This window comes from Malania oleifera, chromosome 12 (genome assembly GCF_029873635.1).
Source record: "Malania oleifera isolate guangnan ecotype guangnan chromosome 12, ASM2987363v1, whole genome shotgun sequence".
NCBI classification, from domain to species: Eukaryota; Viridiplantae; Streptophyta; class Magnoliopsida; order Santalales; family Ximeniaceae; genus Malania; species Malania oleifera.
The window spans coordinates 75,921,350-75,993,438 of record NC_080428.1 but is presented as its reverse complement, the minus strand read 5'-3'; the positions used below and the strand labels follow the sequence as shown (position 1 = coordinate 75,993,438).

Sequence of the window (72,089 nt, the reverse complement as noted above, 5' to 3'; positions counted from 1 at the left end):
GGGAATCCTGTTGAAGCTTCTCAACGGAATGAATACAGGGGTTAAACCCACCGGCGAGCACCGGAGCTCGCTTTTGCAGGTGACGGACATTGTCCCGGCGGATCTTGACGAGAAGAATCTCTGGCCTAAGCATGGATTTTACATAAAGGTGTCAGATTCTTCACACTCGGTCTATGTTAGTCTTCCCTTTGAACAAGATGATCTTGTCCTCAGCAACAAGATGCAGCTAGGGCAGTTCATATACGTTGACAGATTGGAGCCGGGGTCGCCGGTTCCGGTCATCAAAGGGGCAAAACCCCTTCCCGGCCGACATCCATTAGTCGGCACGCCGGAGCCGATAACAGGTCTCAGAGAAAAGGGCGATAGAGGCGATCAAAATGCCAATTCGAAGGCACCAAATCATAGAAGAGGCTCTTGGGGAGCAGGGCTAAATGGAACAGAGGCTGTGTCATCTCCCATGGCCTTGAAGCCAGTTCCTTTGGACTTCGATCAGTGTACGCCAGTGAGAGAACGTGCGAGTTCCGCAAAAATGGGGAGTATTCCGATGTCGCCGATGACGAGAGGGAGAATGGGGAAGGATGGGAATCCAAATTCAGCGACCAGATGCTCTGTGGGTGGGGGGCTTCTCTCTAAATTGATGGATTCAAAAGGAGAGAGTCCTGCATTGCTTAGGAAAAGCTGTGTTGTCCCTTCTGTTCTGAAATTCCCAGAACCCAAAATTCCGGATTTGAGGGGAGAAAGCCCTGTCTTGGTTAGGAAAAGCTGTGTAGTTTCTTCGGTGTCGAAATTCCCAAGGAGCAAGAGTGTCTGTGATCGAGAGCCAAGGATCCCAAGAAGTCCCCTCAACACAGCTGTAGGTACATTTTGCTCTTTGCCAGATGGATTCTTGAGAAGCCATCTTTAAATGATCAATTCTTCTAATATATTTTCTCGGAAAATTCATATCCAAGTTCAATTTTCTCCCAAAAAAACTGCTGTTTTCTTCATAAATTGACACAACTTGAGAAGGAAAATTATATCTTTGTCCAGGAAAAGAAAAGTTCAACTCCACCACCAAGATTGAGGAATGCAAGAGAAACAGCTTCCTTCAATGTAGCTGGAGATGCACAGAATTCCTCAAACTCAAGAATGATTCCACAACCACCTTCTCAGTTTGCTAATTCCTCCTTCTCCAACAACAATACCAGTGTGCCCATAAATTTACCAGGGAAGCTTGGCATTCTAAGCAAGGTGATTTCATGATTCCTCTTGTTTACTTTTCTACTGCCTGTTTGGGAGGAGCTTCAACTATAAATATTTCCCTTGCACAAAATTACTCTTTTAGGGCTTGTTTGCAGTGATTTGGCTGGTAGATTACATTCATGAATTTAGAAACTCGTTTGACTAAAATTGCTTTTAGGGCTTGTTTTCAATGATTTGGCTGGTAGATTACATTCATGAATTTAGAAACTCGTTTGCCTAAAATTGCTTTAGGAGAAAGAAGGTTGTTGATTGAAACTTCCTCTTCCTCCAAAGTTGATTTTAGATCAACCATCACTTCCAAATTAAGTTGGATAAATGTCAGCTCCGGAGTAAATCACTAATTTAGTAAATTTACACTCTGATCTGTGATCACATCACTCGTAGTCTTCCAAAAAAAATGTCATCACTCACCATGTTATGTACATCACTTCGTTTCCAACAGGAAGCTATGCAGCAGCGTGAAACGGCTCAGAAGATTGCTCTTCAAGCTCTAAGAGATGCTTCGGCCACCGAAACTCTAGTTCGATCCCTGAAGTAAACCTCTGCACAGCTTGTTCTTTGATTAGCACTTTTTGTTTTGGTTCAATCTCCATAATTTAGTTATTTGATATTGCATTAGAGATATGATAAGATTGACAAACGTGGTAATCTGTAGGATGTTTTCAAACCTGAGCAAATCAGCCAAACCGAATGCTCCAGCAGCCTGTTTCGATCAGTTTTTGGACTTCCACCACCGAATTATGCAAGCAATCACTGATATGGTGTCCATTCAAGCAGCTATTGAAATTGTCCAAACCCCTAGTGATGAAATGAAAGAGACTTCAGGAAAACAAAAGGAGGAAGATACCCATATCTTACATGAAATTGTGCCCAACTCCATGGACCAATATCGTAACACAGAATTCAACTCATCATCCAAGAGAAGATCTGCATTGCACAAATCAGTTGCAGTCATTCCAGAAAGAAGTGATCAGAAGACAACTTTGGGGAAGCAGCTCAGATCCATTGTTAACCAAAAGGCAGAAAGAAAAGGAATGTCCACTCCAACAGGAAAACCGCTCCTTGAAGGCATCGGCGAGAACGATGAGAGCAAGAAGTCTTCCTGCAGCTTGAGCAGTACAATCAGATTATGCAAGCAGATTGAAACAGAAGCTGGAAACTGGTTTATGGACTTTCTAGAGAAAGCTTTGGAAATTGGCATGAAGAAACCGAAAGGTGCAGCCGATGTTGAGGCTCGGAAAGTTCCCCAGTCACTCATACTCAAGGTTATAAACTGGGTGGAGGTAGAACAATCTGACAGTAGCAAGCGGCCTGTTCATCCCAGAGCAGCTCAGATGGCCAGAAAGCTAAGGATCAAGATGAAGAACCCTTGAATGGGTCAGCAGAGATTTGAACCAAATTCTTTTTGAAGCACTGTTTGTGTGCCTACTATTTGGATTGCTATGTCGCATTTGTTGAATGCTTTATTATAATTTTTTTTATTAAAGCATAAAATGTACTTGCCATTGCTTATAATGATTATTTTGTGATTTCACACATTCAAAGATTTTACATGACCTTGGGTAAATGCTTGCTCTTCTTTGGGCATTGGCCGGACATTATGACAGCTCAAATTCAAACCCCTCATATAATAATGTAACAGATCAAATTCAAAATGCGAGTGTGAGGCCATTTATTTTCCTTGCAAGTTACACTGGTAAGACATTGCTTTTCTTTTCCTTTGATAATTGAGTAACTGGTGGTGACACAAGAAAGTGCACATTATGATAATAACCTTATTGTGGGAGACATGACTTCCTAATTATTTTGAAATTTCTAATAAAATAGCTAGGTCATTGTATTCAAATGTTTATTTTGTCCTTGGTTACAATTTTAGCGTCGCTAGTTGCACACATATTGTGAGTGTTTTTGTTTTTTTTTTTTTTTGGATTAGGATAAAATGTAATGTAAAATTTCTAAAAATTCATACTTGTTGAATTCAAGGCTTGAATTTGTTTTTTTAAGAAATATATTTTTTTAAAGTTTTATAATTAAGTAGAACTGTGCTTGATCCTACTTATTTTCATAATTTTTACCTAGTTTTGTCTCCCTCATTATCCTATTTAAAGTTTTGTCTTTGTTACTCATCCATTTTCAGCTTAGTCGCTAAGAAAATATACATAGTAAATTAAATGAATAAAAAAATCCCAATGAACTCAATCGATTTTAAATTCCACCTTTTCTATTTGCTCATGAAGAACTGATTTGAAATTGTCAAACCAAAATTGCCAACTTTCTTATAAAATAATAGGCTAGTCATAAAAATTCATTATTTTATTTATAATGATAAATCAATCCAATAATTTAATGTGGTGTAAAAAGACCTATTACTTTTCTTTCTTTTTTTTTACGCAATACAACTCATTCCATCAACCTTTAGTTAATTCAAGAAAGTGCATTGAATATCTAAAATAACTATATTAATCTATAATTATTTCTAATTACCATTAATTATTTTAAAAAACTCATTGTTTAATAACTTTGCTGTAAAATATTTCTGTGTGCATTAAATTTTGCTACTAGCCTTTGGCAAGTAGTTTCAACCTTTGAAGTGATAAGTTCCCCTCCTATATTTGTGTTTATTCCATGAATACTTCTATGCATTTTTTACTCAATGGCACAAATGATTTCTTATTCTTTGTCACAATTTGACACTTGATGTTTATGCCTTGACATGATCTTTGAAAACATTTGACATTTGGACGTAACAAATGACCTACATTTTCAAAAATATACTCTTTATTTATAATAACTTAATTGTTGTAAATGAAATAAAGAAGAATACAAAAAAGTTTTGAATTATAGAAATTCAACAATATAGCTCTTCAGGAACTAGATATTGCTAATCATCTTATTGTTTCATTTTGTTGTAAGGCATGTCTTTAACCACATAATAAACCATTACGTGGGCATACCAAAGGTTGTAACCTATTGTCTATATAGTCATCCACATAAATATACATGTTTTATAACACTTCCCCTTGGATGACTATACACTATGAATATGCCTCGTTAAAACTTTCGTTAAGGAAAACCTTGTGGGACGAATCCTTAACGAATGAAAAAGAGTACAATATTCATACTTCCCCTAAAAAATACAATCAATTAAGAAATGTCCTTAAGTTATCGCATTCCAATTTTATGTACATGCTTTTTGAAAATTGAAGTTGGCAATGCTTTTGTGAATAGATCTGCTGAGTTGTCATTTGAACGAATTTTACAAATGTCAACATCTCCTTTTTTTAGAAGTTCATGAGTGTAAAAGAACTTTGGTGAAGTATTTTTAGTTCTATCACTTTTTATGTACCCACCTTTGATTTGTGCAATACATGCTGCATTGTCCTTGTACAATATTGTTGGCGTGGCATTCTCCTGTGATAATTCACTTGCCCCTTTAATGTGTTGGATTATAGTTCTTAATCATACACATTCACAATTTGCTTCATGAACTAGCAATATTTATGAATGGTTTGAAGAGGTAGCAGTGATCATTTACTTTACAGATCGCCATGAGATAGTAGTATCACCACATGTAAAAATATAGTCTGTTTGTGATCGAGCTTTATAAGGATTAGAAAGATATCTTGCATCAGCATATCCTTTGTGATGACCCAAAAATATATATATATGATTAAAGTACAATAATAATAAAATAATAAAAATAGTCATTAAGTTAATATCAATACAGAAGTGTTTTTCTGTAGGATCCTTGATTCCATGTTTGATGCCTAAGAAAGACCTTGTCTTAGCGAGTGCTCAGAGACCATTGCGGCTCAGTCGCTCCCTGGAGGTCGGCCTGGTCAAAATGGAATTTCATAGGATAAACAGGATAGATACTGTTTGTATACGTAAATAAGTATATATACATAAAATAGTGTTTTGACAGACATAATTTGTAGAAATACATAATAAGATGATAATAATATAGGTATCATATGTGGGGCCCACAAGACTATGTGGGGTCCACATGAGTCCCGGAGCCACAGGACACTGTTTATATACGTAAATGAGTACATAAAACAATGTTTTAACTGATATAATTTGAAGAAATATATGATAAAATAATAATAATATAGGTATCCTATGCGGGGCCCACAAGACTGTGTGGGGCCCACATGAGTCCTGAAACCGTATGAAGGTTTTCACAAGTCTCAAAACTATGCAGGATGCATAAAATCGTATAAGAGTTATTGGAATTACGTACGATCCATTTGGGTCTCGAAATTGTGTGGGGCCCACAAGACTACATGGGGTCCACAAGACCATGTGGGGCCCACATGAGTTTTTAAAATTTAAATTTAATTCTTGTTCAAAAATAAAATAAAATAAAATAAATACTAAATATAGTTTAAAATTAATAACAATGATAATAATAATGATTAAGAAAAATAATAAAATAATAAAATAATTAGTTAGGTAATGGATTAATTAATAAGGTAAGTAATTAATTAAAAATTTATTTAGTGAGAATGGTGGCAAGCACTCCCAAATGGCCTCCACTCAAGTTTAAAATTAATAACAATGATAATAATAATGATAATAATGATTAAGAAAAATAATAAAATAATAAAATAATTAGTTAGGTAATGGATTAATTAATTAGGTAAGTAATTAATTAAAAATTTATTTAGTGGGAATGGTGGCAAGCACTCCCAAATAGCCTCCACTCAACCCATACCTTGCCCATCCCTTGCCCATTCTTTAATTTTTAAAATTATAATTTCACCCATCTCCCCACACTTTTATAAATTCTATTTCTTCCCCAAAATTTTCCTATAAATAGGGAGCTCTCAATCTTCATTTTTCACAACAATTTTCCAAGGAAGAGAAGGATTAGTGAGTGAAAGAATTTGTGGTGGAGAGAGAATTTTTGAATAAATTCTTAATCACCCACTTTTTCCGATCTCATTTCTTAAAGATAATTATTGTGTTCGTAGCACACGGTAAAAGAAGAAGGTAAGTAAATTTGATTATGTTAGTATTTTTATTCAAAATTTATACCCGAGTTTATTTGTAAGTAAATTTGATTATGTTAGTATTTTTATTCAAAATTTATACCCGAGTTTATTTGTAAGTAAATTTTGATTATGTTAGTTTCTTTTTATTTTAAATTCATACCCGAGTTTATTTGGTACGTAAATTTTAATTATGTTACTTAGTTCCACAAAATTTCCATAAGTTTATTTTTACGCATATTTAATTATACCAGTTCTATCTTTAATATACTTGCATCTATTTTTGGGTTAAGAAATGTTCCAATCCCCTCGGGTAAATTTTTAGCATTTCTTTTTATTCAAAAATAAAATTATATATATTTTTAACACAAAAATTGTGTGGCATGAGTTTATTTCTACGTTACATTTTTTTTATGTAAATATGAGTAAAGATGAGATTTTCACGATATTATTTTAAATTGCATAAATTATAATAAGATGATTTTCAAACCCCTTATGGCAACGAAAGTTCAAAGTTACAGATGCTCGGTACCACAGCTTAAAGTTTATACGGATCAGAGTGCACCCACACTGTTTACAGAGTGGTTATTTATGTTAGTGGATTTCTCCTGAGTGCACACCTGGTTTAAGTCCAGGACTTAATAAGGAAAATCTCACTTAAAGTTTACGTACGTTGATTTAGTTTGGTCGGCCAGCCAGCTAAGTCCAGTCTTCGGACCGCACAACCCAGTCATGGGGGTAAACATGACTTATGGCAAAAAGGCCTAAGGGTGGTTTTTATAATATATGTTTATACATATTTAATTACGTGTACAAAATTACTAATGATTTGAAGGAAAAGTGTAAGTTTACGTGAAAAGGATCATTTTGGTGCTTAAATGACGATCTAAGGAAAACGTATAAGGAAAAGTATATGTATGTTTATCATTAAATATTTTTACAGTTTTAAAGTTAAAAGTTTAATTTAACAGTTATAGTATATGATTATAAAAATTTACTGTTAAAATTGATGACAAAAGTTTTATGCAGGAATTTTTAAATTTATGTTTATTCTAAAAGCAGTTTTGAAGTTATAGTATTAAATATTATTTTACGAAATTCTTTAAAAGCTCATTTTGGCCACACACTAATAATAATCTTATTTACTTACTGAGCGTCGTCTCACCCCAATCATATTTGATTTCAGATAACTCTGAAGGACATGTCGGAAATCAGGCTTAGCAAGCATGCGGGTGGGGATTAGAAAAATAAAAATTGACTAGAAATATTAGTATGATTTCAGATATTTACGTTTGTGTAATTTTCTTCTTTTGAAATAAGTGATTGTAACATGAATAATTAGCGCTCTGGTTTGAATAAAAATTGAGTTTATTTTGCTTCCGCTGTAAATCAGTAGTAAAAAGTTAATATCCCAAGCCCCTCGGCGTCGGGGTGTTACATCCTTTAACACAGCCTTTACCCCCTTTGGGTAAAACAAACCCATATCATATGTACTGCGGAGATAACGAAGAACATGTTTTACTCCATTCCAATGTCTCTGAGTTGGTGTAGAACTAATGACTCTTTTTCTTTTTATTTTCAACTCCATTGAAACCAATGACTTCTTTGTTTAGTGACATTCTTTGTGAGCCAATCATCTTATCAAGGTTTTCCTTTCCTTTTGTAAAGTTGTAAATAATTTTATCCTTATCTTTGATTTGATTTTTGAGATCATTTAACTCTATGTCTTTCTTGTTATCAACCTTCTTTAATGATTTCTCTAGCTCTAGAGATAATTTTCTTATTCTATCCTCTAATCCAAAAATGAAAGAAATAGAATCCAAAAATCTTACTAAAAAAGAAAACAACTTGAAAATCAAGAAACTAGAAAGCAAAAATGAAAAAATAATAGAAGACCTTCGATCCCTATCCTCTACGGTATATGAGAAAGATATGTATATTTCTGGATTAGAGGATAGAATAAGAAAATTATCTCTAGAGCTAGAGAAATCATTAAAGAAGGTTGATAACAAGAAAGACATAGAGTTAAATGATCTCAAAAATCAAATCAAAGATAAGGATAACATTATTTACAACTTTACAAAAGGAAAGGAAAACCTTGATAAGATGATTGACTCACAAAGAATGTCATTAAACAAAGGAGGCATTGGTTTCAATGGAGTTGAAAATAAAAAGAAAAAGAGTCTTTACATGGGTTGTTTCTCAAAAGCCTCCAAAGATAATGCAAGCACATCCCTTAATGATTACACTAACACCATATGTTATCAATGTAAGAAAAAGGGGCATATAAAGTTTGAATGTCCATTTAAGAGAAAATGTGTGAAAACTAAACAAATATGGAGAGTTAAAGAAACATCCTTTATGAAACCAACCAGACCCAAGAAGGTATGGGTACCGAGATGATAGACTAGTTCATAATTGAAAAACTTCATGGATTAAGTCATCCCCTTTAAAAATTGAGAAAGTAACTTAATTCATGATCAACAAACAAACTAGTTAAAATTGAAAAACTTAAAGAAGAGTTTAAGATAAGTTTGAGAATGAATGACTATATGAGATGTTATATGATTACATGCCTATATGATATGCTACATGATATGCTTGACTTATTTTGAAAATTTATAGCTCACTATATTGAAAATTTGAGCATGAGATTATTGAGTATAAGCATGAATTTTGATATGAGATTAATTCTTGATCATGCATGCTATTGATGAATTACATGGATAGACTTGTTGCTATATTGGTATCCATGAGCTGTGTATAATGTGATCATGACTTTGGTATCTATAAAGTCTTTGGTATCCATGAATATTTTTGGTATCACATTTTAAAAATTTTAATTGGTATCAAAATTTAAAAGCTCACTTGGTATCACAATCTAGAAGTTCAATTTGTCTTTTGAGCATGACAAGAATAATTATATCTATGAGCATGGTATGACATTGATGATATGAGCATAATATTGATATTTGATACATAATGTGAATCAATGTTTTGAAATATAGGATGATGAAAGCAAAATTGATAACAAAACTGAATGTATTGAATTTAGGGGGAGTGTTATGTCATATTGCTTATATTATGATTGTTTCCCTATTAATCAATTCAGAGAATTTTCAATTGGTATCATGAATTAAATTTTCAATTGGTATCAATTCTCAATTAGTATCATGAATATTAAATAGATATCATGAATTCAATTTTAAATCGGTATCATAAAATCAACAATTGAAATCTTGAATATTGTCTAAAGGAAAAAGCTGTTAGTAATGAAGTTACAGCTCATATACTTAAATGTTATAATACACTACACATGCTATATTGAAAAATAATAAATTGAGTGCGTTCATATGTTTGATACTCATGTTTGATGATATGCTCAACATATGATTTTACTTGAACTTAAACATTTTTTTTTCTTTTTGATTGATGTCCAAAGGGGGAGAGATAGTATTTGAGAGAAGGAAGTGCAAAAATGGAATATGTATGGGTAGCAAAAATGGAATATGTATGGGAATGTTTTTATGAATTTATTGCTTGTAAGAATATGAATATGTATGGGTATGATTTCATTTTGATATTTTGCAAGTAAAATGGTTTGTATAAATATATTTGATATATCATGCTTATTGAAAGGGGGAGTCATGAGCATTTTTTCCTATTTTTGCTCTCGATTTGTCATCATCAAAAAGAGGGAGATTGTTGGCCTAACAAGACTTACAATTCTTATTTTGATGATAACAAATCATGATATATTTAATATGACTTATTTTAAGTGAAAGTTTTTTAGGAAGAAAGCAAAGCTTAAAGGTAGTGACGAAACTCAAAAGGATGATAAAGTTTATGGATTCAAAAAGATCAAGAAATAAAGATGATTAGAAGGTCAAAGATGAAAGAAGAACAAGGACTTACTTGAAGATCAAAGAAATAGTGTTTAAGGATGTTTGTATGTAAGTAATTCAAGTAAACTCCGAATATAAAACTAAATTGAAGCTCTCATAAAATCAAAAGAAACTTAGAAAAAATAAAGTTTTAGTAAAACCCTAAAGTATGATTTTCAAATAAAAGAAAATAAGGGTTTAAAATTACATTTTTTTTTTTTTTTAAACAGAAGGGTCAGGCGACTGCCTACTTCTTCTAGGCGACTGCCCAAATTAAATAAATTATTTTCAAAAAGGCAGTAGGGTGTCAGGCGACTGCCTGAGCACAGTCAGGTGCTTGGGTGGTCATGTCAGGCGACTGCTTGAGTTCTGGCAGGCGACTATAAGTGTTCTGTGTTTTTAAATTTCACTATGGAAGGCAACTGCCCCTCGAAAGTTTGTTTAAAAATTCTAACGGGAATATTTTTAAATGGATTTCATGGGAACTATTCTTTTGAAAAACTTGGGAATTACTTCAAAGAAACTTGGGGGGCAAGGAATTACTTTTAAACTTCTATAAATAGCCCCAAACTTCAAAGATTTTAAATACCAAGAAATTTTCCAGCAATCAAAATCCTATAAAAATTCTCAAACTCTCTTGTGTTCATCCAATTTCAAATACTGAGTTGCTGCTGATACAAATTCCGAAGTAAAACCTTCAAAGTCTAAATCTTTCAATACTTGGAATATATTTGGAGATCTAAATTCAGTATTGAGCTTTAATCCTTTTATATCTGATTTACTTTGAAGTATTCTTGTGCTGAATATTGTACTAATCTACTCTACTATGAGAGTGTATTTTGTACACAAATTTTCTTTGTCTTGATTCTTGTTTATAGACGATTCAAGGTTGTAAAATTGTTGGACCAAATGAGAGAATATCGTTTGGAGAGGCGGGCTCTAGCATAAAGGAAGGAGTGATTGTAATTGGTATTGTTCCACCCGTCAACGGAACTGAACTAGTGAATCCTTTGGTGGTTTGCCAAAGGCAAGGACGTAGGCTGGGTATAAGCTGAACCTCGTAAAAGCTTTGTGTCTCTCTCTCTTCCTTACTCTTTATTTTTCAGCAATACTTACAACTTGCTTGTATGCTTTAAATTATTAAATTCTGAGTGTATGGTTCTTAAATAGACCGGAGAATAATTTGTTTTGGCTCGATCAACATTGATTGTGGAAACCGAAAGGGATTACGTTGGTTGATCATCATAAACTTATTAATCTGAAAGTTTGTTTAAAAACTAAACACAAAAAATAAGTGTGAGTTTGGAATAACACAGGGCTTACATAAATTCTGCGTGCTTTACAATTCATTACAGGGCTATTGATACAAAGATTAAGATTTTGATTATCTTGTTGATTGGTTAAAGTTGAATTGATTTTGTGTTTACTTGTTGTGATTGTTGATATAAAACAAAGTATTAAAAAGAATATAAGTTTGAAAATCCAATTCACCCCCTCTCTTGGGAAGCTATCCTAATTTCAATTCCTACTATGTTTATGTCATCAACATAAACTGCGACTATAGAAAATCTAGAATTTATCTTCTTAATGAAAACACAAGGACAGATAATATTATTTTCATATCTAATTTTCAACAAATATTTACTTAAATGATTGTACCATATTCGTCCAGATTGTTTCAATCCATACAAGGATCTTTTTAATTTAACGGAATACATTTGTCATTGTTTTGGATTTTATGCTTCAGGCATTTTAAATCCTTCAGAGATTTTCATATATATGTTATTATCCAATGAGCCATACAAGTAAGATGTTACTACGTCCATGAGGCGTATGTCAAATCCTTTAGAAACCGTTAAACTAATAAAAAATTTGAAAGTAACTGCATCTGTAACAGGGGAATAGGTCTCGTTATAATCTATACCAGGCTTTTGGGAGAAACCTTGTGCTACAAAACGTGCGTTGTATCTCACAATTTCATTCATTTCATTTCTTTTACATACAAAAACCCATTTATACCCAACAAGTTTGACATTCTCAGGTGTTTGGACTACTGGTCCAAATACCTTACATTTGGCTAATAAGTCTAACTCAACCTGTATTGCTTCTTTCCATTTTGGTCAATCATTTCGATATCGACATTCTTCTACAGTTTGAGGCTCACTCTCATTATTATTAATAATTTCTGAAGCAATCGCATATGCAAACACACTGTCAACAACAACTTCATTTCTTCTCAGCATATTTCCAAATTTTAATGAGATCTCATAATTTTTCGGTACCAGAACCACTTCTGGTGTTGCTTCTGTGGAAATATAGGATTGTTGATTTATATTTCTTTTAACCTCTTCTTGAGTGTTAATGAACTCATTTGGAGTGTCACTTTTATTCATTTCCTTTTTCTTTCAAGTAACAGTATCTTTTGCACCAATTGGTCTACCATGCTTCTGGCACACTTTGGATTCATTAGCTGCTATTCCCATTGAGTGTTCTTTAGGAACAATCAATCTAGCAGGAATATTTGCGGCCGGAACATATGATTGAGTGACCCTTTTGGTGTATGTAAAAACATCTGGCAATTGATTTGCAACATATGGCAAATAAATTATTCTTTGAACTTCAAGTTCACATTGATTTGTGCATGTATCAAGATTAGACAAAGTTGATGTGTTCCAACAAATTTCTTGTGTTTTTAATCCTTTACCTTTTCCTTCCCCTAAGGATGGGAAAATTGATTTATCAAATTGACAATCTAGAAATTTTGCTCTAAAAAGATCACCTGTTAGTGGTTCAAGATATCTAATGATAGAAGGATAATCAAAACCAACATAAATACCAAGCCGACATTGTGGTCCCATCTTACTTTGTCGTGCAGGTGCAATAGGAACATATACAGCGCAACCAAAAATTCTAAGATGAGATATATTAGGTTGGTGGTTAAACATACTGTGAAGGTGAAAATTTGTGATATGCAGTTGGTTTAATTCTAATCAAAGACACAGCATGCATGACCCCAAGCAGATGCTGGAAGCTTTGATCGCATAAGCATAGGTTTAGCAATAAATTGTAAATGCTTAATGAAGGATTCTGCTAAATCATTTTGTGTATGAACATGTGCAATAGAATGTTTATCACTTATTCCTATTGACATGCAATAATCATAAAATGCTTTTGAAGAAAATTCACCTGCATTATCTAAACGAACAGTCTAAATTGGATGATCAGAAAAACTTGATCTTAACTTTTTTATTTGAGCAAGAAATTTAGCAAAAGCAACATTACGAGTTGAAAGATGACAAACATGTGACAATTGAGTGGAAGCATCAATTAAAACCATGAAACATCGAAATGGTCCGCAAGATGGATGGATTTGACCACAAATATCTCCTTGTATTCTTTGTAGAAAAGATGGAGACTCTAAAGATAATTTAGATGGAGAAGGTCTAACAAGTAGTTTTCATTGAGCACAAGAAGTACAAAAATGATCATTAGGTAAAAGAACTTTCTGATCCGTTAATGGATGTCCATGTGTATTTTTAATGATTCGTCGCATCATAATTGAACCAGGATGGCCAAGACGATCATGCTAAAGTATAAAACTTCTAGGCTCAGGATACTTCTGGTGCATAAAATTTGATTCAACCATCCTTATTTTTGTGAAATATAAGCTAGATGAAAAATTTGAAAAATTTTCTAATATGATCTTCTGGTTTGAAATTGTAGATGTAATAAAAAGAAATTTCATATCTTCTTCATTTTTTATTTCAACATGATATCCATTGTGACGTATATCTTTAAAACTTAATATATTTCTTCGAGATTTGCTAGAATACAACACATCATCAATATACAATTTTATCCCACTTGGAAACATAATGTGAACTCTTCCAGAGTCCTCTATTACATTTGTAGAGCCAAATATTATATTAACATTAATTTTAGCTAATGTTAATTGTAAGAAATATTTTTTAACGCGAAGAATTGTGTGAGTCGTGTCACTGTCCACCAAACACATGTCATCCTCCATTTATCAAGTTTATTTTGTATGATCTAGTAAATGAAAAATAAAATTTAAGAATTAGGAAAGATAACGAAATATTACCAAACATATTATATGTAAAACTTTTAATAAAAAAATTACATAAGTTAAATTTTCAAAATAACATAAACATGAAGATAATTTAATAGTAGACATTTGTAGAGACCCGGGAAAATAAAATAATAAAAGAAATAGGAAAAAAGTGATTTTTAGCTGAAAGGGGAGAAAACCGGTGACGGTTTTGGTTTTATTGCGGAATGGTAACGGGTAAATTTTAAAATTCAGGTCGATTAAATAAAGTGACGGTTAAATAGAGTGATGGTTAAATAAAAATTCAACAGTCTAGTTCTTCAGGAACTAGATGTTACTAATCATTTTATTGTTTCATTTTGTTGTAAAACATGTCCTTATATAGACATTGAAATCTCAAATGTTAATCACATAATGAACCATTATGTAGACATACTAAATGTTATAACCTATTATTTATATAGTCATCCACATAAATACATATGTTTTACAACATTAATATGAATAGATGTTAGTTGATAGTGAGAATGGTTAATTAGATTGACTATTATATTAATTACCTGTATTAATATGTTAATCCCATGGAAGGGTTTGGGGAATGAACCACTTGTGCTTGCCATACCGTCATTAGCTCTCCCCTAGACGTTGGAATAATAATATTTTATAAAAATGATCAGTGGTTGATTTAGAAATTTTCTCCAACAAAAAAATATATAAATAATATTAAAATTAAAATATTTTGTATTTCCAATACACCTAATTTAAAGGCAAATGTATTTACAAGTAGCGCAATTAATAGCTGTTTTAAACAACATTTATTTAAACAAAAACTAAAAGAAATATTTCTTAACATCTTCTTATTATTAATTTGTCTTATTTTGTCTATTTTACAATAAAGTTTTAAGTCTTTTAAGTTTGTTGTTTTTAAAAGTGGGGACAAAATAGTATTTTGATAAGAATAAACTGTCAACTTGTTCATAATTTCTTTTCATTAAAAATTTCAGTGAGGGCACTTTCCCCCTGTTGTTACATGTAAGTGCCATTGAAAGTGATGTTCAATGCTAGCTTAAAAAAAAAATCATGCAGAAAAAAAAAGGATTAAAATTATAATATTTTTTTTATTAAATTTGAAATTCTTAAACAAAATTTAATAGTCATGCCCTAAAATCAAATTAACAACAATCATCGACTAATCTCGAGATTTTTTTATTAGGCATGGAGTTGATGAGATTGTTTAATTTATAAATAAATATGTCGCAGTTCTAAAATTATTTCTAAATTATTTATCTTTAAAATTTATTTTTTTAAAAAATAATTATCCTACATTTGAGAAAGATCTTAAATTTAAATTTGTATCGATTTGAGCAAATATTATATAGAATTATATTATATTTTATTCAAATCCATCAAAATTCAAATTTAAAACTCAAAATTTATGCTTTCAAACACAATATTAGGATAAATTTTTTTAAAAATATATGATCTAATATGAATAAGCTGATTTAAAAAGAGCATATTCTAGCGTAACCTGAAATTGGAGGTAAACCGTCTCCCAACCCTATTATGATTTGAACTTAAACCTCCAAAATGAAAGTACTAAACATTTAATCAAGAAGGCATATGTCATCTAATCTTAATTTAGTTTAAACAAATTGTCTAAGGTTTAATTCACTATACAAAAACTTAATTTCATATTAATTTCATATCTATGCTTTATGCATAAATTATGCATTCACATACAAAATAAATTATATAATATAATATTTCAAGTGGAGAGGAATAGTGGCGAACCTCTTATCCTTAGGATGAGGTGATTGACCAAAAAATATTAGCATAAAAAAATATAAAGTGAAAAATAATACCTATAATATCCAATCTTTCAAGGCTCAATGAGGCTTGCCATATGACAAAACATACTTAAAATACTTTAAAACTCAATCTAAAATATTTGACACAAAAAAAAGATTAATGCATTAGATATTAAAATTTTGCAATTGCAAAAAATATACATTTTTATATTGGAAGTTGAAGTTTACACAATCTAGGTGTGAGCTTGAATTAAATCGGATTAGAAATTTTAAATAAGATTGATCTAATATGAGTAGATTTCTATAATTCTATAATTAAGTTTTTGGTGGTGAAAAATAGTTATACTCCAAAATTGTTATAAAATAGCAGTATTAATGATCCAACTCATATGTCCTTTCAAAATAACATACAATTTTCTTATTGATGAAACATATAAACTCTATTGATAGAGCATTTTATGTCTTAGAGTAGGGGTGATAAAACGGATTAGTGGGTCGGGCTTAGATAGGTCGAAAATGGGTAAGGGTTAAATGTGTTTGGATTGACCAATTTACTAACGAGTGACCAAATTATAAATTTGCTTATTTAATAAATGGATCATAAATGTGTACCTATTAAGAATCTGTTTAAAAATATAATATTTTATTTTTTATTTTTTAAAAATATTTCATTTAAATTGTAATTTATCAAAAAAATTTAAATCTCCCTTCATATTTAAAAGGAGGACAATTTTTTTTTTTTTAAATATGAGGTTTTATTATACTTTGTTTTGCCCAAAACTATATAAATAATATTTTTAAATATTTTTAATCTGAAAAAATAAAATTCGCAAGCATCCAAAACAATAGATCGAAGCAACAAGGCTCCCTAGGGTTTCGATCGACTTCCTCCGAAGCCGCAGCTATGGATTTGTTACAGGGTTATGCTAACGCGAACGAAGACGAAGATGCAGTCCAGACAGAAGATGAAGAAATTCGGAACCCTAGTTCAACGTCTTCCCCAGGTTCCTCCCCTCCTCGGATCTCCCTCCCTTCCAAATCCGCCGCGCCAAAGGTCGACGACACCACGCTCGCCCTCACTGTCGCCGAAGCCAACCGTGCGCTAGAGAAGCCCCTCGACCCGGCTCAGCATGCCGTCGCCTTCAACCCCACCTACGAGCAGCTCTGGGCTCCGATCTACGGTCCCGCCCACCCTTACGCCAAGGACGGCGTCGCGCAGGGCATGCGCAACCATACGCTCGGCGTCGTCGAGAACGCGCATATCGAGTCGTTCGTCTTCGACGAGCAGTACAATACTTTCTACAAGTACGGCTACGCCGCCGATCCCTCCGCCAACAACTACGTCGGCGATTTGGATGCTCTGCGCCAAAATGACGGCATTTCCGTCTATAACATCCCGCAGCACGAGCAGAAGAAGAGGAAGATCGAGAAAAAGAAGGAGTTGATGGAGGGTGAGGAGGAGATTAATGTGGATGCGTCAGAGATTGAGAATCCGGCGTCGGATACGTGGTTGATGAAGAATAGGAAGAGTCCGTGGTCGGGGAGGAAGGAGGAGGTGCAGGCGGAGTTAACGGAGGAGCAGAAGAAGTACGCGGAGGAGTATGCGAAGAAGAAGGCTGAAGAGAGAGGCGGTGGCGGTGAGAAGCCTGAGGCAGCCCCAGATAAGAGTACGTTCCATGGGAAGGAGGAGAGAGATTATCAGGGAAGGTCGTGGATTGCTCCCCCGAAAGACGCGAAGGCTGTGAATGATCACTGTTATATACCGAAGAGGTTAGTGCATACTTGGAGTGGGCACACGAAGGGAGTTTCTGCGATTCGGTTCTTCCCCAAGCACGGGCATTTGATTCTTTCTGCGGGGATGGATACAAAGGTGAAGATTTGGGATGTGTTCAATTCGGGCAAGTGTATGAGGACTTACATGGGGCATTCAAAGGCTGTTCGGGATATTTCGTTTTGTAATGATGGGTCCAAGTTTTTGACTGCTGGGTATGATAAGAACATCAAGTACTGGGATACAGAGACTGGGAAGGTTATTTCAACTTTCTCTACGGGGAAGATCCCATACGTGGTGAAGCTAAACCCAGATGACGATAAGCAAAACATTCTTTTGGCAGGGATGAGTGATAAGAAGATTGTTCAATGGGATATGAACACTGGGCAGATAACACAAGAGTATGATCAACATCTGGGTGCAGTGAATACCATCACATTTGTAGACAATAATAGGAGATTCGTTACTTCAAGTGATGATAAATCCCTTCGGGTCTGGGAATTTGGGATTCCAGTTGTCATAAAATATATAAGTGAACCTCATATGCACTCAATGCCTTCAATTTCCCTTCACCCGAATACCAATTGGCTTGCTGCACAAAGTTTGGATAATCAGATTCTTATATACAGCACAAGGGAAAGATTTCAGCTTAACAAGAAGAAGAGGTTTGCAGGACATATAGTGGCAGGCTATGCTTGCCAGGTCAATTTCTCACCGGATGGAAGGTTTGTCATGTCAGGAGATGGGGAGGGTAGATGCTGGTTTTGGGACTGGAAGAGTTGTAAGGTCTTCAGAACAATCAAGTGCCATGATGGGGTATGCATTGGGTGTGAATGGCATCCATTGGAACAAAGTAAAGTGGCAACCTGTGGTTGGGACGGCTTAATTAAGTACTGGTAAGTGATCTTTTCTCCAACTCATCATGAACAATTCTTACACATAGATATTTACAAGCTGCAGTTAATTTTTTTTTTTTTCTTTTTAATAAGCTGTTTTATTTCACACTGCTATTTTAGATGCGATGTAGAACAATTGGGGGGGGGGGGGGGGAGCCCGGGGTTGGGGGGGAGGGGAGGGAGTGCGGCACATAAAACCTTCAATCCCACTCCCTTCAAATTTATTATATATAGATATCTGTAGGACACAGTGAAACTAGATCCTGAAATTAAGGAAAAAAACCCTTAATTTAGGCTAAATCTTCTAACCAAAGTTAAATCACTTAACTAATCAAGAGTTCAGAAGACTTCTTACATCTAAAACTAATCTAAAAAAATCTGTATCATAAAAATTACAATTTTTTTTTCAAATTTAAAAAATTAAATTAGCTTGGTAGGTCTATGCTTATTTTGCTGTGTCATTGTTCTTCTACCGTTTGAGAGTACCTGGCCTTGACTTCTGAGGTGCAGAAGAAACCATGACTATGGAACTAGAATATCCTTGAAAATAAAAAGAACTGAGATGCCCAAGTCAATCAAACAAGAATCTTCTTCTTCAAAGCGGCCAGGAACGAAGCATGCGTTCCAGCTTGGTCCAGTTGTTGCTGAGATGATTGGGAACAAGCTTGGTTTTAAATAACAGTAATGGCCCCTGTAATGGTGACAATTGTGGTTCCGCGGATACATAATGTGTGACGGACACAACATCCGTGAATTCATTTTTTGCATTAGCAAATTTCTTAGAAACATAAAGATTGACAGTTTTGATCCAAGAGTCCTGTATTCTAATGCTTTAAATGATTTTTAGTAAATTTTGATCACTTTAAATATAACATATACTACTATGTCATCTTGGTTGCTTTAGTTGCTATTGGCAAGAAGAAGAGAAATGCCATATTTTAGTCTTTTAATGGTTTTTTTTTATCCAAAAAATAAAATATAGAATGTTCATGTGTTAAACAAGAAGAAAAATGCATACATAGAACTTTTTAGTCTCCAAACTAGGTATAAGAAAAATAGAAAAAAATAAAATTATAAGAACTTAGAATTAGGTTTTCATCCATGGACATCCAACCAACACTTGAATGAATAGATCATCAAACCAAATATTTTCCAAATAAGAATCGATCTGGGAGGAACCAAGTATCCATTTGTGATTGAGGTTTAGGAAATTCTGCTTATCAATGATAATTCAAAAAATAAAATAAAATCTTGGAGCATCAATGTTCAATGAAAACTTTATAAGTTTTTACTGCATATGTAAAAAGTAGAAGTCATGTGAAAGCTTATGGTTTTTTTCGAGCATCTAACTACATGGGGAAATAATATGAGCAATGCACAATATTAAAATGGTTATGATTCATAAATTACCCCAGTTCGATAACATTCAGTTAGGAAGGAATATGGAAAGCATACTCCTTTTACGTTAAGATTTAGTTTGGTTTCGTTTTGATTTTTTTATGAGGTTGCAAATTGTACATATGAACAAAGTCAATGAAACCTAAACATTGCCGGGGAGCTAATATACGATTTCTTGGATGAGTAATCATTGAATTATTTGCGAACACACTCAGAGACCATCTATTCATCTATACGACTTTATGAGGGAGTAGGTGTATTCCACCTGGAGAGTGTGTTGTGTTTTTTCGTGTGTGTGTTTGTGTGTGTGTGTTTATTTGTATTTTTATAAATTAGATATCCACAGTGCTGAACTAAAAATGAGTATCCATGTTTCAAGATTTCATGACAAAATACTGTACTTTCCATAATGTACCTGTGAGCGTGTAATCTTTAGTGGTTGTAAATATCACCCAGCTTACTTATTTTTCTTGCATTAGTTGTGTTGCATGTTTAGAATTTTGGCCCAGTTGTGAACTTCTAAGACAGTTTGCACTTCCATCCTGTTATGCCATGTGAACCCAGTCTGCTGTTAGTGTTTTGAGCCATCGCTTTAGACTTCAGATAGGTATCTCCTTACCTTCAGAAGCTCTTCTATTTCTTTTCTTCCACACCAGCCAAAAAACATTGAGAGACATACAGTGATTAATTTCTCTCCTATCTTTATCCAGGATAACAGCCCCTTGATGGGGCCAACAGTCTAGCATAAACCCAAGATTGAATAGGCTAAAGCTCACACCTATCTTGTCTAGTCACAATGTAGAAGGAGATGGTCATCATGTTTCAGACAAATAGCACCTCTTCCCCAAGATTGCCCTCTGCCCCCCCTCCCTTTTTTTTTTCAAATTTTTAAAAAAGAAATATATTTTTTTGGAATGCCCCCATTCGTGAAGTTTTTCAGTTGCTGAGATCTTCTGCCATGTCATGCTTTCCATCCTTTGAAAGTCTTCCACGTTATTATGCTCCAGAGTGAACTCCCTGGTTTGTTCAGCCTCCAAATAATCCCATCTTCTCAGCCACAGGACCCCCAAATGGATTGGCAGGTTGTAAATTTTTAAGAAGATTTTTATATTGCCTTCAAAATTAATCTCCCTAAAAACCTTGTTGTTAGAAGAACTCAATAGGAGCTCCCCTTCCCCCAAACATCTTCTTTCAGCCACTGGACCCCCAAACTGAACGTATGGTTGTAAAAGTTCAAGAAGATTTTTAGCTTAGCTTGCAAAATTTATCTCCCTAACAACCTTGCTGTTAGAAGGACTCAAATAGGAGCTCACCAAAGCATCCTTCTCCCTATCCAGAGAAAAGGATCTGGAAATTGGCAGGTTGCTAGTTGAGGATTGTGCCCGTAATTTGACTAAAACTTGACTAAAGTCTGAAGGGACCTGAAAAGTCAAATTTAAAAATTAACCTGCAGTTTTTATTAAGTCGCAATACAAGATTAGATCTCTTTGGTAGTGATAGGAGGTCACCAAAGCATCCTTCTCCCTATCTAGAGGAAGAAAAATCTGGAGATCAGAAGATAGTTGTAATTTGAGGTTCCTACAAGCTCCATATTAAGCTGACTAAAGTCTGAAAATAATTAACTTATATTTTTTGTTAATTTGCAAATAAGATTAGCTTTTTCAACAATGTTAAATTTAGCATGTCTTGTGCTTATGCTGATTATCATTGTTGTTAAATACTTGTGGCAATATATTAATTACTCATCATTAGGTGGTCCTAGAACAATGGTTCTAGTACTTGTCATTAAGTTGTCTTTCGATCAAGTATGATAGAGATATAGTTTAGTGACATGAGCAAATTCTATGATTTGATTCTGTTGGATGAACAGAAGTGAGACCATTAGATGTAGGGCAGGAAGCGGGTATTTGGATGGATCATTTTGATCCAATTTGGGGACCTATGTTGATGAAGAGCGTCAATGGATTATTGGTCCTAAATCTAAATGTGCTTAGTTAATTCATTGTTTATTATGTATGATTGCGTGTTAAGTTTTCTTGTAGTAGGATTGTGGGTTATTATGTATGATTGCGTGTTAAGTTTTCTTGTAGTAGGATTGTGCGTTTTGGGGGCTTGTTTGTAATATTTGTTTAGCTTAGGGGTGTGTTTGTAGTTTCATGTAGTTTTAGGGATATGTGTATAATTTCTTGTGTTATTGGCTTCCATGTAAATAGTATGTGAAAGTTATGTAGGAGGTGTATTGTTGGATTTGAATTGAAAATTAATGTGTGGTCCCCCGCTCCCCAAGTGTATCTCCTTCTTTCCCCTCTCTTTTTATTCTTCCCCTTCCTTCTTCTCTTCAATTTGTTCTAATTTCTCCCTTGGCAGTAGATCCTTGATGCTGTCCTGCACTCCTGCATCATTTTTTGGATGAGACAGTGAATTCATATTATCCCTTTTATTGGACAAGACATTGAAAGAGCTGTTTGAAGCCGCCAGTGAGAAAGCTGGGGTGAATTTTTCAAAAAACATCTGAGGGTGAAATTCATGCTTTGTTTCTTGAGAATCAAGAAAATTGTGTGGTTGGTTTGTCCAAGATTTTGGCTGGAATAGGGTGAGAAAAACAAGAAAAGTGAAGAGGATAGGGGTGAAATTCATGCTTTGTTTCTTGAGAATCAAGAAAATTGTGTGGTTGGTTTGTCCAAGATTTTGGCTGGAAGAGGGTGAGAAAAACAAGAAAAGTGAAGAGGATAGGGGCAAGGAGAAAATGGTGATAACCTTGGAAGGCTATGATTTTTTTGGGGAAGGAAGCTTGGACAGGTGGTTCAGGAATAAAGAGTTTTTCTATACTTAATAGGTTGATGGAGGAAAAGGATCCCTCTTGCTGGGAGGTTTTTGGTGTACAAATGAGTTGTATCATAATGATTGGATTACTCCAAAGCCTATGGGTGCTATGGTGTAGGGGTATGGAAGAATATTGGGTATGAGTTGGATTTTTTCCTCAAGTGGACTATCTTTTGTAGTGGGAAGGATAGGAAACTACTCAGTTCAGGCATGGTTGCTGGTTTGGGTTATTCTTTGATGATGAGTCAGTATCTTATCTTTCTGAAGGAACCAGCAGCGTAGAAGCCTTGGTCAGTTCTAATCCCACTTTTTCAGATACAGGGAGCTTTTGATAGGGAGTTTGAAAGTACTTCAATTTTTTGTGATTACTTTTGGAAGACAGGTGGGAGGGATTATACAATTAAATGGAAGCACAATATGAGTGGGAATTTGAGGTAAAGTCCTTCTACCGAATAACTGAATTAGTAACAATGGGAATGCTGGTAGTGATGCAAGGAATTTCCTATGGACTGCCATATTGAGGACTCCTGCACCTCCCAAATTTGCCTTTTTTGCATGGGGCTAATTTGGAGTGGAGTCTGATTCTTGATAACTTGTGAAAAGGGGAGTTCTGTTTTCAATCATGTTTCCTCTGTTTAAAAAAGAAAAAAAACCTGGATTGGTGCAGCATTTATTGATTAACTGCAGGGACCAGATTACTCTGTGATTGTGCAGATGCAATATTGGTAGGATCAATTGAAGGTGAACTATGGTCTTCGATAATTCTAACAAATAGGAAAAGGTTTGGCTTGGTTGATCAATTAAAGCATTTATTGGCTGGTGTGGAGGGAGAAGAATAGATGAGCTTTCCAGGGGAGTTGGCTGCCTGGAAAGCTATAGAATGTTGGATTTAAACTCTGTATTAGCATTTGTGAATATTCTGGTTGCCATTGATTTTATAGACTCCGTTAATTAGTAATCTGTGTATTTGGTTTTTGTGTGTGCGCGCGAGCACCTCCTTGGCACCTTAGTGAATTTTTCTTTCACTTATAGAAAAAGTTTGCCATGTTCAGAATACTTGATTCCCTGTTTATCTAAAATCTTGATCAGTGTGCTTATGTTAAAATTTTATTTTGCACGTAGATTTGGACTATTTTTTATAGTTTCAAATGTAGAGAAATTGGGGACTGGGGACCGTTATGAGAGTCATGGTATGTAATAAGATGATTGGAGTGGATATTGTGTTTCAGTTGACAAGCTTTTTGTATGTCTCTTTACATTGGGGATGGTTTTAATTTTTTGTACTTGATTTGAGATTTAGAAATTAATTAATAAATTCGATTCCATTTTGTACGTTTTCATTCCATTACCTTCTTGGTGGTAGAGTGGTGGTGACATGCAATGAGATATTATGATGACATTTTGTTGTAATCAGTGTATTTACACACGGGAAAAACGTCGATCACTATGCCCATGCATTGCATTCATATGTTGAATGGTTCTAGTATCTTAACATTTTTGAATTATGCGAACTCCATCATGAAAAAGTAGGTCCAATCTTTCTCATTTCTGGTTTGCAGGGACTAGCCTCTCAGCGGCTTGACATTGCAGGGACAAGCTTCTTTTGCAGGCCAGCCCCATGCAGACAGGTGCCCATCTGAGTTGATCGACCCATCTCAAGACACGGTTGGTGGACGAGGGCTTCTGCATTGTATACTCGAAGCCGTTCTGTGGAACGGCATTCTGTGTTGAAAATAGAGTGTAGTAGTTGGTCAGAATTGGGAATTATTGAACATTTGACTAAAACTGGGTAGCTGGATGCACTCATGCAGCTTCGTGGAACAACTTTGGCTTCTCTAATGTATAAAATGTTTATTAGGGCATTGTAGATTAGTAGATTTTGCTACTCAATTGTGCCAATAGGATCTGAGTCGCTTTGCTTGATGAGCCCAATATCCCCTCCCCGTGGCAACCAAACCCCATCTTTGGTGACACAACCAAACTCCATCTTTGGTAACATGCTTCCTTCATCTCTTAAACCTACCTGATTTCAATAACAGCTTGATGTTTCCTTGGGTCATTGAAACATTTATGCTGGTGATCTTGCTTATATGCAAGACTATGGTTAAGAGTTAAATTTTTCTATCTGTTTAATGTCCGTTTTTTTTGTTGTAGCTATATAGCTTTTATTTTATATATACATATACTATTAGCTATATAAAACAAGTTATTCTTGGCTGGGTGTTGGATATAATTCTTCCACTTTTCTTGAATATTACTTTTTAAAGAGAAAAAATTATGAAAGGACAAAAATATCAATAAACATTATATTATTAAATAAAATTTATTCTAGTCTCTGTACTTTTTATTAATGCAACTGAGGATTTGTACTTACTGATTTTATGTAATTATTTTTGTCATCTTAATTAAATTTAAAATTATTAGTAAATTTAATAAAATTGCTTAGGTATATACATTGGAAAACTGATATTACATGTTTTATGACTATTATTGTTAATAGGTTTATTGTTTTATAAAAATTTTAGGAAATTTTATGTCATAATTTAAAAATAATATAAATATTTTTAAGTAACTAATAAGGCTCTTTCATTAATTTTAATTTTCTAATTTTAACCATAAAGTTAGAATAGATGTCAATTTTAATTGAATAAAATAATAAGTGCAACTCCTTAATTGTACAAATTAAAAATATAGATATTAAAATATATTTTAATATAAAGTACAAGGACTAATGATAATTTTATTCATAACATTTATAAACTTGCCCAGCAACAACTCATGTTTCAATAAAGTAATTATCCAATCCTGGAACCCCAATTTTTATTAATTTAAGTGAAATATAATATAAAATTGGACAGAAATTTATTTCTTCAAACACAAACTAAGTAATAATTAATAAACAAATGTTTTCAGTATCTTCATATCGTAGGAATTGTATGTAGGTTTTTTTAATAAATAAATGTACAAATTTATTAATTAATTATTGATAAATAATTTTATTTTAATTTCATACTTGTCAAAGATGGACATTTTAAAATAAATAAAAGTTGAAAATTGCTCCCTATTCTTTAACTCACAGTGGTGAAGTAATTCATAGTTTGTTTAAAATTTAAATTTTGAATAATTTAAAATTAAATATAAAGAAGCTAATTTTTTTTTACTGGGCAGAGGATGTCGGGGGCCGATTCGAACCCGGGACGGCTTCCCAGCTCTATCTTAAATCTAAACCCAGTAGACCCTTAAAACAGGGCTTCTTCTACTCTGCGCATCAAGCCTGACCTCAGGAAATGGAGATGGGTTGCTTTTGGATTAGGCGATTGTGGATGGGCACCAGTTCCATGCTTCTGCTAAAGCCTTCCATGGCCGCCGCCGCCGCCTCCTGCGCAACCTTTAATGTTACTTCTCTTCCTTCTACTAAGGCTCGCACCCTCATTTCTCTCGTATCCTCTCGCCATCGCTCGTCCTCAAGATTCGCCTCTTCTTCTGCTTCACTTCCCGCCATTTCTATCGACGAAGACGACTTTGATGATCCTTCTCGTTCCGGTGAGTCACTGGAATATTTCTTCTTGTGAAGGATTTAATTTCTGAGTTGGAGGTTTACGATTTGATCGATGTGGTTCCATTGTTCTGGGTTGCTATTCCTGGTAGGCTGCTGCGATGTGAACGAGAATTTAAAGGGCTCCAACAAGGTTCTTCTTAAGGGAATGGGATATGCTGAATTTGAAGTATGTTTTACGTATCCCTTTGTTTGCTTCTTTGTTTTCTTTTGCATTTTAGCAAAATCATTCGTGCTTGATATATTTTTTTTAACGGGCAGCTTTGATTTAATTATGACAATATGTTCGAACAGGGATGGGTTCAGTCAAACGGATACAGGCCTGCTCAGGCTTTAATGCTGTGGAAACGCCTCTACGGGCTTGATATCTGGGCACATTCTATTGATGAACTTGATGGTTCTTCTTCTTCTTCTTCTTCACTTTACAAGCTTGTTTTTTGCCCAATTATTTGATCTTGCTTGGCAGTATTTTATTTATTAGTTAGTTTGTTTCTTTTTTAATTAAAAAAAATTCATTAATGGAGAAGAGTGTATAGGGTGTGGAGGATTAGATATCCTTAAACAGAAAAAAAATATATATATACAAAGAAGAAGAAGAACTAGAAACAACACCAAGTCAATGAAGCTTGTCAGTCTCTTGAGAAGTACCAAAATAAACTTCTCTTAGAACAACCAGGGGAAAATGCTCTGAGATAAGCAAAATCTGAATTCTATCCTAGAGCAATGGTAAAGGGAAAAACCTTTCAATTAAAAATGTCTTCGTTTCTTTTCGACCAAACTAGTCGATGGATATCCGTGCCATGCATGGGAGTTTATTTAATGTGTTATAATTATAAACTAATGAAATGATTTCAACTTGTGTGTTTTCTGCTTTTGATATCCGTTTTAAGCTATATTTTTTAAACATGAGTCTAGTTGGCAAAATTTCATTAGTGTTTTTCTATTTTTTAACTTTATTTTTATAAACATGTAAAATTAATGTTCAAAAATCATATAATTCAATGTTGCTTCCATTCAAAGATTTCAATCCTCATATTGATATTTACTAATCGAACATGGTGATAAGCAAAATTAAAGCTTGAACTGAGCAAAAACCTAAACTGAAGAGACAACTAGCCTTGATAATGTCATTAATCAAGAAATTAATTTAAAGATTTCATCCAATCTTAAATTGTGAAAATCACATCCTATTGCATGTGATTGTTTAAAAACATAGTGCTTCATAAGAAATACAGAGAATGAAATTTTGGTAGAAGGAATTTGATCTTATCTCGAGCACTTCCATCATTGGTCTACCATGCGTGCTTATATGGATAAGTAAACGTAATTGATTGCATCTCTTACCCTTCTTATTTGATTCTAGCCTCTACTTGGTGCATATTTTTCTTGGCATAAAGTATAAACAAACAAAAATGGTGAAATGTTCCATTTTTTTAGGTATTCCAAAACTTTTCCGCATATAATATTGCATAGTGCTAGGCGATTTGATCAAATGCAAAATAATAGTGTCAGATGATTTGACCAAATTACATAATGATATTTATCAATCTTCACGAAGCCGAAATTTTTTGCATACACTTTCCCTATTTGCAAATGAGTATATATCTCTCAAAAATATTTCAAACTTGAAAATATAGTGAGTTGAAGCATCTCAAATCACAACAATTTTTTTATAAAAATGAAGAAAAATATTTAAAAAAATGCTACCTCAAGTTTCAATATAAACTCCATGTGCACAGATATTCATCTCTCATTATGGATAAATTTAGGAAGTCAACATTTTAGTAATATGTTCGTTAATGCATTCACTATAAACGATTTTACAAACTGGGCATGAAGTTTTTCCAAATTTTATGTAGTAAATTATAACATCTACTGCGCAAAATCCAACATAGATGTGATAAAAAAATTGAAGAGACAAAAAAATCCCATATAAATAGAGAAGTAACAAAAGTACCCCATAAGCTAAATTTGACAAACCAACAAAATCTGCTCACTTATTCCTAAAGAATCTTTACAAATTACAAAAGTGTCAACATCCACAAAATTTAAAATAGCCAAGAAAATTTTAATAAAAGTAATTCTCTAACCTGGATTTAGCTTCAAATGTATGACATTTTGCTTGAATTGAACCCTAGCATTACACAATCAATTATAAAAATCAAAATATGCCATAAAATAGGCTAAATTAGACAGTCCAGGAAAATATAGATATTTAAAAATATAGAAAGATAGCTGTTTTGATATTATCAAAGTGAGTGAACTCTGAAATGTATAAATAATCAGTTATCCTTGTTCTCCATTCTCTAAAAAATTTCATCAAATAGTTGAATGAAGAAATTTTATAAAATTTTTATTTTTTCAAAGTTTCTAATGATGAAAATAAAAATTTCTAATGATGATACTATATATTCAGTACTAATATGCAAGAGTAAACTTAAAAATATTTGCTAAATCAGTTTCTTGAATATTTTATCTGAACCGGAGAATCACCAATTAATGCTGCGAGCCATGGCGAACATAAACTTCTTAATGATGGACCTGTACTTCTTCTGGTCCATCATCCTGTTCCTGTCTGTCAAACTTTTCGAACATCGTCTTGTACAGCTTGAGCTTGTTGGTTTGAGGTTTTGGAGGCCAAAGAGAGCTCCTTGTTCTGCTTTTGTATATATATAGATTCCCCCAGAAAGCAGTAAAAAAAACACTTTTCCACAATCTGCCAGCTTCCTTACTCCTACCAGAACTTCTTAAAAGAAGCAAGCAAAAAGAGCTTAAGAGCCTTTATCGATTCTAGACCGGTCCATCTCTCTGCCAAGAAAAAAAAAAAAAGCGAAAAAGAAAGAAAGAAAGAAAAAGGATCAACCTCACAACCTGCTAGTTCTCACTCACTGAAAAATGAAAATATTACACTCCTATATCTGTCTGTTAGTCATAAACAGTAATAGTTATTAATGCCATAGGTGGAGAGAACTATGTTAAATCTCCAACATCATTCTCGGCCATCAGCTGATCAATCAGAAGCCTGTTTTTAGACTCTCGCACGCCCCAGCTCATCATCCAACTCCTTGACCCATTTGGACAGAGATGCAGACTACCCAAAATCTGAAACACATCGCGCATTCTCCATCCTTCTCCTTAACACGAGCAATGTCCCCAACACTATCATTGGCGACATAAACTTCTCTCGTTAGCATTCAGTGTTTTCCACCCACTGCCAACCTCTAACCTATTCATGATTTATTAGAATTAAAAACCCACCTACCTGAAGCTTCAATCTGTAAATTGGTGGTAAAATGATTCATGTAGCTGATCCCTCCTAGTGGGAACAACTAGGTCCAGACCAGACTAGCTTCAGTTGATCGAATATCCATTAAACTCTTCGTCAACCAACATGGCAAAGGATGTTTGCTTCCTAGCAAAGTCAGAGATATTAAACAAGCAGTATCCTTTTTTTTTTGGATGAGAAACATGGCAGTATCTAATTGATTGAAATTGAAAACTTTACTATCGGAATTAAAAGAATGATGAAAATGCATTGTGTTTATCAGCAATTGCAAAAAGCCATTCATTGGCGGTGACAAAAAACCATCCACCAGAAAATTTCAATACTGTGCTTGCCAACTTACTAAACATGTGCTTGCCAAGTTATAGGATTGAAAATTAATAATCTGACAAAACCCCCGTCTTTATTTTTTAATATTTGCCTTCAGTTACCGTTTAGTAAAATTGTTTATTTTGTGTTTGGTTATTTTTTTCACCCCAGGATTTGGGCTTCACTTGCTCCCACTGTGGCTTTTGAAAAGGAACTTTTAAAAAGGAACTCATGAAAAAGCTGCTTGAGAATGTCATAAAAATTGTTTGGTTCCCCTGTGAAAAAGGTGCTGTTAGAAAAAGTTGGCTTTAAGTGTTTGATAAAAATAGTTAAAAGTTCCTAAAAGTATTTAAATGACTAAAATTCTTATATATATATATATATATATATATATGTATGTATGTATGTATTTCTAGGAAATATAATTCATGTGTTGATAATTTTGTTATGAATGAAGAAAACTAAGGATAATAATGGAATAGAATAGATTGTTGGGAAAAAGCTAGCATTTAGCTTTTAAAAGCTTCAAATTCATAGCATTTTAAAGTTCCCCAAAAAAGCTAAAAGCTAGCTTTTTGAAAGCTGAAAAAGTTGTTTACCAAATACACTATACCCATCTTTAATTTTCAACAAGGAAAAGTTGAGGCAAAGGAGGGGGGGGGGGGGGGGGCGCTGATTATATGGTTAAGTTTTATGATCTTCAACTTCATGCTGACTAAAGAAAAGGTACAATGGAGGAAAAGGTGAAGCAAACTGTACTTTCCTTTCCTCCTGTTGTTTGGCTGATAGTAAAATGGAAAGAAAGAAATATTAGTAAAGTAGCAATTTTGGTTTGTTGGGAGAAGGTGAAAAGACCTAAATCTGAGTGGGTTTGGGCCTTGGGAACTTGGTGTCTAAAGGCATCTCCTAGTGGGTAAATGGCTTTGGAGGTTCCCTTAGGAGGTTGACTCTTTATGGAATATGGTTATTAAGCAAGTCTGGATTGCATAGGAATTGGTAGGATACTAGGGGTTGTGGTATTGTTTCTTATGCTAGTTCTTGGAAATTTATTTCTCAAGTCGCTCAGCTCTTTTTTCCTCTTACTTGTTATCGTATAGGGACCAGGAATCATATTCATATCTGGGACGATGTATGGGTGGGTGAGGTATTTTTGGAATCTTTGTTCCCTCCTCTTTTTAGATTGGCCCTCTTTCATAATGCTTCGATTACTACTTTTTATTCTTTTGAGGGGGGATCTCTTTCTTGGGATTTCATTTCTTTAGAAATAACAAGAAAGAGGTTGAGAATATGAATTTGTTGTTGCATATGCTGGATTCTTTTGTTCCTCAAATAGGTGGTAACTCAAGGATTTGGCTTGTGGATTCTTTTGGTTCAATTTCCAAAAATTTTTTCTTGTCCAGTTCTTGAAAAGGCCAAATCCTTCTTTTTTTGTCCCTTGAACCACTTATTTGGAAGGTCTTGTGGACTCTTGAGTCTTAATAGACTTCATACTAATGATTTGCTGCAATTGATGAGACCTTATTAGGCCATAATTCTGAATATTTGTGTCATGTGTTTGGAAGCCAGTGAGACAAGTCATCATTTGTTTCTACATTGTACAGTGGCTCGGAAGCTTCATGCTTTTATTTTCTTGGTTTTTGAGGAGGCTTTGCCCTTTGGTGCTTCACGAGACTGTTGATGTTTTCCTAATGGTACAGTGCAATGGATTTGGGAGTGGTAAGCGGGGCAAAATTTTATGGAGATGTGCAGTTTTGGCATTTTTTGGACTCGGTGGATTGAAAGGCAAGCGAGGATCGTCAATAAAAACATAAATTTTGTGCTTTTTCTTTGGGATAGAATTACCTTTAGGGCTTCTTTTTGAACTTATTCTTTGGGTTTCTTTCAAGGAAAGTTATTATTGAACCTTCAAAGGGGTTGGAAAGGGGTTTTGATGTGATTGTTTTTCTTTTGATTCTTTGCTTACTTTAGACTTAGCAAAATGGATAAAAATCCGTTAATCCGACCTGCATCCGACTCGTTTTAACCGACTTATAATCAACCGCTTGCTAAATGAATCAAATATGGTTTTCCATTTTTCATATCCGCCTCCTTAGTGGGTTGGGTCGGGTTTATCCGGCAGATATCCGCCAACCTGCTTAGTTTTTTTTTTTGTAAGAACAACGATATTTTTATTCAAATAATTGAGTTGTGAACACTATGTGCTTTAGAGAGGATACAAGTAGGGTTATTTAAACACGATTACACAATATAGGTAATAATAAATAAGATATCATAAATCTCATGATTTGAGATACAATCTGCATTATTGACATATAAGCTCCTTTTGAAACAATAGACTCTGATTTGTTAGCATATATGATCCTCAAACAATTGACTTTGGATCTTTGACACTCCTTAGTTTTATTGTGATGATTTGCGTTGGGTCTTCGTCATTTGAATCTGCAGCGGACAAATGTAACTGTTGAAGGTTTGATGAACGATTAGTTTTTAATGCTTACTGTTTTACTTACATGAATAAGGAGTTTTTAATTAGTATAAACGATTCAATGATTGATATAGTTACTAGAAAAGTTAATACACAAACTAATTGCAAGTTGTGGTATACAACTTAAATTATTATGACACAAAATAAATTATTAATAAAATTATATTTGAGAATGGCGGATTATCCGCCCATCCGCCATGAATTATCCGACCCAAAACCGCCTAATCCGCCACTTAAACGAGTCGAATATGGATTATGATTTCTTCACCCGATAATCCGCCTTATCCACCACGGACTATCCGACCCGATCCGCTTTGTGAGGTCCAACTTACTTTGTTATATTCCCCATGTTAGGAGGATTTTTCATCCTTCTTTCCCGGTAATTTTTTCTTCTATATGTATTAATGTGTTTTATATTTTATTAAAAAAAAGAAGAAAAAGCAATTTTAGTCAATTAGAGCAATGGACAAGTCTCTTTCTTTCCATTTCCCCCCACTTTTGGAGGAATCGTTTTTGAGAAAGGGAGGGGAAAATCTTGTTTCATCTTCATTTTTTAGCTTTCCACCTTACCAAACAAATGAAATATGGACTTCCACTCTCTTTTAATTCCTTCTTTCCAAGCACAATGTTCTTGTAAATTCTGTATCTTTTAATTTAGGCCTGGTTACTAAGCGAATTTGATCTCGCACAATACCATCACTATGCATTACTGTATTGCTCAAACAGCTGAGTTTTATTACTCTTATTCTCTTATTCTCTATTAGGTTTGAACAAGAATTTCAAGAAAATGTTGAGTGAGCATGCAGAGTTCAAGGCATTATCTTTAAGAGAGATTCTCACTGCATCTGACGGTACTAGAAAGGTAGATACAATCCTATCCAATTGCGGTCATACTGCCTGTTTTAGTGGTATCTCATGAATCTTTCTGGTTTAGTTGTAAAATTTCTCATCAAACTTCTGTGCTGATTCTAGCACTTTCTTGCATTATATGAGAACGTTCTCATTAATTTTAATATTCGCAGGGGGTCTCAGATTTTATTCACATTAGATGATGGGCTTGTAATAGAAACAGTTGTAATACCTTGTGATAAGGGAAGGAACACTGTTTGTGTTTCAAGTCAAGTGGGTTGTGCCATGAATTGTCAGTTCTGCTACACTGGGAGGCAAGCACTTATTTTTTATTATCTATATACTTGCAAGGTGTGATATCCTAAATTAGCTCATATTTATGATCTATTGTTCCATTTTTCAGGATGGGTTTGCGGAGGCACTTAACTGCGGCTGAGATTGTAGAGCAGGCTGTGTTTGCACGGCGCTTGCTCTCAAGTGAAGTTGGCCCTATAACGAATGTTGTGTTTATGGTAGGTGTGAGATTCTAAACATATTTTCAATTAAATATAAACTTTTTCCCCATAAGGTTGGTTGATCTTATCCTGTTGTTGCCTAATGTTGAATTCAGGACTGGATGCATCCTTTAATTAGGTACAGTTTAATTGCATACACCCAATGCCCTGGCCCAGAAAAAAAACATGCCTGAACATCATTTAATTGCTGTAGTTGAGTTGTTTAGGTAAAGTAGAGAATCGATTTTTGAGTTTTCTGGAACACATGTACAGCCAAATGCACAAACCCTCTCTTGTCGTCTTGGCGGTTTGAGGAGGGCATATGATGTGCACAGCCTGACCCCAACAATTGGAGGGACTCTCTCTGAAACACTTGTGATTTGAAAAATTAATAGGATCATTTTATCTCTGGTCATTTCCTTGGGTACATATGTATTTATTTTTTGAGGAAGCTATTTGGACTTTTCACTTTTCTCATTTTTCTTTATTCAGAACCAAATTCAGACATGGAACTGCTTTAACTGATGATGGTGAAATCACACAATTCATTGACTTCTTCTTTTAGGAATTTTTTTTAAAAAAATCACATACTCTTTCTTTCATCCCTTGCATGCATCTGAATCAATTCCATTATCTATTTTTTTTTTTTAGATAATAAAAGAAAGTATATTAGACAGGAAAAAAAAAAGAAAAAGAGAAGGTATGACGTGCGGGAACCAGTCCACACAAAAAAAACAAAAAAAAAACCTGAAGATCATACCTTGAAACTAGATAAAATTACCAAGAAACCCTCCCCATCATATTTACTTAGCTCTTCTAATTCGCTAAGTCTCTTTGATCCTTCAATTTACTACTTTTGCTACCATCCAAATGAATCTCATCTCCTCCAATTTCACTCAGCTTTAAATCCAACTTATCCAAAAGATCTTGTTTGTGAATTTCCTCCGCCACAGTAGGCAATATTCCATCCCTACGCTGTAAATTGTTGACCAAAGCATCATTTTCAAAAATAGACACTCGTTCCACACCTTTTAATGGGGCTGGATGAACATAAGATAAATCCCCTACTTCGTCGCAAGAATGAGAAATGTACCCATATTGTTTTTTTTCGAATCTCATCCAAAAATAACCACCAGTACATTCAAATTCTCTTAAATCATCACTTTTTGAGTCTGAAAAATCCCCCCATTTCTTAACCTCTTTTCTTTCCTTTCCCTTTGCTACACCCAACCTCATCCTTTGTAAGAGAGTCTTCCACTATGCTAAGTTCTCCTCTAGTGTCTCTCCTTGAAAGTTTTGTATCTGTCGCACCAGAATTTTCTCTCTTTAAATCAAACACCTTCCTCATCTTGGCACCCATACGAGCTATCTTCCGGCAAGCTACACCTTACTACCCTCAAATCTGTCAAAATTCGGACACAAGACATCATCAATCTCCCCCATAATTGATCCTCAATTTTTACATCTTAGCTCCCCACCTTACTACCCTCAAATCTGTCAAAATCAATTTCCCCCATGATTGCTCCTCGATTTTTTACATCTTAGCTCACCATTTTTTGAACTCTCTTCCAAGCTTGTTACATTTTTAATACTACAATCTAATTCAAGCTCTGAGCTGTTAATATTGTGGGTATGTTCCAGATTTCAATCAGCCTGACTTAAAGTTTGAAGTGCTGGAAACTGAGCATGAAGTCTAACCTCCTATTCCATTCCCACTGCTCATTTCCTGAGCTCCAAGGACTGAAATCTGGTACTTCCTGTTCTTGAAATCCGGCACTGACTTATATGATTGCCTGTTTCCCTGTCCAGCATCCTGACTTTTGCCGTTTACCTTCTGAATAGAACCTGACGAGTGAGGAGCACCCTTAGACTCCTCACTAGAGGGCAACTCAGATAAATCTCAATCTTGGGCTTGCTGAAGTGAACGGTCCAGTATATATATATATACTTCTTATCAATTAGTTGGGTCAGGTCCAGAACTAGAAACATATCTCCTGGTCATGTCTCTTCACATCCTCCTGCCGAGTGCAGCCCTAGCAACCTCTGAGAAGAGTGAATCCCTCCATTGAAACCCTAGCAATCTTCTCAAGTTCTCAGGCAAATTTGACTGGTTGGCAATGATTGCAGTCTTCGAAAGTCCAGCATTCTTCATCTGAACCCTAGTCTCCTTCTCACACAGTCCTGGCTGATTAACGGCGACTGCTGCTGACTTTGGAAGCTCAGCCTTGTTCATCTGAGCTGCACTGCCACACCTACAGCACCTCTCTTCCCTTTTGGTCACCATACCTCGATCTTCACAGAGGGCTTGACGATCACGACCCTCATGTCCATCTTTTTTACCTTCCAGCATGATCTGCCTCCACAATCTGAAATGCGGATGATCATCTGCAACTATATCACCAAAATCTTTTTATAACCTCCTTCGCTAGGTCATAGAAAACCATAGTTGTCAAATCAAGATTCGAATCGTGAATTGAAATTCCAGTTTTGGGAATCAAGAATAGAGAATCGAATCGTAAGATTTAGTACAAATTTCCAAAATCAATTCTAAATGACATGCATGTATTGATATACAAATAACTAGAAAAATAGTAAAATACAATTAAATTTTGATGATAAAAAATCATATTTCATGTGTATTCTTTCCCTAAACAAATGAAAAGTAAGAGAATAAATCAGGAAATATTAATAAAAAATTAACTTTATGTTGTTTGAAGGAAGGAATCAAGAAAAATGAATAAAAAGTTGGACTTTGGTGTTTATTAGCAATTAAAAAAATATTTCATGTATTCTTTCTCGGATTAAAAAGGAAATAGAAATTAACCTAAAAAATGATCATAATTGAACAGACTACTAAAAAAATTCAACTTCTGAACCTGAACAGCACAATGAAACAAGGGTACCACCTTAGCTGGTGAGTGTTCCGTTGCTTCTTCTCAATGGCAGGACACTATACTCCTAGAATGAAGAAGATTTTGTGAAGACAACATCAGACCTAAGTTCTATTTTCTCCTCTTTTTTAGCACAAAACTGACTTAGACAAGGAACTGAAGGTAATTTTGTAAAAATAAAAGCAATAAAAAAAGAAAGAAATGTTGTTTTTAGGGTTTCCAACTAGTTGGATTTGTCAAGATATGATAGATCCAGAGTTGTGTGAATCGAGATTCAGATTGAATCATTAGGCCTTATGGCATTAAGATTTCCAAGGTTTAGCCAATGCTTAGTTATTGAATTTGGTTTGGTAATTTTTGAAGTTGCTTGTCTTTATTTGACTGTCCTTTTCATAGTTGCAAAAAGCTTTTCGTGTGGAGATTAATATTGTATTGGTGATTTTGTTGATACAAAGTTGTTTTTCTTCTGAATTCATCACCTGGATTCACTCCCCCTCCCCCTAAAAAAATTTTCAAACATGCTTGATATGTCACCCTCAAGATTTTATGTGGAACGTAAGCAAGAGGATGAAATAAGATATCATCATTTCATTTTTTGTCTAATCAATGCAGAAAAGATGATTTTTTGTAGGGGATGGGAGAACCGCTTCAAAACATTGAAAATGTCATAAAAGCTGCAAACATAATGGTGCACGATCAAGGTCTTCATTTCAGTCCTCGCAAGGTTACTATTTCAACCAGTGGGCTAGTTCCTCAGCTGAAACGTTTTCTCCATGAATCCAATTGTGCTTTAGCAGTTAGTTTGAATGCAACAACTGATGAGGTATCCTTTGTTGTTTTTTTTTTTTTGGATCCGTATTTTGATTTGTCTAGCTTGCATTGCACATGGAAGAGAAGGAGAGAGAATTGACCCCCCAGGGAAAAAAAATTTCAGGTTAGGAACTGGATTATGCCAATTAACCGGAAGTACAAGTTAAACTTGCTTTTGGGGACCCTTCGGGAAGAACTTCGTTGTAGACACAACTACAAAGTTCTATTTGAATATGTGATGCTTGCTGGAGTAAATGACAGGTCAGATAACTCGTCTGCTATCCCCACTGTTTGGCATTGATATTTTAATGTGGGCTCTGCTTGCATTGGCTTGTGCTGCTGGATGCTAATGAAATGCATAAAGCATATTTAGCATCATTCCTTCAACACGCTGCTGCATGCTAAATTTGTGAGGAGCAAAATTGTGATATATTTTTGAATGGTTATTGTCAACTTGTCATGACACCTTCTGAATTTCTATTGAGTGAAAGAATGCGACCAACAGGTCATGAAGCTACTCAATCTGTAAAGTAGGGCTGCTTCTTCATCATTCTCCTTTTGTTGGTCTTATTGCATATCTGTAATTCCTGATGCACAACTATTGGAGATTACACCTCTTCCTCACAATCTTATCTGGCTTTATTCCAGACTAATCACCACCCTGGCAATAAGCTTCTCTGCTTGCCTTGGCATAAGAAAGCAGCTTCAGAAGAGCTACTTCTAAATTTGAACATATTCTTTTTCTTAATATTTTTTACTGGATTGATTTGTGAAGGGAATTAACACGAAATTCTCAAATCCTATGAAAAACAAAATAGAGAAAACAGTCACGCCAAATAAAAATCAATCACACGCACAAGACAGTATTTACGTGGTTCGGCAATATTGTCTACGTCTACGGACTTGCAGGGATTTTACTATTATCAAGAAGAAAATACAGAGTGCAGCAGTACAATATTTTCTCTCTCTCTCTCTGTCAAACTACGACGGCCAATTGACCCTAATCACCATAACAATGAATTTATATCCTGCGCATGGCAATGGGCTACAAAATGGGCCCAAAAAAATCTCTCATTAAAAGACGACGTGACATTATTTCGGGTCGGGTCATCATCCGGATTAAACACAACTAGGCTCCACAAGCCCAACAATTTGTTCATTTGTAACAATTGCATTTGTGCTAAAGTTGGGTACTTTTCCTTATATTTCAATTTAACATTTGCAAATTGCAACCATAGTTATTAGAATCTTACAATTCGTGATTTAATTCATACAATTTGTATCAATTCCACTTCAATTGCACACCAAATCAATCTGAATCCATTAACTCAGCACAATTCTAGACCTATCATCCTGACAGACTTGATTGTTTTAAAACCTAGAAACAACATTTTTTTTATTGCTTTTCTTTTTACATGACTACTTTTCATTCATTGTCTATGTCAGTTTTGCACTAAAAAAGAGTGGGGGAAAAAAAATAGAGCTTTAGGTCTTATTTTGGCTTGACAAATCCATTCTTCAATTCGTGTTCTGCCTGTGGGATGAATGGGGTAGAACACTCTATAAGGTGGTACTCATGTTTCATTGTGTTAAGGTTAAAAATTGGTTTTCTTTTTAGTAGTTTGTTCAATTATTATCATTTTAAGTTAATTATTTATCTTTTTAATTTGAGAAATAATATTATCAAATATTATTTTTAAATTGTTGACAAACACCAAAAATTCATCTTTTTATTATTTTTTTTTCTCGATTCCTCAAGCAGAAAATATTTCATTTTCTTTAACTAATATTTCTTGACTCACTCTCTCACTTGGAAAGATACACATGAAACATGACTTTTTTATTGTTAAAGTTTTAATGTATTTTACTATAGTGTTTGTTGTTCGTATATCATTCTATGCATCTCATTTATAACTTATTTTGAAATTTTGTACTGAATCATACCATTTGATTCTTGATTCCTAAAATTGGAATTTCGATTCACAATTTGAATATCGATTTGACAACTATGTTTATAACAGTCTTTTTCCTTATATTCTAAGAGCTGTACTAAGAACTGAGATTTGACTTGGAATAAGGTGAGCCGAAGGCTATTATCTTGCAAGTTATTGCTCCAGTTATGTATTAGATTGATGGGCCATCAACTTGTCAGCTTTTTTGTGTTTTATTGCTCTCGACTGATTCTTATAGTGCTCCTTTGGTTTCATGGGAACTAGCTGACTTGATCATGTTTTAAATGGTTAGTAAATTTGCCCCCACTCCAACCATCGCTACTGACACCACCCAAAAAAATAAAAGATAAAAGAACTAATTGGGAGTTCAGTACTTCAATAAACAACCTGTTCTGTTTGTTAAAGTGCCAGGTAACATAGAGACTGGGTTTGCAGGTTGGCTGCTTGTGAGGGTTGATTAAATTGGCTTTCATCCCTTCAAAAATTTGTCTGATTGCTGAGACTGTAGCAGGGTCCTCCTCTCTTGTTAAACCCATTTTGCAGTTATTTTTCCTCTAGTGAAATTTCTTACATTCCTATGCTTCTATTTTCGCATTCTTTTGTTTAGTTTGTTGAGCCAGAAGACCCCTCCTCCTGTTGCGTCTAATACTTCAACCACCATTAATATTTGATTCCGGTGCGCAGCGTGGAGGATGCAAAGCGGCTGATCAATCTCGTCCAGGGCATTCCCTGCAAGATCAATCTCATCTCGTTCAACCCTCACAGCGGGTCCCAGTTCAAACCAACCAGCGAAGAGAAAATGGTCAGGTTCCGAAATGTCCTTGCTGAAGCCGGGTGCATTGTGTTTTTGCGACTCAGCAGAGGCGATGATCAGATGGCAGCGTGTGGTCAGCTGGGGAATCCCGGGGAAACTAAACCACCAATGCTTCGAGTACCACCACAATTTCGAACGGCCGTGGAAGCATCAATCTGATTGGTGTTGAGAGAGATTGCCGTCTAATTGACAGGAAACGAAACATCTGCATGTACACTTTGATGCTGTAGGATAATAGGTATTATAGTTGCTTTTCTTCTTATGCACTATGCATTGATATTTGATTCTGGTTGCCTTTCTTCTTGAGCAAGATGTGTTGAAAGGATGGCATGGTTACGACCTGCACTACAAAAGAAAAAAGAGTGGCCATCGCTTGAAATTGGATAGAACAGACGCTTTTGGATGGATTGGGACAAAAGAGTGGTGCAAGACACCTCATTTTGTGGGATCGAATATAATAAAAGAAAATATATTATTATTATTGTTATTATTATCAGTGTTTTAAAAGGCTCGACGCTTTGAGGCTCAATCTAAAATACCAAATTTCAAAAGGGGTAACGCACTACATGTTGCGGCTTACACAATTTTTCAAAAAGCATGCTTTTTGCGCCTTTTTTGTCGAGCCTTCGGCATTTTGGGTGTGTGGTTCTCAAGTTAGAATTGATTAGAAAATTTTAACCCTATGTTTGTGCAAAAGGAATGTCATAATATGAGTTTATTTTTAAAACTCTTGAACCTCAACATTTCTAAAATAACTGGACTTTTATTTTAAGTCGTGAAAATAGTTTGAACTTCGTAATAATACAGCTATCTCTTGTCATGATTTATGTCATGTATTCAAGTTAGCTCTTTTTGCATAGCCAACGAGTATTTTGTAAAGTACATTAACTTTTTCTTTTTTACATTATATTTGAAATTTTTTTAATTTTTATTTTATTTTAAATATATATAAAATTTATTTAACAAATTTTTATCTTAAAAAATAAATTTTCAAAAGGCTTACGCCTTAAGGCTTATGCTTCACCTTATGCCTACACCTTTTCAAACATTGATTATTATTATTACACTATATATAGAAGAGAAAAAGATACAAAAAAGAGAAATATGTCAAAAAATACAATAAAAAAATACATCAGAAAAAAAATACAATAAAAAAGAAAAAGGAAAGGAGTATTGTTACATTATTTTGTTCATGACCTCACATCGCATACCAATGATGCATCTTTTTTTATATATTTAGTTCGATTTTGAAAAAATTTAAATAAAAAATGATAAGAGCATATATATATATATATATATATATATATATATATATGTTGAAATATGGTTAATGATATATTTGGTGTGAAATATATATAACAATATATGTGTATATGTAGATAGTTTTTTGCTATAAAACACACACACACACACAATAAAAAAAGGTCTTTAAAAATCTCAGAGAATTGCAAAAAGATGACGAAAAAGTAAAAAAAAAAAAATTTTTTTTCTAAAATTTGATGAATTTGTTTGATTATTACTATTATTGTTATTATTATATATAAATATGTAAATTCTATTTTGGTATGGGTATGTCCCTATGATTTTAAAAATGACAATGAGGTATTTTAGAACTCACCTATATTAGCTTTGAAGGGAGTTTTATTTAACAAAATCTCCTCATTTTGAATTCTTATTAAACATTCCTAAATCATATTAAGATTTTTAATTTACTTTAAATTTGTTCATTTACTTATTTATTAATTTATTTATTTATTTTAAAAGAGTTAATAAATGATTATTAAATTCAATTTGAAGATAATTCATTATTAATTAAGTACCGTTCAAAAACGAGTGTGTAAGAGGTGCAAATATATTTTTCTCGCATAACAAAATTCTCAATCCCAATTTTGATATAAGAAGACCGAGACTACTGATTCATTGACTTAGATTTAGTTTAGAGATCAATTAAATAAATAAAAGATGGATTGCACGACAGTTTTGGATTAATGAAACTTAGCCAAAGATCCAGTTGCGCAGAACTTAATGAAACTTACCGAAGAAGGGAAGGCACGACAGTTTTGGATGGAAGATGGATTGCTGATAACCCATGGTAACCGGCTCTTTGTGCCACGAGCAGGTGATCTGAGAAAGACATTGCTGAAGGAATGTCATGATACCATGTGGGCCGGACATCCAGGATGGCAGCGCACTTTGGCCTTACTAAAGCGGGGGTACTATTGGCCGCACATGCTTGATGATGTGGTTGATTATACCCAAACTTGTCTCACTTGCCAACAAGACAAGGTTGAGCGGAGGAAAACGGCTGGGCTGTTGGAGCCCTTACCAGTACCGTCCAAACCGTGGGAAAGTGTCTCATTGGACTTCATCACCAACCTGCCCAGAGTGGGAGACGCAGGGTCTATACTTGTTATTATAGACAGGTTTTCGAAGTATGGTACATTCATAGCCGCACCGAAGTACTGTTCGGCCGAGGAGACAGCACAGTTATTTTTTAAGAACATTGTGAAATATTGGGGTGTTCCCCACGACATTGTTAGTGACCGAGACTCAAGATTCACTGGCAACTTCTGGACAGAACTTTTCAGAATCCTCGGTTCACAACTAGAAATCTCTTCGAGTTATCATCGACAGACAGACGAACAGATGAAGGGATTCAGAGAGCTACTAGATGAGTACTTGCGCCATTGTGTCAATGACAACCAGAAGAATGGCGTGCAACTACTTGATGTGGCTCCATTCTGTGGCAACGCCCAAAGGCGCTCAACAACCAAAAAGAGCCCTTTTGAGCTTGTTATAGACCAGCTGCCGCTGTTACCTCACACAGTGGGCGAGCCGTACAGACGAAAGAGTCCTAAGGCGTACATCTTCACCAGTGAAGGGAGAAAGAATGCAGAGTTTGCCCAAGCCTATCTGGAGAAAGCTTCTAAGCAGATGAAGAAGTGGGCAGATCAGGAGAGAAAACCGCAATTTCATGTCAATTGCCTCAAGCCATTCAACGCCAACACCAACAACCTGAGCAGAAGTCAGTCAAACAGCGCAGAGTTGAAGATAGTGCAACCTGACAGACATGATGTTAAAGAGATCCTTGCAGACAGAAAGTTCATATCCTCAAGGAAGAAGCGGCAGAAGTTCCTAGTGGAGTGGAAATGCCTTAATGACAAAGAAATCAGCTGGATTTCAGTGGGAGATTTGAAGCCATTCGTGGACAAAGTTGAAGTGTACCTATCGCCAAAAGTCTACGAGGACGTCGACCGCATAAGTGGGGGAGAATGTCACGGGCTAAGCTTGTTCAGGGCATTATGCTTGCCTATGACCGCTTATCTCGTGTGTTTGGGATGGGTTTCCATCATGTAAATACTAGTGTAGGGTTATTTTCTAGTATTTCTTTCATTGTAAGCCAAATAAGGCAGTATGACTCCTCGGTCACTTTGATGTTTCCTAGTGCTAGAGTGAGAATGGCCTAGAAAGCTCTTTAGGGGAGGGTGAGTGTTCATCAATCATTGTAAAACTCACTAGCAATTGTCAACGTGCTTAGCCTACTTGCCTCCCTCGCTAAGTACAACATGTCAACGGAGGATTTGTTAATGAATTACGTTTGCTTCAATATTTACTGCTTGGTTGCCACGGCTTTCATGAATTGATTATAATTTCCGCTACTATCGGATTGAATGTTAATGAAAGTGTTCCGTGGATGAATGTTGGTAAACAAAAGGCTGGCTAGTTAAGCAAGAGTGCTTTAGCTAGCGCCGCACGGCCCTTCACAACGGTGTGAAAAAGGCGGACCGTGACACATACCAATGATGCATCCTTTTTTATATATTTAGTTCGATTTTGAAAAAATTTAAATAAAAAATGATAAGAGCATATATATATATATATATATATATATGTTAAAATATGGTTTATGATATATTTGGTGTGAAATATATATAACAATATATGTGTATATGTAGATATCATTAGTGCTTATGCTCCTCAAGTTGGCTTAGCAGAAAATCTTAAGAAACAATTTTGGGAAGATATGGATAGTATTATACAAGGCATACCAGGGACTGAGAAAATATTTATAGGAGGAGATCTGAATGGACACGTTGGAAGAGATAATAAAAATTATGAAAGGATACATAGAGGATATGGATATAGAGACAAAAATGAGTCTGGGGAGATGATTTTAGACTTTGCTATGTTATATGATTTTAGTATAATGAATACTTACTTTAAGAAGAGAGAAGAACACGTAATAACCTTTAAAAGTGAACAAAATAGAAGTCAAATAGATTTTTTTTTAACTAGGAGGGTAGATCGTGTATCATGCAAGGATTGTAAAGTTATTCCAGGTGAAAGTCTAACTATACAACATAAAGTCTTAGTGTTAGATATATGTATTAAAAAATGGAAGAAAAATGATAAAATAAACCAGTGTAGGAGAGCTAGATGGTGGAATCTAAGAGAAGAAAATATAATAAAATTTAAAGATAAAATGATCAAAGATGGGGATTGGACCTTAGAGGATGGGATATATTCAAATACTCTTTGAAATAGATTAGCTAGCTCTATTAAAAAGATAGCAAAAGAGATTTTAGGCGAATCAAAGGGAAGATTCTCAAATAGTAAATAAAGTTGGTGGTGGGATAAAGATGTACAAAAAATCATAAAGACAAAAGAATTTGATATAAAACGTGGCAAAAATGTAGAAACAGCGATAACTTTGAAAAATATAAGGAGGCAAGAAAAGATGCAAAAAGGGTCGTTAGTGAAGCTAAATATAGATCATTTAATAGTTTGTATGATAGATTAGGTACAAAAGAAGGGGAAAGAGATATATTTAAACTTGCTAAAGTTAAAGAAAGGAAGAACAAGGACTTAGGAAATGTAAAATATATAAAAAGTGAGGATGATATTGTCTTGGTTAAGGGCGAAGATATTAAAGAAAGATGGCAAAGTTACTTTAGTAAGTTGTTTAACGAAAACCAAATAGAAGGTTTAAATTTAGAATTGTCAAATAAGGAAAAGACTAAAAATATAAGATTTATTCAAAAAATTAGAGTTAACGAAGTTAAGTTTGCACTAAAAAAGATGAAAAATGGGAAAGCTATGGGACCAGATAACATCCCAATTGAAGTTTGAAAATGCTTGAGTGATAACGGAATTATATGGTTAACTAATTTATTTAATACAATTGTAAAAATTAAGAAAATACCAGATGAATGGAGGAAAAGTACTTTAATACCTATATACAAAAATAAAGGAGATATTCAAAATTGTAATAACTATCGTGGAATTAAACTTATGAGTCATACGATGAAACTATGGGAAAGAATAGTTGAACAAAGATTAAGGTTAGAAACGAAGATCTCAGAAAATCAATTTGGTTTTATGCCTGAGAGATCTACCACAGAAGCTATTTATCTTTTAAGAAGATTAATGGAAAAGTTTAGGGAAAAGAAGAGGGACTTGCATATGATATTTATTGACATTGAGAAAGCATATGATAGGATACCTAGGGAAGTTCTATGGTGGGTTTTAGAAAAAAATGGTGTATGTTGTAGGTATACCGATGTCATTAAGGATATGTACGATGGAGCAATGATTAGTGTAAAGACTATAGATGGAGAAACTAGAGAATTTCCAATTACCATAGGTGTACATCAAGGATCTGCTTTGAGTCCTTATCTTTTTGCTTTAGTGATGGGCCAATTGACTAAGAGTATTCAAAAGGAGGTTCCATGGTGTATGTTGTTTGCGGATGATATTGTATTAATTGACGAAACTAGGGATGGAGTAGAGGCTGAGTTAGAATTATGGAGAGAAGCTTTGGAATCTAGAGGCTTTAAGATAAGTAGAAATAAAATAGAATATATGAAATGTAATTTTAGTAATGATAGGAGGAATATTGGAGACAAAGTTAAACTTGATGATGAAAAAATAAATAGCACTTGTAGATTTCGATACCTTGGATCTATTATGCAAACTGAAGGAGAAATTGAAGATGATGTAATGCATAGAGTTAAAGCAGGTTGGGTAAAATGGAGAAGTTCTTCAAGTGTTCTATGTGATCGTAGAATACCCTTAAAATTGAAAGGAAAGTTTTATAGGACAGTTATAAGACTAGCTATGCTATATGGATCAGAATGTTGGGCGACGAAGAAACATAATATCCAAAAAGTAAAAGTTGCCGAAGGCAATTATTTTGCAAGTTATTGCTCGAGTTATGTATTAGATTGATGGGCCATCAACTTGTCAGCTTTTTTGTGTTTTATTGATCTCTACTGATTCTTATAGTGCTCCTTTGGTTTAATGGGAACTAGCTGACTTGATCATGTTTTAAATGGTTAGTAAATTTGCCCCCACTCCAACCATCGCTACTGACACCACCCAAAAAAATAAAAGATAAAATAACTAATTGGGAGTTCAGTCCTTCAATAAACAACCTGTTTCTGTTTGTTAAGTGCCAGGTCAACAATAGTACGGTATTGCAGGTTGTCTGCTTAGTGGAGGGTTGATTAAATTGGTCTGTTCATTTTCATACCCTTCAAAAATTTGTCTGAGGTGCTGGAGAACTGCTAGCAGGTCCTCTCCTCCTCTCTTGTTAACCCATTTTCGGCAGTTATTTTTTCCTCGGAGTTAACTTTTCTTACTTCCATGCTTCTATTTTCGCCTTCTTTTGTTTTATTTTTGTTGAGCCAGAATACCCCTTCCTCCTGTTGCGTCAATACTCAACCACCATTAATTTTGATCCGGTGCAGCAGCGTGGAGGTGCAAAGCGCTGATCAATCTCGTCCAGGGGCATTCCCTGCGATCAATCTCATCTCGTTCCAATTCACCCTCACAAGCGGTTCCCAGTTCAAACCAACGCGGAAGAGAATTGCAGTTCCGAAATGTTCCTTGCTAATCCGGGTTCATTGTGTTTTGCGACTCAGCAGAGGCGATGATCAGATGGCCAAGCTGTGTGGTCAGCTGGGGAATCCCGGGTAAGGCAAACCACCAATGCCCTCGAGTACACCTCAATTTCGACGGCCGTGGAAGCATCAATCTGATTGGTTTTGTAGAGATATTGCCGTCTAATTGACAGAGAAACGAAACATCTGCATGTACACTTTGGATGCTGTAGGATAATAGGTATTATAGTTGCTTTTCTTCTTATTGCCCTATGCATGATATTTGATTCTGGTTGCTTTCTTCTTGAGCAAAGATGTGTTGAAAGGCTGGCCATTGTTACGACCTGCACTACACAAAAAAAAGATGGCCAATACTGCTGAAATTGGATAGAACAACGCTTTTGGATGATTTGGGACAAAGAGTGGTGCAAGACACCCCTTCATTTTTTGGGACCAAATGATATAAAGAAAATATATTATTATTGTGCGTTGTTATTATCAGTGTTTAATAACTCCGACGCTTTGAGGCTCAATCTAAAATAACCAAAAAATTGTTTTTTCAAAAGGGGTAACGCACTACATGTTGCGGCTTACACATTGTTCCAAAAAGCAGCGTTTTGTGCGCCTTTTTTGTCGAGCCTTTCGGCATTTTGGGGTGTGTGGTTCTCAATTTAGAATTGATTAGAAAATTTTTAACCGAAACCCTATTTTGTGCAAAAGGAATTTCTAATATGAGTTTATTTTTAAAACTCTTGAACCTCAACATTTCTAAAATCAAACTCTGACGTTATTTTTAAGTCGTGGAAAATAGTTGGAACTTCGTAATAATACAGCTTCTCTTGTCATTATTTATGTCCTGTATTGCACGTTAGCTTCTTTTTGCAATTAGCCAACGAGTATTTGGGTAAAGTACATTAACTTTTTCTTTTTTACATATATATGAAATTTTTTTTAATTTTTTTATTTTATTTTATATATATAAAATTTATTTAACAAATTTTGATCTAAAAATAGTAAATTTTCTAAGGCTTAAGCTTCTTGCTCACGCTTATTCCGACGCTTTTAAAACTTGGATTAATTATTATTATTATTATTATTATTATTATTATTATTATTATTACACTATATATAGAAGAGAAAAAGATACAAAAAAGAGAAATGTCAGGAAAAAAAAAAAAAAAAAAGGAAAGGAGAGGAGTCAAGATCCTTATCCACGAAAATTGGCTTGCTTGCTGGTGGAAATTGGTGCAATTGAGGCAATTAGTGCTCCTCAAGCCTACAAAAGAGAGGAGAAATGGAGTTTTTCTGATGGAAAAAATGGAGATAAAGGGGGAGTTAAGTATATGAGCAATTGAAAGAGTTTAGATTGTGGAGATTGAAGGTTAAAATTGCATAAGAGTACGTCGGTGCTGCAGAGGAAGAAGGTTAGCACATCACTATTGTTGCCATTATCGTTGTTGCTATCGGTGACAGTGCTACATTATTTTTGTTCATGACCTCACATCGCATACCAATGATGCATCCCTTTTTATATATTTAGTTCGATTTTGAAAAAATTTAAATACACATTCATAAAACATATATATATATATCTATCTCAATACTATATTATGTTGACACTCTGGTTTATGATATCTTGGTGTGAATACTATAACAATATATGTGTATATGTATATAGTTTTTTTTGCTATAAAACACAGCACCCACACACACACATATATAATATATATATAATCGTATTAAAAAATAAGCCCCTCCCCCCTTTTCGTTCTTTGCTCCCCCCCTCCTCCCCCCCCCCTTTTGCCCCCTTCGCCCCCCTCCCTCCCCTCAACAGGGCCTTTACCACCTCTCTCCGCAGACTTGCCACAGATTCCGCACCAGTTACAAACAATTTGTTTTTCTCCAAATTTGGAGAATTTGTTGAATTATTACTATTTATTGTTCGTTATTATATATACATAATGGAACTTCTATTTTTGGGGGGGGGGGGTATGGGTTAGTCCCTCTGATTTTAAAATGACAATGAGGTATTTTAGGATAGCTTCAACCCTAATTTATCTTTTAAGGGATTTTTTATTTAACAAAACCAAAATCCCTCATTTGAATCTTATTAGACATTCATAAATCTAACAAGATTTTTAATTTGACTTTATTTGTTTCATTTACTTATTTATTAATTGATTTATTTATTTTAACGTACGTTCATAAATGACATTATTAAATTCATTTGAAGATACTTCATTATAATTAATAACACGTTCAAAAACGAAGTTGTAGAGTGCAAATCTATTTTTCCCTCGCATAACAAAATTCTCAATCCCAATTTTGATATAAGAAGACCGAGACTACTGATTCATTGACTTAGATTTAGTTTAGAGATCAATTAAATAAATAGTAATTAAGTATAAAAAATAGGTTTGTAAATCAAAATTTTAAAAATCACATATAATTCCCTGGCTACCCCGGACCCTCCAACACGTCAAGACAAGGGGAATCATCTCTGCTTCAGCCTCATGCTCTAGGAAGAGAAAAATTCCAATCGGGTAGGGCCCCCTCTCCTGTCCTCTCCCTAAAGTGCCCAGCCCCGTCCATTTTTATCAGACTTTTTTGCTGCCGTTGCCGTGTGAGGTATTATAGTCTTCCCATCGATTTCTCTTTGTGTGGTGCATGCATTGCCACTTCGTCTCTTTACAACTCTTGCCAATGGGCTGCTCCATATTTTTTTTTTTTTCTTGAAAAAAAATAAGGGTTTCAATTTTATACTCCGTCCATATTTACATTTTATTTTTTGCTTGAGAGTAAGAATTTAATGTTTTGAATTTAAATTTAAATTTATATTGAGAGTAAGAATTTAATGTTTCGAATTTAAATTTAAATTTATATAAATTTTTTTAAAAAAAATGATATAATTATATATTATGCTCTAAACACTAGGTAAATTTGGATCCAATTTACAGAGTTTGAAATTTATAAATATGGGATTATGGGTTTTGAATATATTTGCAAAAGTCTCACCCCATCTCGTGTTTATTTAATGCAATGAACAGTAAAAATGTGAAAAGCATGTCCATTTGTGTCATAATTCCAACCTAGGAAGAGAGGCATATAATGTCTCGGATTTATTAATAAAACAAAAGTGATTAAAAGACATGAGCCAAATGTCGAGAAAAGAAAGTACAGAATAACGGAAGCCTCTGTGATTCCTTTCCTTCATCCTCATATTCCCATGATTGTGAAGATTTTAACGTATGACGTCAAGAAGAAATGAGGTTTCAAGTTCATACTCCTTTGCTTTCCATTAAGTAAGTCCACCATTAACATGCCCCATTTCATTACCACGCGCTCTATATAAATAAATATTAAAAAATAAGATAAAAACATTTTCAAAAATTTAAAGGACATTTCCTAAGATCTTTAAGAATTCAACAGACATAGATCATTTATTATTATTATTTTATAAATATTTGTTTAATCTTTAAAAGTAATATTAAAATTCATTTAATTTATATTCACAACAGTGGTTAAATCTAACACATTAAAGTCATCTATGTGGTTATGAATATTTTATAATTTTTAGAAAAAAAAAATTGTGTCCTTAGAAGAGTAAAGAGGATTATAGTTAATTAATTAACTTTATGATAAAAGTGTGATGGAAAAGCTTATTTATCATATGTCCTTTATTTTTTTTCTTTTTAAAAAATGAAATAAAATTAGCCATCTATCAAAAATCAAAAGTAATAAAATCATTAAACATAAAATAGAATTAGATAATTTGCAAGAAACAACAGAGGTTTCTCTAATGACCCCAAAAATATATATACGATTAAAGTATAATAATAATAATAATAATAATATTCATTAAGTTAATATCAATACAGAAGTGTTTTTTATATGATTATTGGTTCCAAATTTGATATTTAAGAAAAATCTTGTCTTAATGAGTGCTCACAGACCATGGCGGTTCAGTCGTTTCCTAGAGATTGACTTGATCAAAATGGAATTTCATAAGATAAATAGGGTAGACACAAGCCAATCCGCTATTCTGCCTTTGCGCAAACTGATCACCCTCTCCCACCAACATATCAGACCCTGTGTGTAACGTATACCTAATTACGTCTCTCTCCCCTCCTGTTTTTCCCCGCTCTCCTCCCTCCTCCTCCATCCGCTCTCTGACTCTCCTCTCCGGTGGCCCCCCCCCCGCACGTGTGGGGCTCCCTGCTTCCGCGAAACCCGTGTGGGCCGCATGAGGGAGGGTCGGCCAAAACTGTGTAGTGGGCTCATAAAATCATTCTGAAAGCGCGTATAGGCGAGGTTTACTGACGCAAGAAAGGACAACAAGCAGAGGCTCGTAAAGGGGGGGCACTTAGGTCTCGAAGTTATGTGGGGCCTACAAGACCATATGGGGCTTACATAAATTTTCGAAATTCGAATTTAATTTTTTTTCATAAAAAATATATATATTAAAGAAACACCCCTTGCCCCCTCTCCTCTTGCCTCATCCTCCTGCTTTCCCCCCTTCCTTCCTTCCTTACCCTTCACCCCCTCATTACCTCCGCAGTGTCGGGCCCGCCTCCTCTTCTTCCGTCCCCGCCTCTGTCTTCCCCTCCCCTCCCCTCCCCCCCACCTCCCCGGCCCCCCTCTGCTCCTTCATAAGGATAGCCTTGGCCATTCCTTTGTTGTGTAAAAAAAAATAAAGGTCATCCGCATTCCCGCTCGCTCGGCTCCCACACGTTTAACAAATTTCATTTTCTTCCCCAAATTGTCCTATAAATCGAAGCCTCAACCTCTCATGGGGGAGATTAGTGAGTGAAAGAATGAGTGACCTAGAGAAATTTTTGTTTATACTGACAAGTCTCACGCACCTATTCTTTCGACATATTTTTTAAAACTATTGTTGTGATCGTATCATACAGGTTAACGTAAGAAGTACGTACATTGTGGGGGGGGGGGGATTATTTACATTTTTATTAAATGTATCCACCCGCATTTTAATTTGAAGTACCTTTTGCTTATATTATTATTTTTATACCATTTTTTCTGACTTTCTTTTTATTCTATTTAACTACCCCTGTTTTACTCTTTTACATTACTTAGCGTATGCTTATTTTTGAGTTAAAAATGTTCTAAATCTAAACCTCGAAATCAAGGTTTTACATAGTAATTTATATTCAAAAAATACTTTTAACCACATAAACAAACGAAATCGTGTGGCATGAGTTTATTTTTTAGTTACATATTTCCAAATATGAGTAAGATGACATGAATTTAATTTTTAACTTGCGTATTTCACCATGAAAATATGAGTAACAATGAGATATTCATGATAAGATTTTATTGTATAAATTATATATTAAGATGTTTTCAAAATTCCCTTAATGATTCAAAGGATATAAAAAATTATGAATGTTCGGTACTATAACTTAAATTTTAAACGGATCAGAGTGCACCCACACTGTTTATAGCGTGGTTTTATATAACAGTGGATTTCTCCTGAGTGCACACCTGAGTCGAACTAGGGCTTAATAGGAAAAATCTCACTTAATGATGATATACGTTGATTTAGTTTAACTGATCAGCCAATTAAGTCTAGTTTCGAACCGCACAACTCAGTAATGGGGTAAATATGACTTACGGTGAACAGAAACATGACTTACGACTAATAGGTCTAAGGGTGATTTTATAACAACCTGATTTTACATCCCATTTTTTTTAATTAGTATATAAACTGCAAAATTTCATTGCTCTGACGTAGTGACCCGAAGAATTATAGTATTTAAATAATAAAGAGAAAGAGAAATGGAAACAGTAACAGAAGGAGGCAGCCGACTTCGTCGACGAACGCGAATTGCATTTGGAGGTAAAAATTTCCAAGAAATTTATCAGGGCCTCGTCGACTAATACAAGGGATTCGTCGACGAGGGTACAACAGGACCTCATCAACGAGGGCGAGTGTAACGACCTCAAAATTCTTATCATTTTTTTTATATATACAATAAACATTCTTACGCAGTAAAAACACAAATCATAAAACCATTTATACATAAACTGTACAATGCCAGAATCTAGAATATACAGACTATAGTTGTTAACAAAATGCCCTCTAAAAAAAAAAATCTAAAAATCGTCATTTACCTCAAAAATATACCTCAATTCGTCAAAAATTCACCCTAAAAAACCAGGGCGACCACAAACTCTCCTATTTGCGCGCCGTCTGTGCTCCCCTGAAAAAGATTAGAGTAATGGTGGGGTGTGTCCGATGCTCAATCAGCGGAAATATGCATACTAGTATGTGGCACTAAGTTATAGGATACTTTTTAAAATAATAATACTGAAACTGCCATTAAATAAATATCTGTAAAACAATATCTTCTTTCTTCACAATTTTCCACATATTGTATCTCTGTTTTTCTACTTTTCATACTGATAATAATCAGACTAATACTCATTATATACTGTAAAACGTAAACATTTATATATATATATAATCTATATTATTATATTATAATGTGCTTTATATTCCCTAGGACTCTGTACGTCATGATTTTGGACCCCTCATGATAAGGGTTGTGCGGCCGTAGGGCGGGACTCTTATCCTGGTCGCCCCTCCATTCTAAGATTCCTCCACATATACTCAACTGCAGCTCCCTCCGCCCTCCCTCACGCCCCCCTCCTCTGCCTCCTCTCCCGTATCCTCCATCTCTTTGCACTGGTCTCCTACCCTGGAGACGTATCGTCCCCCTCGTGTCGCCCATCCCCCCACTGTCCGGTGGAGAAAGCGCTGTGTGGCGCTTCCTCCTCTGCACTAAGCCTCCTCTTCCGTTCTCCCACGATCCTCGTGCTTCTCCCTTTGTATTGGAGCCCTCTTTGTCTCTGTATCTTAGCAACGAACCCCGTGGCTATGTATCTGTTCTGTCTGTGTATCTTTCCATCCGTTCCTAGGGATCTGATACTATTATACAATTCTAAATATATACTCTTTTACGTTTTTATCATGTTTCCAAAATACCATTAACTCTATTTGTCTGTACTGTGAAATACGTATTTCTGTGTACTTAATCTCTAGCTCTTGCTGCCGACTCGCTAATCTATTTGTGTATTCTATATATATACTATGTCTGTATGTTCTGTATGTTATGGTAATAGGAAAACATGGCATGCTATAACACTGTATATATATATATATACTGTTCTGAGTATCTGTATACATGTATATGGATATATGTATATATCTGTTTCATGAAACCATTCATATAAAAGTTGTATGAGCATGTACATTTCTCTGTGAATATAAATCTATATCTATGTATTCTGGGTAAACCCATATACTGGAAAAACTATGTAAATTGTATGTACTGTCAATAATTGTGTATTTAGTATAGTATGATACATCACAAGACTATATAAATTCTTTATCTCATGAAAATCTAGTCAGGCCACACAAGCATTTAACTCATATTCTGTATAAACTATATAATAAACTGATATGAATATATGTTTATAAATTCTCTAAAAACTTTATAAAAATTCCTAACATAACATATTTCCTTTACCTCAACTTTGAAAAGTCCCTATAAAAATCTGGCTCTATACCCGCAGGATTTCTAACTCAACATCCTGAAAACATAATATCCCAGAACAAAATATCAGTATTTCTTAGTCTACATCATTTTTTATAACTGCAAGAAAGTCAAAAACTCAATAAAAGACCTTACCCTAAATTTGGGATGAAATCCAACTTCGTTTTCTCGATGATCCGCTCTGGAAAACTTGTAGAGAATTCCACCAGGAGCGTTGTGGTAGCTTCGAATTGTCGATCCGGCGACTGGTGGGGCCGAAAACGAAGAGAGAAGGGAGAGAGAGAGAGAGGAGAGAGAGAGAGAGAGGCGCTGGAAATGAGATAAAATCCCAGATTCCATATATATATAAACCAAGGGATTTCGTCGACGAGCCCGTTCTTCGTCGACGAGTCCTTCACAAATTTCATCGTAGAGACCCTGTATTGGTCGAAGAAATTCAGATTGCCTTAGAACCCCTCTCGGTATTTTCTAGTTGACGAAGCCATGTGTTCGTCGACGAAATCCTTAAAGCCTTCGTCGACGAAACCCTGTGTTCATCGACGAAGCTTGGAAATTTCCCGCAACTATAATTATTTAATATTATCTCCAATATGCAATGTTGTCGACGAAGTCTACGACCTCCTTCTGTTTCTGTATCTATTTTTCTCTCATTCTTATTATTAAAATGTTATTATTTTTCGGGTCACTACAGCGAGCGTCGTCGACGAGAAGATACTGAGAGAGGATTTTTTAGAAGTCTAAAATTCATTGATGAAGGTGCAGGCTTGTCGACGAACTTTCTACAGGACTCTTCGACGAGGTGACGTGGCTCGTCGATGAATCCCGCAGTATAAATAGTGCAAAACTTCGAATTAATTTAGAAATGCAGCGCCGCTCTCTCTCTCTTCTCTCTCTCTCTCTCTCACACACACACACACACACTCATACGACCCCTCTTCTATCTCTTTTCGATTTTGGTCCCGTCAGTCGCCGAATCGACTATCTGAGGTCACCACGACGCCTCTGGCGGAGTTTTCTTCAAGTCTACCGGAGCGGATCGTTGGTGGAACGAAGTCGGAATTCATCCCAAATCTAGGGTAAGGTCTTTTATTTAGAATTTGGGTTCCCAACAGTTGTAAGAAATGTAATAGATGTAAAAATAGTAATGTTTTGTTCTGGGATTTATGATTTTTAGGGTGTTAAGTGGAGAATCCTACGGGTGTAGGACTCGTTATAGTAGGGGGCTTTTAGCAGAAATCAGGTAAGGGAAATATGCTATGCTAGGTTATTTGAGTATGATTTTAGTAAAAAATTATAAATGTTCCACCAGAGTATTATACATAGTAGAGATTTATACCGTTTATCAAGTATGATTAATATGTTTTAAAATTACTATGTGGCTTGAGAATATAGATATAGTACAGCAATGTCCTACAGTATTTTCCTGAATTATGTTTTACAGAATATACGGACAGTGGATATGTTTTATAGTAATTACAGAATACCATGATTATAGAGTTGATAAAGATATAGTTTACAGTACCATGACATATAGTTTTACATTTTATTTCAGAAAATACAGTTGATACAGATACAGTTCATCACAGCGTCATGGTTTATACAGTTATTACAGAATCATGGTAAAACAGATAGTTGTATATAGAGATGTATTATATAGTATCAGACCCTGTTGGACCATACAGTTTACAGAGTACGGTACCGTAGCTACATACAGTTTATAGATTGCAACCACCTATTCAGATAATACGTGATATAAAGGTCGATCGCATAGAGCCCACGAGTGGATAGACTCCCCATCAAATATGGGTAGAGGAGGGCTGATCAGACCTATGGAGTATAGTGATTTATTCTTAGTTGGCCAGCCAGAGTATGTGACGCCCCAAACCCTTAAACTCGGGTCTGGCGCGTTATACCTGATAAAATCTCTTATAATCCATAATTAACATATACGCAGCGAAAAACATAAATATAATCCCCCAATTATAATACCAAAGTTTTCTAAAATCTATCTATAAATCATAATAAATTATCCATCACCTGCATTTCCATAAATCCATAACTCCCAAAACAATTCAGTATTTTCACAATCATTCTTACTCAATAGCTTTAAAACATAAAGACATAAAACATAAATATTTACATTCTCCAAAATTAACATAAAAATATACCATTTTTTTTTTCTATTTCCCAATAATGTTATAAAACCTCGAGTTCTCAAAGCTTGACCCTGAGGATGTCCTGAAAAAGAAATACATTTATATTCGAGTGAGACACATCTGAGTAAGAGAAGAAATAATATATTAAACTCAGCATATGGCGAACATGAGATATACATATCATTTTATAATATTTGCAAATCATTAACATAATGCTGAAAGTCATTTTCTGTACCTAACAATCACATGCAAAGGTTTACCCACGAGACTATTCAAGGATAGGAGTGATTACCCGCCCATACAAGTAGCACCCCTCTGCTATGATACTTAGGTAACTCGAAGGTCACTACTGAAGCATACTAGAGCAATCACCTTACTCAGTAAGCCCTCAAGTGTTAACTTGATCTCGTACTCACGCATTCAACAACAGTTTACTGGCAAAGGCCCTAAGGATAGGGAATTCTACTCGCCCATACAAGTAGGTTCCCTCTGCCCTAGTGCGTTATGCAACTACTGCCACATCTGAAGCTACTAGTGCACTCGCCTTACTTAGCAAGCCCTCAAGCGAGGAGTGCGCCCCACCCAAACGTAACATGTTTTACATACATAAATACTTCTAAAATCATAATACATCATTCTTTCCATCATTATTCAATCATTCACATTCTTTCATGTTCATAACTTAACATTTTCTTGTGTTTAACTTTAAGTGACTCTTTCCCATTTGTATCATTCACATTTCACATTTCATTTCATTGCATTGTCATTCCTTGTCATTTCATTTCATTCCTTTGTACTACAAGCACTCTTTAGCCATCATTTGTTAGTCTACATAGAAATGTGCTAGAATCTGCTATAATTAGTCCACATAGAAATGCGCTAGAATATGCTAACCCGGCTTTCAGCTATTGTACCTTTACATGGTTGCATTTAACATACACAGACAACATTGTCCATGTAGTGACCCAAAGAATAATAACATTTCAATAATAAAAGGGGGAGAAAATAGATACAGAAACAGAAGGAGACCGTAGACTTCGTCAACGACATTACATTTTGGAGATAATATTAAATAATCATAATTTCAAAAAAATTGCCAAGCTTCATCGACGAACACAGGGTCTCGTTGACGAAGGTCTTCAGAATTTCGTCGACGAACACAGGGCTTTGTCGACGAGAAAATACCGAGAGGGATTCTGAGGTAGCCTGAATTTTGTCGACGAATACAGGGTCTCGTCAACGAAATTTGTAAAGGACTCATTGACGAAGAACGAGCTCATCGACGAAATCCCCTGGTTTATAAATATGGAATCCGAGAATTATTTCATTTTTAAGAAGCCTCTCTCTCTCTCTCTCTCCCCTCTCTCTCTCTCTCTCTCTCTCTCTCTCTCCCTCCCCCCCCTCTCTCTCTCTCTCTCTACGACTCTCTCTCCCTTCTCTCTTCGTTTTCGGCCCCACCAGTTGCCGGATCAACGATCTGAAGCTACCACGATGCTCTTGGTGGAATTCTCTACAAGTTTGCCGGAGCGGATCGTCGAGAAAACGAAGTTGGATTTCATCCCAAATTCAGGGTAAGGTCTTTTATTGAGTTTTTGACTTTCTGGCAGTTATAGGAAATGATATAAACTAAGAAATACTGATATTTTGTTCTAAGACATTGCGTTTTCAGGGATGTTGGATTAGGAATCATGCGGGTATAGAGTTAGATTTTTATAGGGGCTTTTCAAAGTTGAAGTAAGGGAAATATGCTATGCTAGGAATTTTTATAAAGTTATTAGAGAATTTATAAACATATATTCACATCAGTTTATTATACAGTTTATACAGAATATGGGTTAAATGCTTGTGTGGCCTTAGTAGATTTTCATGAGATAAAGAATTTATATAGTTTTGTGATGTATCGTAGTATACTGAATACATAGTAATTGACAGTACATACAATTTACTTAGTTTTTTCGGTATATGGGTTTGCATAGAATATATAGATATAGATTTATATTCACAGAGAAATGTACATGCTTATACAGCTTTTATATGAATGGTTTCATGAAACAGATATATACATATATCCATATACATGTATACAGATACTCAGAACAGTATATATATATATAGTGTTATAGCATGTCACGTTTTCCTATTACCATAACATACAGAACATACAGACAGAGTATATATATAGAATACATAGATAGATATACAGAGGTAGCATCAAGATGCTACAGACACAGTACACAGAAAGATAGAGTTATGGTAATTTTGGAAACATGATGAAAACAGTAAAAGAGTATATATGTATATAGTATCAAATGCCTGAGGAAAAATACACAGACAGATACAGATTACAGAGCACGGTACCGTTGCTAGATACAGATAGAGTGCAACCACATATCTCAGATAGTATGTGGGTACCGTCAGCCGTGCTCGGAGAGTATGCAGCTCCCCAGTACACTGGGTTGAGGGGGCCGGTTTGACGAGGTAGTAGCTAGTCCCAAGCTTAGGAGAGGATGCAGTTTGGCCAAGATGAGGTAGTGTAGAGTATGATGACTTATCTAGAGGGCCGACCAGATAGAGTCCTGCCTACGGGCCGCACAACCCTATAATGAGGGGTCAAATCATGGCGTACAGAGTCCCAGGGAATAAGTACAGTTATATCTATATGTATACAGTTTTACAGTATATGATAAGTATAGTATGATATTATCAATATAAAAAGTAGAAAAATAGACGGTACAATATGTTTTAAATTGTGAAAGAAAGATATGTTTTTACAGTTGATTTATTACATTGCAGTTCAGTTATTATTTTTAAAAGTACCCTTAACTTAGTTGCCACACACTAGTGATAGCATATTTCCACTTACTGAGCGTTGACTCACCCCATTACTCTAACATTTTTCAGGTGAGCCGGTGAGGCGAGCAGATCAGGCTCACGAGTAGAGTGTAGCTCAAATCACCCTGGTTATAGGGTGAGTTTTTTTGTCAGAGTTGTATATCTTTTTGAGAAGATGATACTGGAGGGGCATTTTGTATGGTCTATATATTCTGGAATCTAGTATTGTACAGTTGATGTATAATGGTTTTATGATTTGTATTTTCGTTGTGTAGGAATGTTTACTCTATATGTTTAAAAAAAAAAAAAAGATAAGAATTTTGAGGTCATTACAGTTCATATCATATTTTATTCTCATTGCTTTACTTACTTAGTCTGCATCTCATACATTTAACATATATTTGCATAGAATCTCCTGCCACACAGTTTAGCAGTAAAATTCATACATTACCTGTAAAATAAGCCAACCAACATTTAACGTTTATATACCGAAAATACCTTTCATTTCTTACATAATTATCATGAAAATATTTTCCACTTTCATCAGTTCATTTTCGCATATACATATCTAATAAACAACCCTAAACTTGAAAAAAATATAATTTAAACAGTTAGCATTTTACTTATACCGAAACATATACACGTATATATAACACAATTTATTTTTCCATTAAATTCATAAAAATTTTGGTTTAATATATATTTTTTCCCTTACTTGATTTTTTGAACTACACCACCAGGGACTCCGAAAAATATCTGCGGCACTCACCCGGACCCTGAAATTAAATTCCTAGTTTCAAATAAATCATTCCTGAATAAAATATTATTTAAATATTTCCTAGGACCATAATTCCTAAATAAATAATAATATCCGCAAATATACCCAATTTGTCAAATTTCCTAAATCTCACTCTCACTTTGGAGTAGGACCTAGAAAACCCCAATTGAAAGTTTACTTACACCAAAATGACAACAACTGTGATTAGGATCACGTGGTGGTACCTGATCGTCGATTTAACCGCAGATTTAAAGCAAAATTGAGAAAATGGAAAAAAAATACCTTCCCTAGGAGTAGTGCCTAAGCCGTTCCTATGAAAAATCTGTTCCAATAGAAATGTCGGTAGCAGAGTTAGGAATCCAATGACACCTTCCGTTTTCCAATCCGACGCAAACCCGTCGAGAAATTGAGAAAATGAGAGAGACAGAGACGGATGTGGCTGGAGCTCGCAGGAACTTGCAGAAGGGGGGGGGGCGTGTACTTCTTCTTCTTTCTTCTTTTACTGTATATATATATATATATATATATAGATATATAGATATAGAGTTCACTTATTTCAATTAGTTTTTTTTTTTAAATCAGATGGAAAAATGTTTAATTTAATAACTAATTATTTAATTATTTAACTTATCTTAATTTAATTTAATTTCTTTAATTTTAATTTTTTTTAATTTCTTTTTCTTTTTCCCGCACCATTCCTTTTATTTATTTATTTGTTATTTTATCTATATATTTTTTTATTATTTCAATCATTTTAATTTTTCGAGTCTTTACAGGGTAGATCCCACCTACAGGCCGCACAACCCTGTCATGAGGGGTTAAATCATGACACACAGTTATCCATAGGGAAGTTTTCAGTTATTACTATGTTTATACAGATTTGTAGAGATGAAAAATATATATATTTATTAGAAGTATGTTGAGTAGAAACCTAAAGTACAAAAATGTTAAGCAACAGATAAAAGATTATGGTTAATATTACTGGTCTTGTATTTACAGATTCATTGATACTTGATTATATAGTAATAGATTCTCATAGTATTGTAACTCATCTGCCACACACTAGTAATAACATATTTCGTCTTACTAAGCGTTGGCTCATCCCAATTAGTTTAACATTTTTCAGGTGATCCAGGTAGGCGACCAGATCAGACTCGCAGGTAGAGGGGCTTCAGTACTGTCCTGTTAGTAGAGAGTGAGTATTTGTTTTGGAGTATTTATGTATAGCCCTAGCCAGTTGAGGGTATTTTGGGGAACAGTCATGCTTGTATATTTTGGGAAAAATTTTAGTACTCTGGTATTGTATATAATTATATATAGTTATGTTTATTTGATTTCTGCTTTTCGCTACTTAGGTTGATGATTAGGTTTAATCTAGTATGGTATCAGAGCATTTTAAATGTTATAGTATAAAATAAAATAAAAAACCATTTAAATAGCAGGTCGTTACATTTGATACCTTCTAATATAAACCAAACCATATATAACAAATCTCTCTATATTATCTGCTAAAAACATCTCGGGCCCCAAGGAAGTACTAAGGAAACTCTGTTCACATTACATTCCTAAGTAGCAGTAAACATAAAACTGTAAACTATATTTACAATACCAGAAATCTAGAAAGTCCCAAAATATACATTACAAAACTCCCAGTGACATCCATCAAAAATCCTGGGATCTACCCAAACAACCAACACCCAGGAAACGGTCACCCTTCAAAAAGGGCAGCGCAAGAACCTCTCTACCTGTGAGTCTGATCTGCTTGTTTAGCTGGATCACCTGAAAAATGTTAAGTCACTGGGATGAGACAACACTCAGTAAGAGAAGATATGCTATCACTAGTGTGTGGCAACTAAGTTACACATTTAATATATTGATATAATACTGAAACTGTAAAACTGTTAGTCTAGTATACTGTACAGATTACATTTATTATAGTTTAAAATACAACTGTATATCTGAGTATTCTGGTTACACATAATTCTAGTATTATAATAAATATTCTGCTGTACTGTAAATCTGTGTATATAGAAACAACTATGATAATACCTTGGGAACTGAATGTCATGATTTAACCCTCATGATAGGATTGTGCGGCCCGTAGGTGGGACTTAACACTGGTTGGCCCACCAGATAAGTCAATATGAAACTCTACCAATCATCATTCTGACCCACTACAATCTCTCCGAGCACAAATACTAGTCTCTACCTCGTCAAACCGACCACCTCAACCCAGATCTCTAGGGAGGCTGCAATCTCTCCAGGCACGGTAGACGGTAACCCACACACTATCTGAGATATGTGGTTGCAGTCTGATCTGAAATAGCAACGATACCGTGCTCTTCTGTCTGAATTTGACTAAATAATTCATCAGGCACGGTAGACGGTAACCCACACACTATCTGAGATATGTGGTTGCAGTCTGATCTGAAATAGCAACGATACCGTGCTCTTCTATCTGAATCTGACTAAATAATTCATCAGGATTTAATACTATTTAGTACTGATACTTATAATTATCTTACTGTTTTTACCATGATTTTGGAATAACCATAACATTTTTAAACTGATCTGCATAATCTAAATATCTGACTATATAACTGAATAACTGAGTGTTATGGTTCTAAAGTCATGGCATTCTGAAAAATATTATAAATCATATGTTCTGAAAACTGCATATTGATATTTTCTGCTAATATATTGTAAAACATGATATTTGTAAAACTGTATAAATACTGTACTAAACAGTTATGCATTCATGCCACACAAATAAGTAATTAAAGTCTCATGCTCTAAAATCTGCATCTCCTAATATAATAATAATATTATGGAAAAACTAAATAATAAACTGATATATACATTATTTTCTGGTAAACCTTCTAAAATTCCTAACATAGCATATTTCTCTTACCTATCTGACTGAGAGGCTGGCCTCCACTCAACTTTCGCACCCTTGATGTACCAACCCTAAAAACCTACATTTACATATACAAATTTTCCAGTAAATCAATACACTTATATTTCCTGAGATTGCCTATTCGTAATTTCTTGAACTATAATTTACCTGAGCTCCCAAACAGATACTTTCTGGGGTCCTCAACCCATAACTATAGGGGTTTAGAACATCCTATTCCTAAAAATATGACATTCCAAATTTATTCCACAAAATACTAGTATATTCTCATAGAATACAAAATCTGGCCCCAAATAATACTAGTAATATTGAAAATACCTAAAAATCCACTGACCCAAATTTTAGGATGGTTCCCAAATAGCTCAAATTGAATTTTCGCTTTAGTTAGGTTGTAGAGAATCTCCCCAGGATCAACGTGGTAGCTTCTGATCGTCGAACTGGGGAGAATCGGAGCCAGAAATCTAGAGATAAGTGAGAGAAACCAATTTTCTAGAGAGAGAAAATGAGAGAAAGAAATTTTTCGTCAAAAACCCATTTTCTGCATATTTATAGGTGGCTGGCCACGTGGCCTCGTCAACGAGTCCATGAAGGCGGTTCGTCGACGAAGACGGTGCCCTCATCGATCAAATTCAAGTCCTAAAAACAGCCTCTCGATAAATTCTCGTTGACGAGACACGCATCCACGTCGATGAGCCCAAGAAGACGATTCGTCGACGAGACCCTGTCCCTTTTTTAAAATTTCATTTTTCTTTCATTTTCTTATTATTTAATTACTATAAATTCTTCAGGTCTCTACAGATTTTTTTACAGCATATGAATATACATATTTAATTACGTGTAGAAAACTATTGATGATCTGAAGGAAAAATATATGTTTATATGAATAAGGCCATTTTTGTGCCTAAATGATGATTTGAAGGAAATGTATAAGGAAAAGTGTAATGACCCAAAGTATAATGGTATTTAAATAATAATTAAGAGAGTAGAAAATGGAAATAGGGAAAAGGGGGCCAGTAGGCTTCATCGACGAACACGAGGTTGCATTATGAGCTCGTCAACGAAGGTGAATCTCGTCGACGAGAAGATACCGAGAGGATTTTTGGGCGACTCTGAATTTCGTCGATGAAGGGAAGAGTTCGTCGACAAATTGACTATTGACCTCGTCGACGAGGTGACGTGACTCGTTGACGAAACCCTTAGTATAAATAGTGTGAAACTCGATTTTAACGCAGAAAAAAAAAATCAGAAATCACTCCCCCCCCCTCTCTCTCCCTACGGTTTCTCTATCCTCTCTCTTTGATTTCGGCTCCGTCGTTCGCCGGATCGACGATCTGAGGCCACCACAACGCTCCTAGGGAAGTTTTCTCCAAATCTGCCAGAGCGGATCATTGGTGGAAGTAAGTTGAAGTTCATCCCTGAGTTGAGGTAAGACTTTTTATGCCAAATTTGATCTTTTCGCAGTTATAGGAAATGATACTCACGTGAAAATACTAAAGTTTAGTTCTGAGATTTATTGTTTTTAGGGAGTTGAACGGGGAACCCTACAAGTGCAGGACCAAAATTTTTAGGGGGTTTCTCTCTAGTGTCAGGTAAGGGAATAAACTAAAGTAGTTAATTTTCCATGCAAATTAGTATTATTTATCAGCAAATTAATTTTCAAGAAAGCATGTGATATATTTGAATATTATTGAGAAAATGCATATTTGGGAAAATACTGTTGTTATACAAGAAATGTAATTTTAGAATGAAATGTATGATTTTACTCAGCATTGTGTGGCATGAACATTATTTTACACGACAAATATTATGTTATAATAATTTTGCGAGTAAAACATGTTTTCAGAAATTATGAAATAATACATTACATTATAATTTTGAAAATACATGATAATTGATTTATTTATTTAGAATGGTATTTATGAAATGTTTGGCGCGAGGCCGTTTTTATGAAATGTTCGGCGCGAGGCTGTATTTACGAAATAATCAGCGCAAGGCCGTATTTATGAAATGATCGGCGCGAGACCGTATTTATGAAATGTTCGGCGCGAGGCTGTATTTACGAAATGATCGGCGCGAAGCCGTATTTATGAAATGTTCGGCGTGAGGCCGTATTTATGAAATTATAGAAAATGCTATCAATTTATTTATGTTAAACACTATATTATCATGTATTATATGTTATTAGAACCCGGATATTAGTTTAGTTTAGTTTCAAGAGTACGGTACCGTAACTATATAGATTAGATATCTATGTTCAGATTGGTGCTAACCATTCCACAAGGGGGTGGGAGATGGATAGTTGATGTGGCTTTCAGTGTAGAGTTGTAGACTTCCACTTGGTAGTTCGGACTAGGGTATGGCGGGCCCATTGTACTTACAAACATTTTTGACACAGCAGTGGTTGGCAAGCCATTGTCGGGTCCCGCCTTCGGACTGCACAACCCGTCATGGGGGGTAATACATGACACCAGCTAGCTATTCATCTTGGATATGTTTTCAGTATTATTAGGTATAATAGACATTTTATGAACGGAATGATTTGTTAGAAAATACGAAAATATATGATTATTCAGTATGTTATGATGAATGTTTACAGATATATGGAATGTACTATAAATGTATAATTGCATTTTATGTTCATGTTGTCACACAGCTGTATTTAGTTTATTTTCCCTTACTGAGAAGTGTCTCACCCTCGATCTTAAATAATTTTCAGGAAACCTAGGAGGACCAGGGGATCGAGGCCGCCGTTGAGATAGTGTAGTTCTACCCTGCTAGGAGGGTAAGTTTTTTATCTAGGAGCTATAGACTGGTGTGGTGGGTTCCTAGATATGAATATATTTTGTATTTTTGGAGATTGTATATAAACACAGAGATTTGAGAATGTAGTTAACTCTGGTATTTGCATTTTGTGGTTACGAAAATGTAATTTAAATTTACTGTTACTTAGGTTTCCACTGTGTATAACAGGTATCCCCAATACCCATGGGTTCGGGTTGACTTTGTTATTAATTATGTTTTATTATATGAATATTTAAGCAGGTCGTTACAAAAAGTATATATGTATATAATTAAATATTATAGTTACAGTTTTAAGGTTAAAAGTTTAATTTAACAATTATAATATGTGGTTATAAAATTTTATTGTTGTAGTAGATAGTAAAAGTTTAAAGTAAAATTTTTTAAATTTACATTTATTTTAAAAGCATTTTTGAAGTTACAATATTAAATATTATTTTACGAAAGTACAATATTATGAAAGTTCATTTTAGTCACACACTAATAATAATCTTATTTACTTACTGAACGTCGTCTCACCCCAATCGTTATTTTACATTTAAGATAATTTTAAAGATTATAACAGAAATCTGGCGTAGCAAGTGAATGGACGGGAGTAGAAAGAGTAGAGTAGAATAAAAATTTAGTATAATAAAATTTAGAATATGTTTGTGTATTATAAAATTTTAGAAATTTGCATTTTAATAGTTGAGACATATATTTGTAATAAAGCTAATTAGTGTTGTAACGCCCCGAACTATTAAACTCGGGCCCGGTGCGTTATACCTAATAAAATTCTGATAATCAATAATCCATAATATACATTGTAGTAACCCGAAAAATAATGGAATTTAAAAAAAAGGAAAGAAAATAGAAACCGAAACAGAAGGAGGCCGTAGACTTCGTCGACGACATTGCATTTGGAGAATAAAAATAATTTCAGGAAATTGCCCAGCTTCGTCGAAGAACACAGGGTCTCGTCGACGAAGGTCTTTAGAATTTTGTTGACGAACACAGGGCTTCATTGACGAGAAAATATCGAGAGAGGTTTCCGGCTGCTTTGAATTTTGTCGACAAACACAGGGCGTCATTAACGAATTTTATGAAAGACTCGTCGATGAGGTGACGTGTCTCATCGACAAATCTGGCAGTATAAAAGGAGGGAAATTGTGATATTTTGTCATTTTCACCGCACCTCTCTCTCTCTCTCTCTCCTCTCTCTCTCTCTCTCTTTCTCTCTCTCTCTCTCTCTCTTTCTCTCTCTCTCTCTCTCTACGTCTCCTTCTCCCTTTTCTCTTCGATTTCGGCCCCACCAATCGCCAAATTGACGATCTAAAGCAACCACGACACTCCTGGTAGAGTTCTCTGCAAATCTGCCGGAGTGGATCGTCGGGAAAACAGAGTTGGATTTCATCCCAAATTCAGGGTAAGGCATTTTAGCTAGTTTTTGGCTTTCTGGCAGTTATAGGAAATGATATAGACGAAAAAATACTGATATTTTATTTTGGCATATGTTGGTTTCAGGGTGTTTTGTAGAAGGCCCTGCGGGTGTTAGGCTTGTATTCCCTAGGGGCTTTCCAGCAGTCAGGTAAGGGAAATATGTTATGCTAGGCATTTCTTAAAATATGATACAATTTACTTAATTACAAAAATTATGTATTTTGTAACGTCCCTCAACTTCTTAACATAAAATATCACATAATAAATAAAATGGTCAACCCGAACCCGTGGGTAGCGGGGACAACTGTCAAACACAGCGGAAAACCTAGCAGCAGTAAACGTAAAATCTCAAACATCAAATCATAAAACATAATACCAGAGCATTCTATACATCCTCACATACATCCAAATATCTTTAGGGTCAAACACAAAATAACTCTGACCCTTTTTACAAAATCTTACTCTTCTCATAGGGTAATCTCACTAGCTCAACGGCGGCCCTGACCCGCCAGTCTCTCAGGAGCTCCTGAAAAATTAATTAAGTTTGGGGGTGAGACACTTCTCAGTAAGGGAAAATAAACTAAATACAGCCGTGTGGCAACATGAATATTTAATGCATTTATACGTATATAGTACATTTCATAAATCTATAAACATCATCATATCGTACTGGGTAAACATATATTTTCACATCTGATAATAAATAATAATAATAATAATAATAATAATAATAAATATATTTAATTAATAATAATATATTTTATTAAAAAAAAATTTTAATTTTAATTAATTTTTTTTCTTTTTCTTTTTCTTTTAAATTCGATTAATTAATTAATTATTTTTTTTCTTTTTTTTAAATTCGTTTAATTAATTAATTATTATTATTTTTTTAATTATTTATTTTTATTTTTATTTTTATTTTTATTTTTTATTTTTGAAATCAATCCACTAATATTTTATATCTCTTTTTGGGGTTTTTACATTCTCCCCACCTTATAAAAATTTCGTCCTTGAAATTTGCCATTCCCCTATTTTCCTTTCTTAGAGAAAACACTTCTTATTTTTATTGATTACCCTCACTTATGGCAGAGGAATACCGTAGTTACAATGAGGGCTCTGGGAGATTACAACTAGTCAAAATTCTCCCAAAACCATTCTTGTTTCAAAACTAAAAACTTTATCTATCTTATGTTACACTATACAAATAAAAACTACAACAATATTCCATTCACTTAACTGGCTCAATTCTAACTCCACTGAATAAGTGCGGATATTTCTGGCGCATCTGATCCTCTAGTTCCCAAGAAGCCTCCTCAATGGCATGGTTGCGCCACAGAATTTTTACCAGTGGAATCTTCTTCGTGCGCAGCTCCTGTTCCTTCCAGTCAAGAATCTGCACTGGCACTTCCTCATAAGCTAAAGTATCGCCCAACTCCAGTGTTTCATATCTAATCACATGAGAGGGGTCTAGGACATATTTTCTCAGCATAGAAACGTGGAATACGTCATGGATCCCAGATAGGACCGGTGGTAATGCCAAACGATAGGCAACGGAGTTCAGTGATTTATTCCTGGTTGGCCAGTCAGGGTAAATCCAGCCTACGGACTGCACAACCCTGTCATGAGGGGGGCAAGTCATGACACACAGATAGCCACAGGAAACAATTTCAGTTACTATTATATACGTACGGATTTATAGTAACAGGGACTATACTTATGTACACTAAAAGTATTTGAATTATAACCATAATACTGTCATATTAAGCAATAGGAAAAAGGGGTGGTGTATTATATTATTTGTACTGTACTTTTGTACTCAGTTATTCATGTGTATATGAAAATATATTTAATGATATATAGTAGCTCATTTGCCACACACTAGTAATAGCATATTTCTCCTTATTGAGCGTTGGCTCATCCCAGTGTTGATATATTTTTCAGGTGATCCAGGTAGGCGAGCAGACCAGGCTCGCAAATAGAAGGGCTTCAGTAGTGCCCTTCCAGAGAGTGGGTATGTTTTTGGGAGTGTTTTTGTACATCCCAATATAGTTGAGGGAATTTTTGGGAAAACAGATATATGCGTATATTTTGGGAAAAACATGGTAGCACTCTGGTATTGATATTGTATGATATGGACATGTTTATTCAGTTTATGCTTTTCGCTGCTTAGGTTTATGATTGAGTTTTTCCCCAGTATGGTATCAGAGCATGTAAAATATTATGGTATGAAAAAAAAAAAAAAAAAACCCCATTTAATTAAGCAGTTCGTTACATACACAACGAAAAACATAAACATAATTTCCATATATAATACCATAATTCCGTAATACCAGAGTTTACTATTCCTATCCAAATTCCATACTATCCATCCAACACCTGCATTTAAATAAATCTACTTAACTCCCAAAACATTTTAGTATTCACAGTCATTCTTTCCTCAACAGACTTAAAACATAAAGACATAAAACATAAAATATTTACATCTCCAAAGTTTATCATAATATACCTTTTTTCTTTTACAATCCTAAAAAATGCTAAAACCCTCGAGCTCTCTAGGCCCAACCTCGAAGATGTTTAGAAAAAGAAATAATCGTATTCGAATGAGACACATCTTAGTAAGGGAAGAAATATACATATTAAAACAGTGTGTGACTAACATAAGGTATATAAATATCATTTTAAATACATTTGCAAATCATTAACGTAACACTGAAAACATTCTCTGAACCTAATCAATCACAAGTAGAGATTTAACCCACGAGATTACCTAAGGATAGGACTGATTACCTGCCCATACAAGTAACACCCCTCTGCTCTGATACGTAGGCAACCCGAAGATCACTACTCTTTCACGCCCCGAATCCCGAAATGGGACCCAGGTGTGAAAATGTAACCTAACCTATCCTTGTATCATACAAATCATCACAGATATAGTACAAAGGATGAGGGTCCGACCCCGTGGGGTTCCTAGACACCATATCCACATCCAAACACAACAGAATATACGCACCGGAAAAGGTCATTTTATATATATACAGTACCGTACCAGAGTCTATATAAGAGCATAACACAGCTCTATAAAAAATGTACAAACGGGTGCCCAACATATCCCAAAATAGCCAACCCAGCAAAATTAAAGTCCTAGCACTTACCTAGCGTTAAACGCAGTACACCAGCCACTACGCTTCCTACACTAGGACGCTAGTTTTGATTACCCAAAGGACCTGTAAAAATGTACGTACAGCAAGGGTGAGACACCTCTCAGTAAGGAAGAACACAGGTTATATCGGTGTGTGGCATTTGAGTGTTATCATGATACACTAACATGCATGGATCAATAATCGAAACAATCACAACAGTTCCAGTATTTTCACAAACCAAGCAATACAATTTGGTGTCGTCACATCCTTCAACTCGAAGCCGTACTGTCTAGTGGTATTTCACACCCTTCGGCTCGAAGCTGGACTGTCTGGTGGTATGTCACACCCTTCGACAAACATCGGTGCCCCCAGTAACCTGGCATAGCATCACGTTGAACCGGTGCAGATCTAGTGTTCGCACACCCTTCAGCTCGAAAGCCGGCCAATCTAGTGGTATTGCGCACTCTTTAGCAAAAGTCGGATTTTCAAACCTGGATCAATTCGGAACCATGTTCCTATTTCACAAAGATACAACATATGCATGCTTATATAACCAAACAAACCACACCCATTTGGTAATCTAAATCATGGTTTTTCAAACAAATATAGTTTGAACAAGTTAAGGCACGGTCATCCCAATATCATAGTATAAATCAACATATACCCACGGTTTTCAACAAAACTAGGGATGCAGCCCATTGCCCCCTTTTTCCCAAAACTGTAGTAATGAAAAACTCATAGTTTTTCCTGTTAGATCCCCCCAAATGAGTAGCCAAAACACACACAGGACTGTGGACCACAGTTTCACCGAGTCCGATTTCGAAAATAACCAATATAAACATAGTTCCCCTTACCTTTTCCCCGAATAACAAATCCTGAACTCCAAGGCCCCTAAACAGCAAACCGAGTTCCAAAACCTCCAATCAACAGTACAGAATATACTCATAACACAATTGCCTACAAAACTATCGGATCAGAATTAAAAATCGAGCCTTACCTTGATTTTTCGCCAAAATCCAAAAATCTTTGAAACGAGATTCCGATCTGTAGAAATTGTAGAGAATCCTTCCACGATCCTTGTGGTAACTTCAAATTTTCGATTCCATCAACGATCGGTGAAGAAATCTAGAGAGAGAGAGAGTAGGGAGAGTTCTAGAGAGAGAGAGAGTAGGGAGAGTTCTAGAGAGAGAGAGAGATATTTGAAGTTACTTAGTTTGGAAGAAATGAAAAATCCTATTTATAGCCCTTTGACCCAGCCCAATTCA

The 72,089-nt window shown here is 34.8% G+C and overlaps 3 protein-coding genes across 5 annotated transcripts in view; all 3 read left to right on the top strand.

Moving 5' to 3' along the window:
- The window catches only part of LOC131143693 (uncharacterized), a 3,200-nt gene extending 420 nt beyond the window's left edge, over window positions 1-2,780 (top strand). The window contains exons 1-4 of the mRNA XM_058091938.1: window positions 1-853; window positions 1,030-1,230; window positions 1,685-1,776; window positions 1,898-2,780. The exon at window positions 1-853 is cut by the window's left edge and continues 420 nt beyond it. Coding sequence (XP_057947921.1) covers window positions 1-853; window positions 1,030-1,230; window positions 1,685-1,776; window positions 1,898-2,615 — 1,864 coding nt within the window. The 3' untranslated portion in view covers window positions 2,616-2,780. The remainder of the gene's footprint in view (window positions 854-1,029; window positions 1,231-1,684; window positions 1,777-1,897) is intronic.
- A 14,032-nt stretch (window positions 2,781-16,812) lies between these two features.
- On the top strand, window positions 16,813-24,784 carry LOC131143692 (uncharacterized). 2 transcript variants are annotated; one of them, XM_058091936.1, is made up of 2 exons: window positions 16,813-18,664; window positions 24,445-24,784. In XM_058091936.1, exons 1-2 carry the CDS (start codon window positions 16,902-16,904, stop codon window positions 24,449-24,451), a joined length of 1,770 nt encoding a protein of 589 aa, XP_057947919.1. In that variant the 5' UTR covers window positions 16,813-16,901; the 3' UTR covers window positions 24,452-24,784. The 2 variants fall into 2 exon arrangements, with proteins under 2 accessions (XP_057947919.1, XP_057947920.1); XM_058091937.1 differs by lacking the exon at window positions 24,445-24,784 and having other exon boundaries at window positions 16,813-18,668.
- A 1,317-nt stretch (window positions 24,785-26,101) lies between these two features.
- LOC131143691 (uncharacterized) lies at window positions 26,102-40,809 on the top strand. 2 transcript variants are annotated; one of them, XM_058091935.1, is made up of 9 exons: window positions 26,102-26,428; window positions 26,534-26,610; window positions 26,736-26,838; window positions 33,283-33,380; window positions 33,551-33,681; window positions 33,771-33,879; window positions 37,384-37,575; window positions 37,687-37,823; window positions 40,122-40,809. In XM_058091935.1, exons 1-9 carry the CDS (start codon window positions 26,173-26,175, stop codon window positions 40,183-40,185), a joined length of 1,167 nt encoding a protein of 388 aa, XP_057947918.1. In that variant the 5' UTR covers window positions 26,102-26,172; the 3' UTR covers window positions 40,186-40,809. The 2 variants fall into 2 exon arrangements, with proteins under 2 accessions (XP_057947918.1, XP_057947917.1); XM_058091934.1 differs by having other exon boundaries at window positions 26,113-26,428; window positions 40,199-40,809.
- Window positions 40,810-72,089: the final 31,280 nt, after the last annotated feature.

Excerpts from the sequence above, each read along its gene's own strand:
- LOC131143692 (XM_058091936.1), top strand. The coding sequence starts at position 16,902 with ATGGATTTGTTACAGGGTTATGCTAACGCGAACGAAGACGAAGATGCA.
- LOC131143691 (XM_058091934.1), top strand. The coding sequence starts at position 26,173 with ATGGAGATGGGTTGCTTTTGGATTAGGCGATTGTGGATGGGCACCAGT. Across the intron at positions 26,611-26,735 it reads TGGGATATGCTGAATTTGAA|GGATGGGTTCAGTCAAACGG; the intron begins GTATGTTTTACG and ends ATGTTCGAACAG. Across the intron at positions 26,839-33,282 it reads TTCTATTGATGAACTTGATG|GTTTGAACAAGAATTTCAAG; the intron begins GTTCTTCTTCTT and ends ATTCTCTATTAG.